Genomic DNA, 71,587 nt, shown 5'->3' with positions numbered 1-71,587 from the left:
GTGCGTGCATCCGTGCGTCCTTCCGTCCGTGCTTGCGTGCGTCCTTCCGTCCGTCCGTCTGTGCGTGCGTCCGTCCGTCCGTGCGTGCGTGCGTCCATCCGTGCGTCCGTTCGTCCGTCCGTCCATCAGACACGAAGACCTAGGTGTCGCAGAATGGAGTAGCCGTGGAGTGAAGAGTCCCAACACTAGTCTCCCAAGTCTTTGAGGTGAAAAAATACGGTAAGTTGTTGTGTGAGGGCAATTCAATGACAGATCTGAGGCCTTAATCTAAAGCACTTTGTTTCTGGTTTAGTTTTGCCCAAGTTTGATGTGACCGTATACGCACCGCAGACCTACAGCGTTGCAGTTATGGGACTGAAAGTTGAGTCTTGTGCCAAGTGAGTGATGCTTTATTTTGTCGTCCTGTGGTTGGTCAGTTCTTTATCTTGTTATGATGTTTCCCAGATGTACATATGGCCAACCTGTACCTGGTCAAGCCTTAGTGGAAGTGTGCCGTGATCCATTTCCAAACAGTCTGCTTCATAATTTGACCGGACAGTGCCTGACTCAAACCGCAAAGGTGTGTGACTCCTGCCTTACTGCTGAGGGTTTTCCTTTTGCCTGTGCTTGACTTAATTGTGTCTTTGTTCTCCTACCAGATGAATGTCACGGGCTGTGCCTCTCTTACTGTTGATGCGTCAGTGTTTTTCAACACCAAATTTGAAGACCAAATGCAAGAAACATTTCTTGTAAATGGGAATGTTACTGAGGAGGGAACAGGTGAGCTATTGGCTGATCTGAACTATACTCTTTATCATCTTTACAAGACATGCACTTTAAGCCACAAAGTTGATATTCTTCACTGTTTGTTTGGACTTTTTCTCGCAGATGTAATGGTGTCAAAATCTGCAATGGTGTCCTTTACAAACAAAGCTGTATATCTCATGGAGGGGAGCAACTGGCCCAACAAACCGCCGTGGCCAATGCCCTGTACTCGGACTTCTCCAAGGCAAATAATTTATGCAGATCAGAGAGTTCTCTCCTCAAGTCCATATACAGCAGCCACTGAGGGCAGGGCAGTTCTGCCTAGAGATCAAGACGATTCTCCTCAGCCCATGAGGGCACCGTCTGTTAATTCACGAGGTGACCTTCTGCATTCTCATTCTGTCAGTCACAAAGAGATTATCTCACTGACAATCTAGGAGACCTGAGACTACCAGGCTCGGCAACTCGGCTAACTTCAAGTCATCCTTTGTCTTCTTATGAACCAACACAATCCCAACACAAGCTAGCCCATCAAGAAGATGCTACATGTCCTCAACCTGGTATTAGGCACATAGATAGACCACGTGGTTACTACAACACAGACCACTGAGGCCATAACTATATGTCCACTGACCAAAGAGATCGCAACCACTATCCCGCAGCTGTTCAGTTTATGCCTCAGGACTATAGTCAAGAGACAGCAGCTACGTATTGGACTTATAAAGATCATAGTCTGAACTGCAAACCCGTGCGCTATTTCCCTTCCACTGAACCATATGGTTATCAGCAACCTTATCATGGGATTCCAGCTACAAGTCCAGTCTATCAAGATGAGAGACTTTCTCCAAGGGATACATTAGCTCACCATGCACATGAGAGACACTCAGACAGCTATGGTCAATCAGCTCCTAATCCTACAGACAAATCAAGCTTCTTGACCCCACGACAGTATGCAGATTACGCTCAGCCTGAGACATATCAGCCATACCACCCAGTGCACCCTCCTTCTCTTCCATATCCTCATGTAGAGCCCACCTACAGAAGTCCTATTCCCACCATTTCTGATTTTTGCAGTGAAGATCCCAGAGAGTTTGCATGACTCAAAATTGCACTGGAGAATTTGCTACCTGCCGAGGCTACAGAACGTTTCAAGTACCAAATACTCGTTGATCTGAAAGAGGAGAATGCCTTGCTCATTGCAGACTCGTACGTCAACAGCAGGTACCCATACACCAACACCATGAGGTCTCTAACTGCACTTTATGGTCAACCACATCAACTCGCACTACAAATAATTGCAGAATTGATGGATGGCCCAAAAATCAGGAGTGGTGACACTAAATCTTTGAGAATGTTTGCCCTCAATGTGCGTGCATGAGTTGGAATGCTGGACCAACTTGGACTAAAGGATGGACTGAGCTCAAATGTGGGTCACATGTTTCACGTCTCCTTGCCAAATTGCCTCATGATCTTAAAGCAAACTTCAGAAGGTTTGTTAACCCCATTCAGAACCCAGTTCCAACACTGATAGAACTCAGCGATTGGCTTGAATATGAGCTCAGAATACAAGAGGATGAGTCACAGTACGTTAGTAATGTAAGCAGAGCCTACTCTCAGCCACCGAGAGAACAGCAAAGGAATTGCAAGCCGGTTCCAACGATTTGCTACTGTCTTGGATGGTGGCGAACAGAGTAAACCAGCAAGTGTTACAGCAGTCAAGAAGGAGAAACTGACAAAGTACTGCCCCTTCTGCAACACTGTGCAGCATTACTTCAATCAGTGCGCTAATTTCAAACTGCTGAATCAAGATCAAGTGGAGTCTTGGCTGAAGTCAAATCAGAAGTGCTTTAGGTGTGGCCGTGACCACCAGATCTCACAATGCAATCTTAAAGCCAAATGTGAAAAGAGACATTTAGAAATACTGCATGACTTCAATGCCAAAGGTAAACATGAAACACAAGCTTCAGCAGAAAACAGTTGTTTTGTGAACTCAGAAGTAGAGACTTTGTATATGGACAGACCAACTGCAGGCAGCAAAGTTCTTTTGAAGGTCAGCCGAGTGATCTTGAGAAATGGAGAGAAGGAACTTGACACATACGCTATATTGGATGACGGATCAGAGAGGACAATGTTACTGTATGAAGCAGCACAGCAACTTGATCTTCAAGGACTTCCTGAAGATATAGCCCTCCGGACTGTGAGACAAGACATACGGGTTGTTCATGGGGTGGCCGTTTCATTCTCAGTAGCTTCTGCATTTCAGCCAAACAAATCCTTCACCATTGAAAGAGCTTTTACAGCCAAAGAACTGAGCCTCGCAAAACACACTTACCCTGTTAAGTTGCTGCAGAAGAAATACAGATATTTGCAAGGTCTGCCCATTCCCTCAATGCAGCAGGCTCAACCATTCTTACTCATTGGCTCAGATTATCCACATTTAATCACAGCTACAGAGCCAGTTCGTCTCTGACCTCCTGGCGGTCCTGCCGCTGTGAAAGCCAGACTCGGGTGGACTCTGCAGGGCCCCTCAATTCCTTGCCAGTCAGCTCTCACCACAACAGTGTCTATTAACCTCCACTTTGTCAGCAGAAGCCGAACTCTTCAACAATGTGCAGAAATTGTGGCAAATGGACACACTTCCGTATAGGAGTGAGAAACTGATCACAAGATTAAGACAAGACACAGAAGCGGTGCAAATCCTTGAGGAGAAAACAATCAGGGTGGCAGTCGGAGATATTCAAAGGTATGCAACACCTCTCCTCTGGAAAAGAAATCTTCCACCTTTGCAATTAGCTAAAGAAGCAGTAACAGCCCATTTAAGAAGCACAGAAAAACGCCTTTTGCAGAACACAGATCTTGCTTCAGTGTATGTAAAATAAGTGCAGAAACTTGAAAAGGCAGGCTGTATCTCGAAGCTAACACCAGAGGAGACGGATAAAAGCCGATGGAATCAAGGTCCATAGTTCTTAACTCAGTCAGTTAGTAGTTGGCCCAAACAGCCTCATGATGTTGTAAGCGATGACATCCAAGAACACCGCAGTTAGACTTTCTCTGGAGCGCTATCCTCCAGTCAAACTGATATCCCAGATATCTCTCTATACAATTCACTTCAAGATCTGATTAAAGCTTCTGCTATTTCCCTTCATGTTTCATGTTTCATACGGCAGTATCTCCCCGACTTGCAACGATGACAAAAATGGCAAAGAGAATCAGACAACCTTCAAATTGGTGAAGTTATGATGATTGTGGACTAGCAAGCACCCAGAGCCTTATGGCAAACAGGTACTGTAGCCAAAGTCATTCCCGGACAAGATGGACGAGTCCGCACAGCGGTAGTGAATGTCAAAGACAAAAGTTACACGAGGCCTGTGGCTCGTCTGATTAAACTGCCTGCCCTACCTGATGACACCAGCAAAGACTAATAAGCCTTTTCTCTAATTACAAATTTGTTAAAGAAATTCGGGGGCGGCTGTGCAAAAGGCTAAGCTTCAATGACGCTGGTGCCCTCTGCTGGACATTTAATTTGTTGCACTTTAGTATATACTTATTTCAGAATCAATTTTCGGACAAACATGTGGCACACCTGAACCCAGCAGTAGGGGAGGGATGCAGGTTTTGTGGAGAGGAAGAAAATCTAGAACATTTGTTTTTAAAATGTTAAAGACTTGAAGGTCTTTCTGAAGTTCTTAATAGATTGTTTCAAGTTTTGGTGAAGATTTATCAGAGGAAGTTTTTATAGGGGGTGTGAAATATAATTTTTCACAAAGAAGGAAGATGTGTGTTAAATTATTTAACAGGAACTGTGAAATTGGCAATATGGAAAACCAGGAAAAATCAAGGATTGCTGCATAATAGTATTAATGTTGACGTGATGTTTTCGAAATTAGTGGCTGGTAGACTAAAGATAGAATTTGTATACTATAGTCTTGTAAATAATGAGAAGGGTTTCAGTGATATGTGGTGTGTTAATTATGCTTTGTGTTGTATACGATGGAAATCTGGTTTTGGAATTTTAATGTGTTTTTTTTTTTTATAATTTTTTTCCACATATACAAATAATGTTAATTGTTGAATATTAAGTGTTTTAAATAAAGTCTGGTAAACCTCTCTCTCTCTCTCTCCTCTGGTGCTCAATCTAAACTCAAGTGTGCTGTGTAACCATAGTAACCATAGTAACTTTGATCTGTTTGAATATTTTAATCATCTTTAATACATGATTCTGAAGGATATATTAAAATACCTGGTATTTTTTTTTTAATAATAAATACTAAATTATTAAAATTTTATAAAAATTATCAGATTTTTTTTCAATATTTTTTCTTTTTTTTTTTTGGATCCGGGGCTATAAAAAACATATCCGGGGCTGAAGCCCTGAATGCCCATGTCTAACGACGCGTCTGGTCTGTATCATGAGCAGTGAAGGGAGGAAAGTGCTTGAAGAATGGAAGACTCAGTTTGCGGTCAACGAGCGAGATGGACAGCCTTTCTGCTTGCTCTGGAATAAAATACTGTCAAATAATGTCAACAAGCATTTCGATACCACACATGAAACTCTTGACACGAAATACCCATCTGGATCTCAGGAAAGAGCTTTAAAGATAACTAGTCTTGAAAAAATGGCATTGTTGAACAGAATACATGCGAGCTAGCTTAAAAGTGTCTCAGGCCGCGACATTAGCAATGTTCAAAATGTCCTGGCTCCTCGCTGAACACGACAAACCATTCAGTGACGGAGAGCTGGGGCTCGTTCTTCGTACGTCGCTAACTCGGTTAGCTGGATTTGATTGTTGGCGATTTGCCATGATCTTGGATCGTTTGGTTCTTCGACGCTCATCCTGGACTTGCTGTCATAGCAACAGGTCCGTCAGCTTGAACCTGCTCGCGAGCAGGCTTATTTCATGTAAACAGGATTAGATCGCGGCTGATACGGAAGTCCTTCAGCGCAGCGCGATAGTGTAGCTTAATTCCTGAGATTTATTTTTGTTTTCTCGTGAAACGATCGTCGTGAGGGTGTCGTTTAAATACATTATTATTTTGTTGGAAATGCACATTAATGTTCGATTCGATATCGGGCTTCAACAACAGCACAAAATGTTTGCATTGCCCTAAAATTATTTGCGAGTGGCTTCCTTTACACTATTGGAGATGCGGAGAAGCTTTCTGTCATGCCATTCGCAAAGTAACATTAGTGCTCTTAGTTTTTTTTTTTTTTTTTTTTTTTTTTGCCAACTTAGGGTAGGCTATATTATAATTTTTAATGAAGATAATGCAATCATGATGACCATGCCGATTATGACTTACAGTCCCTCAGGCTTAACTTACGTGATTGGTGCCATACACTGTAGACTACACACATGTTCCCATCAAGGCCTCAATGAAGGGATTTTGTGAGCAGAAAGGGGGCTTATACAGTGCAGCCAAATTACTATTACAATTTTTAATATTCCAGATTTGGAATATTATATCACTTTTTTTAAAAGGCATTTGACTGAGTAAAATCTTTTAGATGGTGTGTGACCATGTTCTATATCACAAATCAGTGTGAAAGCAAAATGGCCAGGATCTGTGCATGACTCAGGAATTTTAAGAGATTCACATTTATGAACATTATTTGAACATGGTAAGGAAAATTATAAATATCAAACTCACGGTATTATATACACTTATGCTGAGAACTGCATTTTTGCATTAAACAGGTGATTACAACAGGATCCTGCATGGAGACAGGTGTTTGATGACCCCATTCCCTGACCCAAACCCCAGACCAGTTACAATGCAGCTCTAGGACAAGGGCACACAATGACATGAGCTTTCTGCACACAGTATCACTGCTGTGTGCAGACTCTTCTGTAGGCCTTTCTGTACATGTGGACTTCTGTCAGAAATAATAGGCATAGGCACAAGTAGAAATCAATTAAAGCCATCAATTCAATTAAAGTACTTCCTCCAAAGGACAGTCATCTGAGAAGTTTTCTTCACTCTCCAGTGCAATGTGATTGATAACTCATGGCAAAATATTTTTTACATTAACATACGTTATCAGTTTTTACTTTCACAAGACAAAGCAATTTATCATTACTCAAGATTTAACAGTTGGAATGACTAAACCAGCCAATTTGGATTATAGGTCTACTTCATTTAATGCAGCAACACATTATTTCACAGTGTACATTGATAATTTAAATCTCATTTCCCAGTGATGTAGGTGTTGCTGCTACTGGTCCCTGATGTGGGTCTGGAAGAGCTGAACCCAGGGATGCCCTTCACAACAGGGCAATTCACATTCAACCCAAGGGTCAGCTCTTCTGCCAGGGTCAGGAGCATCATTATTATTTTTTTCTCAGCATTTTTCCTGTTTGCTTTTATAAACAGACAATCATTTATTTAACAGTGCCTCACTAGTAGGCCTATAAGGCCTAAAATTACCATTAAGTAGAATATTTTTGTACTTCACTTTCACCATGTTTATTATTATAGTGTGGTGACTCGACATTACAATGAACAAAGTAATTATGAAATTATGAAAATAAAAATAAAATAATAATAAGTTATTAAAACATCTAACATGGCCACCACAAACGCATTTAATTTGTCTTCTAGTTTTGCCAACACTCTCTCCTGGCTTTTGCACATTTTGAGGTGTTCCCTGGCGTTTTAATTAAAGACTGAAATTCAGCATAACCTTGCATTAAAAGCGCTTGCTCTGCTTGGGAGAAAAACTGGGCGTGTTCTTTGGCCAAGCTGAACAGCCAATAGCAGCGTTGCTGATCACTGGTTCTGCTATCGATACATGTCCCCTTTTAAACCAACGCGAGAACGCGCAGTTATCTCAGATAACTCAATCCAGCGATACTAATCATAAACAACAGGTGTGTTCGAAGAACCCAATTAGCCGGATCATGATTAGCACGATGATCTCATCTTAGATGTCTCATTTGATCTCGGATGTTTTAAGCAACGTACGGGGTTGACGGGGGACGGGGTTGAGGTAAGTCATATATTTACATAAACCGTAATAACGTTAAGTCAACGGCGTTCATAAACACGCTGAAAAGCGATTATGAGTGTTGATAGCTCGCCAAAAATGGAAATACGAATTGGTGTGTCATACACACGCTACTTCATGAGATCAGTCTGCCTACGCTGTGGGTGACCTGAGGTAGTTTCTGCTGCAGAATAGACTGCCGCCTTCAGTGCTTGCCATTGTTCTTCAATGTCTTCTGTTTTGACTTTTACTGCAGATGACACAGTTTCAGCCAGTCTTCTGCAGTGCTCTTCATTTGCAAGCTTTCCAAGGTCAAGTTTTAAGGGGTTGTGCCTAAAGAGGAGGAGTTTTCCTCCTTGGCACGGTTATCTTGAGTCTGATCTGACACCTTACAAGGTAATGGTCAGTCGAACACTCATGTCCCACTCATGACCTTGGTGCAAATGATCTCATAAAGCCCGTTCCTACAGGTAACAATGTAGTCTAACAGAAGGTAGTGTCCAGAGCGTGGATTTTCCCATGTGAAGAAGTTCTTATCTGGCTGGCTGAAGAAGGTGTTCGTTCGTGACATAGCTCTTGTTGAGCAAAGAAGTTAAGTCCGTTGTGGTTCTTTTTACCTTTGCCAAACTTTCCAATGATTTCACAGTCACTTCCCACCCTTGCATTGAAGTCACCCACAATTAACAGCTTGTGTTGTGGGGAGACTCTGCTTACAATGGTTGTCAGATCCTGGTAGAAAGCCTCCTTTTCCTCATCTGGGTAGGTCATGGTTGGGGCATACACATTGACAATGGTCAAATGCCTGTTGTTCTCAGTTGGTATATAACCATCATCCTCTCAGATACGTTTCAGCGTCTCTCCTTCCCTCTGTCTTCCCAACCCAGAAGAAAGTGTAGTCTTCCTTTTGCACCTGAGGAAGACTACACCTTCTTCTGGGCATATTAAATCAACTTTTTACTTTTTCGACGACTGATTAGAAGTCCCGCTGGTAGCGGTAAACCATCCAGGATGTGTTCTGAGCATGCTTTGTTTACACCACCTTTTCTATAGGCTTCCCCTTCTGGGGTAGGCAGTGCTTTCCCTAAAAAGGTCTGCCCAGACGCTCCCAGTGCTGCCTCAGCCCACTGGCGCTCAGGATTCAGTGATGCTGCGACCATCAGCTGTGAGCCGCCTGTGTGCAAGGTTTCCGCTATCAGCTCCAAGCTACTTCAGCCTGCTGATGTTACGTTCCCCTCATCGCCACAGGGCTTCCACCTACGCCTCCAGTCAAGATGCCTTGCACCATGGTAAAGGACCTGCGTGAAGTTGGCCCCCCACCCAACGCAAAACGTCGTCAAAATATGCTCAATCGTTTGTGCTCCGTTTGTGCTGTAAAAAGTTTCGTTTGTGCTGCTTCGTTTTTTTAGATATTAAAATAATATTTTTAGGTCATTCTGAGGTCACTCAGCCCCCCCACATGATCAAAATTCACCCAAAATAGCCTCGTTCGTTTGTGCTCAGTTTGTGCTGGATTGTGCCGGTAAAATTTTCGTTTGAGCTGCTTTGGATTTTTAAATATTAATCATTGAAGGTTGGGTCGATGACATCACTCAGCCCCCCACATGCTTCGAATTCATCCAAAATAGCCTCGTTCGTTTGTGCTCCATTTGTGCTGGATTGTGCTGTAAAACGTTTCGTTTTAGCTGCTTCGGTTTTTTAGATATTAAAATATTTTTATGTAGGTCATCTGAGGTCACTCAGCCCCCCACATGATCGAAATTCACCCAAAATAGCCTCGTTCGTTTGTGCTTCGTTTGTGCTGGATTGTGCCGGTAAAAGATTCATTTGTGCTGCGTCGGGTTTTAAAATATTAGACATTACATTATTATTGATGACCACCAGCCCCCCACATGATCCAAATTCACCCAAAATAGCCTCGTTCGTTTGTGCTTCGCTTGTGCTGGATTGAGCCGGTAAAATTTTACCGTGCTGCTGGCGTCGGGTTTTAAAATATTAGACATGAAATCAATTAGAAATGTTGATAGGCCTATTTAAGCTGAGTTTTAAAGTTTTTAAAGGTCAACATTTTTTGTTATGATCATAATGTTCGATATGATTAAATTTCAAAAGTTAAATCATTTAGACTTAATTCATTGTCATGAGTTTCCACATAGGCCTACATAATAATAATAGTTATTAAACGAATTAGGCCTATATATAGACCATTTCACAAGATGTAAACAACACTGGTCCAGAAGCACTTCCTGTTTCAGTTTTTTAACACTACATAAAAGCTGGGATAAAATACAACCAACAGAACATTTAAAACTGAATCAAAAAGTTAAACAAACATCTTTAAGATGTTTTCTTTACATGTGAAATAAAGAAAACAGTTACAAACTGAAACAGGAAGTGCTTCTGGACCGGTGTTGTTTACATCTTGTGAAATGGTCTATAGCTAGCCTACACATAGGCTACAACACACACAATACCAGTCAAAAGTTTGAAAATAGTCCCTTCTGCTCACCAAGGCTGTATTTATTTGATCCACTTATTTCAAAATACAATTATTTCACTGCTGTTTTCTGTGAATGTATTGTGAAGTGTAATTTATTCCTGTGATCAAAGCTGAATGTTCAGCATCATTACTCCAGTCTTCAGTGTCACATGATCCTTCAGAAATTCGGATAACATGCTGATGTTATTAATTTGATGTTTAAGAAACATTTCTGATCATTATCAATGTTGAAAACAGTTGTGCTGCTTAATATTGTTCTTTCTTCTTCTGGAAACCAAGATACATTAAAAGTTTTTTGGTTAAGTAATATAAAAGAATAATAAAAGAAAGTTATTTAGCAAGGATGCATTCAATTATTCAGAAAAAAAAAATGTTTTTTTATAGTTTCCACAAAAATATTAAGCATCTAAAACCCACGCAATGGGTAGGCTATTCAACATTGATAAAAAATAAAAACCTTTCTTAACTGAGCACCAATAATAATTGATCAATCAACATTTTACTATGATTTCTGAAGAATAATGTGGCATTAAAAAAAGGAGTAATGACAGTAATTTCAGCTTTGACATCACAGGAATAAATTGCTATGTTTAATTAAAACAGAAAATAGTTATTTTAAAGTGTAATCATATTTTACATTATCAGTGTATGTTTGATCAATAACAACAGCAAAAATCAGGCTTGGTGAGCTTAAGAGACCTTTAAAAAAATATCCAAACTTTTGACCTGTAGGCTACTGTAGCCTATAATAGATCTATAGCCTACACACACGCTGCCCTACAAAGGCAAAGTGCAGTAAATACGCAAACAAAGAAACGGAGAAAAAAGCCTTTAAAGTTTTTATACCTTTTAAGTTTTTATGTTATGGGTAGATTAGTGGTAATGCATCTCCGAAACGGGACATAATTTAACCCCGATATTTTTTCACAAGACAGAACACATGTCATAAAGCCCTTTACAAGTCTTAACTCATTTTTGACTAAATGTGTTTACTGCGCTTTGCCTTTGTAGGGCACAGCAAAACAGATTATGGTGCATGTATTTTTGACAATGTTCATATTATGTTGTTAGGCTATTAACAAAACATCATAATATGTAAAACACTTAGGCTACCTTGGAGTTTGTGTTACATTCCACACCTCCAATGATCCTTAGTGTCCGTTAAGAGTTGAATAGGCTACACACAGGATAGGTAACAGAATATTGTGATTTGGTTTGCCGTTTCGGTCTTCCTTTAACTGTTGCTAGCTATAAAAAAAAAACAAAAAACATCTGGACTGGAGAAGTTAGCTACTATCTATCATTCAGTCTAATATTTTACAACCCAACGCCACGGTAAAATTTTTGCACAAACGAAGCACAAACGAACGAGACTATTTTGGATGAATTCGAAGCATGTGGGGTGGGGGGGGGGGGGATTGACGTCATCAATAATAATGTAGCCTAATGTCTAATATTTTAAAACTCGACGCAGCACAAATGAATCTTTTACCGGCACAATCCAGCACAAACGAAGCACAAACGAACGAGGCTATTTTGGGTGAATTTTGATCATGTGGGGGGGCTGAGTGACCTCAGAATGACCTAAAAATATTATTTTAATATCTAAAAAACCGAAGCAGCACAAACGAAACTTTTTACAGCACAAACCAGCACAAACGATTGAGCACAAACGATTGAGCATATTTTGACGACGTTTTGCGTTGGGTGGGGGGCCAACTTCACGCAGGTGTTTGTGCCCCCACCAGACTGCCTCTCTGGACCTCCACGCCGGTTACCATGAGGTGCAGAAAGGTGCAACAAACAAGGCTGCCCCAACAGTAGCATCTCACTTCAGGTGTGTGTGTAGGAACCCAGTTTTATGTAAATCATTGAAATAAAAATTTTAGCAACACTGAAACAATCAAATCAACAGTGAGCTTGTAAATGGGTTGCAGCAACTATAGCAAACATTTCTTGGACAAGATAAGATGAGCAATTCAGTCGTAGAAAGAAGAGGAAGTGTTTTCTGAATGTGAGAGTTCACAGCCGTCCGCCTAAACTGGGTTCAGAGATGATGTTGTGTGTGGGTGTTTAACAGTGCGGTCAAACTAACTGAGTTCTCAACGCCAGCGAAGACATACTTCTGAAACACCATTACTGTGGACAGCAAGTTCGGTCCGACACTCGTGAAGTGTGTGCAGATACTTTCTGTTTCACCAAACTGAGCTGATGTTAATCTTCAAAATACCTTAAAAACTGTTTTAGTATTAATTTTCTACAAGTTAGTCGGAAAATGGAAACCTTTTTAGAAACAAACCAATTGTATCACTAATAATGTAATTTTTTTTTTCTAGATTTTAGCATCATGCGATAAACTGCTAAAAGAAAGAAGTGAGAGTAACAGTAATTCTCTTGTGTGCAAAAGTAGCCAATAAACTGTTCAGGGGTGCGTTTCCCGAAAGCATCGTTAGCCAAATATGGTCGCAAGTTCCATCGTTACCAATAGAGTTCAATGGAAATTGCAACCAACTTGTGACCATAGTTGGCTAACGATGATGTCGGGAAACGCACCCCAGATCAGATGTGTGTTGAGCCAGTGACATTAACAGGAAATGCACTTCTCACAACACACACACACACACACACACAGAGCAACACTTCACTGTCATGGACTGACATAGTGTCACTTGTAATGGCTAATTTTGCATTTACATTTATACAAGTTTCTTTTCTTTCATATATGATCTTTATTTTCTTTTATATGTTTTCTTTTATTTCATTAAGATGTGATAGATGTGTTTGTAACTTTTACTAACGTTGGAGAAGATATACTCATGAGCAGTTAAAGGAAAATATTCATATCATCTAACATATACTCATAAGCATTTACAGGAAGATGTTCATGTAATCCAAAGGACATTGTTAAAGATATAACAAGCTGTTAGAAATGCATAAGTTAGAGTAAGCTTAAGGTATAACTAAACTGTTAGAAATGCATAAGTAATGTAATCTTTGTGTGAGGACTTAATGTTCTGTGTTTAACAAAGAAGCAAGCAGCATGAAAACATTTTAATAGCTCTTCGTATTTCAAGAGTGAGTTATATTTGTGCAGGGTTTTGATCAAATAACAGATAAACCAGAACTTTCACCCAAGAGGTAAATTGAGCAGAAAGGTGTGAGGTCGAACATAACTTGTAACCAAGAGATAAATTGAGGTGTGAAGCTGAATTTGAACATAGGAAACTTAACACAAACGTCATTGTGCTGTCCAAATTAAAAATACCGTCTACAAGAATAGTCAAGGGCAGCGCAAACAGGTTTCCTTGCTAGAGGGTGTAGGAGACACTCGGTAGCAAAACCAGACATTGCCTGCATGGTTTCCTGGGTTTTCAGGTATATAAGGATGATGAGAAGGACTAGCCTTCGCCTTCACATGTAGACACTGTTCTGTATGTTGAACGCCAAAAGATTGGACGTGTTTTCTTGCAAGAAAATAAACTTTTGATACTTTGACTTTTGAAAAGGTTTCCACTTGTCTTCTTCCTCCTATCTTTTCGAATAACAGAGAATCATTTCCACAACACACTATAGCAACGGATGTGAACAGGTCATCAGATGAGATGAAGTCAATAACCACAGGAGGAGCTGATGATGATTAAAGGAGGAGCTGTAACTATATATAATGAAGAGGAAGAGCTGTCACTATATCTAATGAAGAGGAAGACGGACAGAAGCAGAAATGTCTGATCAGTGTGATCTGTGTCTGCTGGGACTGATCATTCTCTCTTCACTTCTCACAGGTAAAGAAATCTGTATTTTCTCTAAACACATTTAGTGGAATTAGTCTGGAAAGAGTTCATTTGAACATGCTCAGTTTATTCTTGCACACATTCACGTTGTGATCTCAGAGTTGTGTATTGATACACACACGTTATACAAAAAGATACACTTGAGAATCGATCATCCGTTTATTCGTCAACACCAAACGTTACACCACCTCGTTCGTGCTCTAACAACAACAACCGCACTTCCGGGAACTTCATAATATGAGTCACATTTTATTCCTGGTAAACAGTCATGTGAAATCTTAAACAATATTCAACACAGAGGTATAATGTGCATGAACACATTTTTTAATGTCTAAAACTTAAACTCCCACTCTTCAAAATAAAAAAAATAAGTAATAATAATCTTTTAATTCAGCATACTAACAGAACTGAACAACAACTTCCTTGAACAGAAATACGGCCTAGTATATTTTAAGAAGCTCTCGAGTCCAACTCAAAGACAGACTGTTTTAATGGCTCTGGAAGCCCCAGACTCAATCTGAATAGTTATGCTCAGAGTCTCTCCCCCTCGATGTAACCCCTCCCCATTAAACTCTATGATAATGTGAAGGTGTGGGTGATACAATGAGGCTGATTGGATTACCATCTATACATGACACTGTGATGCTGATGAGATCAGAGATGGGGAATTTCCAGTAACGAGCTGAATCCTGTACCTCATTTACATGCTTTGTTTCTGCACTCTTTCTAAAACTCTCGTCATAAACACTGAAGTTATCTGCACTGCACTGTGAATCTCTCATTTATATCGCGTCTAGACTTTGTTTATGAGGGGATTTGCAAAAGGATAAAGCTTGTGCTGATTCTGAACATGTATTTTGAGTGAATTCTCTGCATGTTGACTCTAAAATGCCTCTGATTTGCTCACTGTGTTCATGCACTTAATATACATGTCTGTGATTGGCTATAATGCACAACACAAGTAGTTTCGTTTCGTTTTTGAATAATGTGTCCTCCAGTGCCCGCACTCGATTGGACTCGGACTATTTTCCGTGTCTAAAATGTCCGAGTCCGAGAACAAATTCATCCGAGTGCGTGACAAGTCCGAGTTCATTCAAAACTGGACTCGAGTCCGAGTTCGAGTACCCCAACTCTACGAACCTCCAAACTCCATCTGAGTCCGTTTCGCCTGATGCCTTTATTTCTGATGCCTTTTTGTCTGAGGCTGTTTCGTCTGTGTCACAGACTAGAAGGACACAGATGGATGAGTGTAACCAGGTTTATTGAGACAGTGGGTATGATAGACAGCTGGTAAGTGAGGAATGGATAGAGTTCGGCTCAGGAGTGGGAAACAGTCTGATAATGGATTTCTTATCTTAAGCAGGGCTGGAAGATGGTAAGCGGCGGCAGTAGACGGTTGACCAGAAGGATGACCGGGGACCAGGAGCGGATGAGAAGCAGACGGGCAGAAGTAAGCGGGTAAGTATTCCACAGATGAAGGCAGTAGTGTAGCGGGAGTCTGTAGTCGAAGTGTCGACGAGACCAGACGGTGAGTGACTGTGAGGAGTGAGTTTATAAAGGGAGGATGATTGGGACGGTGATTGAAGCGGGCAGGTGACAGTGATTAGTATGCTGGGGAGCTGGAACGAGTGGGCGGAGTGAAGGTGTCTGGTGCTGACGCTGATGGATCCGTGACAGTACCCCCCCCCCACGGCCAGCTCCAGCTGGCGGACGGAACCGACGACGGGGACGACCACGGCTCCGGGGCGCTGGACGATCAGGGTGGGTGGTGTGGAAATCCTGGAGTAACGAGGGGTCCAGAATGTCCTCCCGGTTGACCCAGCATCTCTCCTCGGCACCGAATCCCTCCCAGTCCACGAGATATTCCAAGCGGCCGCCCCGTCGTCGGGAGTCGAGGATTTCATGGACTCGGTAGATGTTGTCATCTTCGGGATCCGCAGGAGGAGGGGGCACCTCCGCAGCACCAGACCCTGGGGAAGAAGGAGTGAGAGGGTTAGTGTACGGCTTGAGCAAGGAGACATGGAAGGTGGGTGCGATGCGGTAGTGAGCGGGGAGTGCCAGCCGGTAGGTGACGGGGTTGATCTGCCTCTGAATCGGGAAAGGACCGATATATCTGGGACTCAGCTTCCGACAGGGCTGTCGGAGACGGATGTCCCGGGTGGAGAGCCAGACCAGTTGTCCGGGAAGGTAGTGAGGGGCGTCGGCACGGCGAAGGTTGGCCTGGTTCTGGTGTCTCCGAACAGCCCGCTGGAGGTGAGTATGAGCTGAGTCCCAGACTCTCTCGCTGGGACGTCAGATGGTTCTCCTGACCAGGGGAATAGTGGAGGCTGGTAGCCGAGTATGCACTGGAAGGGGGTGAGTCCGGTGGTGGTTTGTCGGAGGGAGTTCTGTGCATACTCGGCCCAGGGCAGGTAACGGCTCCAGCAGTCCTGGTGGTCGTGGCAGTATGACCGCAGGTATCTCCCAATCTCCTGGATCTTCCGCTCAGTCTGGCCGTTGGACTGGGGATGGTATCCAGAAGTGAGGCTGACAGTCACTCCCAGAAGGTTGAAGAATGCCCTCCACACTCGAGAGATGAATTGGGGTCCTCGATCGGAGACTACGTCCTCGGGGATCCCAAAGTTACGGAAGATGTGTTGGAATAGTGCTTCAGCTGTTTCAAGGGCTGTTGGTAAACCCGGAAGGGGAATTAGCTTGCACGCCTTGGAGAAGCGGTCCACTACGACCAGAATGCAGGTGTGGTTGTCAGACAGGGGCAGGTCGGTGACGAAGTCCACTCCGAGGTGGGACCACGGTCGAGTGGGTATTGGGAGAGGAACCAGCTTGCCTTCCGGGAGATGACGGGGAACCTTGGCCATGGCACAGACTGAGCATCCGCTGACGAACCGGGAGACGTCCTGGGCCATACCCGGCCACCAATAGCGCTGTTGGACGAGCGAGAGAGTGGCTTGGCTGCCTGGGTGTCCAGAGCCCGGAGAGGTGTGTACTGAGTCCATGAGGGACAGGCGTAGACGGGTTGGAACATAGACCCGTCCCTCTGGACCTCCCGGCGGAGCAGGTTCGAGTTGCGTGGCGTCGGCGATGTGGTCATCTAGGCTCCATTGGATGGGGCTGACGACCACGGCTGGAGGGAGAATGGGTTCAGGCTCGGAAGAAGGTGTCTCAGGTTGGAACTGACGGGAGAGTGCATCTGCCTTTACGTTCTTTTCACCGGGGCGATAGGTGACTGAGAAATTGAAGCGAGTGAAAAACAGGGCCCAACGGGCTTGACGGGGGTTGAGTCTCTTGGCCTCCCGGAGGTACTCGAGGTTGCGGTGGTCAGTGATCACCGTGAACGGGTGTTGGGCTCCCTCCAGCCAGTGCCTCCATTCCTCCAACGCCAATTTAATGGCTAGTAACTCCCGGTTGCCGATGTCGTAGTTCTGCTCCGCCGGGGACAGCTTCTTGGAGTAGAAGGCGCATGGATGGAGTTGAGATGGATTCCCCTGCCGCTGAGAGAGGACCGCTCCTACCCCCGAGATGGAGGCATCCACCTCGACGAGGAAGGGCACGGCGGGGTCCGGAAGGGCGAGGGTAGGAGCGGAGCCAAAGGCAGACTTCAGGGCTTGAAAGGCTTGGGTGGCTCGGGTGTTCCAGGACAGAGACTTGGCCCCGCTCTTGAGAAGGTCGGTGAGTGGAGAACTGATGGGACTGAAGTTCTGGATGAAACGGCGGTAGAAGTTGGCAAACCCCAGGAAACGTTGAAGCTCCTTACGGGTGGTGGGTTGTGGCCAATGGAGTACCGCTTCCACCTTCCTCTGGTCCATGGTGATTCCGTGTGGGGTGATGACGTAACCGAGGAAGTGGATGGTGCTTTGGTGGAATTCACATTTCTCCAATTTGAGGTAAAGATGGTAATCTCGTAGGCGTTGGAGTACTGTCTGAACGTGATGGATATGGGAGGTCAGATCGGGAGAGTATATGAGGATATCGTCGATGTAGATGACGACGAACTGATTGAGAAGATCACGGAAGATTTCGTTCATGAAGCCTTGAAAGATGGCGGGTGAGTTGGACAATCCGAAGGGCATCACGAGATATTCGTAGTGCCCTGCGGGAGTGATAAAGGCGGTCTTCCACTCATCGCCTTCCCGGATACGGATGAGGTTGTAGGCACTAAGAAGATCGAGCTTGGTGTAAACGGATGCCCCTCGGAGTTGTTCCAGGGCGGCTGGGACCAGAGGAAGGGGATAGCGGAATTTAACGGTGGCTTGGTTGAGGATCCGGTAGTCGATGCAAGGGCGCAAGCCTCCGTCCTTTTTTCCCACGAAGAAGAAACTCGAAGCGGCAGGGGATACTGATGGTCGTATGAATCCGTGGTCGAGAGCCTCTTGGATGTACTCCTCCATGGCCTTCTGCTCCGGGATGGACAGAGGGTAGATCTTACCTCGCGGTAGGACCGCCCCAGGCAGCAGGTCGATCGCGCAGTCCCATGGCCGATGCGGGGGTAGAATGGTGGCTTGGCGTTTATCGAAAACATCCTGGAACGCCCGGTAGGGAGAGGGAATCTCGGGAGACGGTTCTACTGGTGGGCTCTCTACGGAGGTGGTGGAGAGTGGAACGGTCGGAGTGGTGGAAGAAACTGGAGATTTCGTCACGGAGGGAAGACAGCGCTGGAAACAGTCGTGGCCCCACCGTAGAACCTCGCCGGTGGACCACTGAATGTGAGGCGAATGGGTCTCCAACCAGGGGCGTCCCAGGATGATCTCAGCCGTCGAGCCCTCCAGCACCAGAAAGGATATCTCCTCCCGGTGGAGCCAGCCGATCTCCAACCCCAGGTCCGGGCTACGATGTCCAACCCGGCCGCGTCCCAGTGGTTGTCCCAGAATGGTTTGGACTTGGAGTTTGTGAGGGATGGTTCGTTGCCTGGTTTGGAGCCGGTTTAACGTGGACAGTGCAATGAAGTTGGCCGCTGATCCGGAGTCGATCAGCGCCTGGACTGAAATGGAGCGGTTCAGGTAAGTGATAGTGGCCGCAGTGAATTTCAAGGAGGAGATAGGCAATGGTAACTGGACTGTACTCACAGCTGGTCGGGGCGGGCGAACGGGACAGGAGGCGAGCAGATGACCGGAGGCTCCACAGTACAGACACAGCCCGTTGGTGATTCGCCGATTCCTCTCGGATACTGGCAGGTGAGTGGTACCGACCTCCATGGGTTCTGGTGCTGGAGGACTGTGGTGGCGGGGCACAGGATCGCTGGATGATGCTCTCAATGCCGACGTTGTCGTCATAAACCGCGAGCTGGAGGCGGATATCTGGATGTAACCCATGACGGTAGGCTGTGATGAGAGCAGACTCACTCCAACCGAGAGTGGCAGCGAGGGTGCGAAATTGCAGCGCATATGAGGCGACGGACGATCTCCCTTGTCTCAGGCGGTACAGCTGGTCCTGGACGGAGATGAAATGGGCTGACTGTGAGAACACCTCGGTGAAATGGCCGGAGAAAGCAGCGAATGTCCGGGTAACTGGGCCTCGATCCTTCCAAAGGGCGTGAGCCCAGTTGAGCGCTCGTCCTCGCAGGAGGGAGATGAAGAAGGCCACTTTGGATCGTTCCGTGGGGAAGGATAACGGATTCATCTCCATATAGAGCTCGCACTGCAAAAGGAAGCCGCTGCACTCCTCCTCCTCGCCTGAGAAGGGCGCTGGTTGGGCCATGGGACTGGCAGAGGCAGATGCAGAAGAAGTGGTCACGGTGGATGTGGCGAGTGCTGGAGTGCTGGTCCGGGGAATGGTAGGAGGAGGTGGGGTCGGTGTAGCGCTGGTGCTCGGGGTAGATTGCTGCATTATGTTGGTCTGGTCTTCTGTCACAGACTAGAAGGACACAGATGGATGAGTGTAACCAGGTTTATTGAGACAGTGGGTATGATAGACAGCTGGTAAGTGAGGAATGGATAGAGTTCGGTTCAGGAGTGGGAAACAGTCTGATAATGGATTTCTTATCTTAAGCAGGGCTGGAAGATGGTAAGCGGCGGCAGTAGACGGTTGACCAGAAGGATGACCGGGGACCAGGAGCGGATGAGAAGCAGACGGGCAGAAGTAAGCGGGTAAGTATTCCACAGATGAAGGCAGTAGTGTAGCGGGAGTCTGTAGTCGAAGTGTCGACGAGACCAGACGGTGAGTGACTGTGAGGAGTGAGTTTATAAAGGGAGGATGATTGGGACGGTGATTGAAGCGGGCAGGTGACAGTGATTAGTATACTGGGGAGCTGGAACGAGTGGGCGGAGTGAAGGTGTCTGGTGCTGACGCTGATGGATCCGTGACAGTCTGATGCCTAATTGTACGACACCTGACATTGTTTTTCCTGAGACCTGAAGCTTTTCAGTCTGAGGCATGATGCCTTGTCTTCATATGTCTGAGGATGTCCTAAAATGTACACCGTACCGCTGAGAAACAGCAGGAGAACAGGGGAACAAATGTATTATGTGCAATGATGAGAAAGAAGAAAAATGAAGCGATCTGGGGAGGAAAAAGGGAAAACTGGACAGAGCCAACACAAAGAAAAGAATAAAACAGAAAGGATCTTTCTCACCCGTTTCAACTAAACCTTCCGAATACAGAAGAAAAATGTAGAAAGAAAAGTCTTCCCTATACTTCCCTACTCTATCTATCAAAAGAACAATGACAGCGAACGGCACATGCCCCTAAACCTAGTGTGTGTAAACTAAATAAATCAGAACTAAGTGTGTCCGATGTACGTCACGTGACATCACTTCCCTTTTCTATATGTAGAAATAAAGGCCAGCGCATCAGCCGTTGATTAGCATTATACATACGGGAAAGTAAAAGGAGGGAGTTGTGACCCCTATAGACAACAGTGTGCCGGATGGAAGAGCCGAAGTAAACTTCACAGAACTGCAAGAAAAACAACAACGCCAAAGTTTCCTTTTCAACTGTCGAGTAATTCCCTTGATGTTTATATAACTTACGGGAGAAAAAGCACACTGATGGTCCACATCCTCGCCGTCTAGAAGCAAAACTGCTCCAGTAACTCCATGTATCCGCGCTCGCATCAACTTACAACTCAAAGAGCGATCCAAACTCAGCCGAAACTGGGCAGCTTTACAACAGAGCTTTAACACTCTCAGATGCAGTCGAGAGGACAAATATCATCATTTAATACTTCTGTTTATATCATCATGATCACTGAGATATACTGTGTTTCAGGAACCAGTGGAGATGATCATGTGTTCATCAGTTCTGGTGTAGATGTCTCTCTGTCCTGTAATAAAGATCTTTCTGACTGCAAATCAACATCATGGACCCACTCTAACAGCTTCGGACATTCATGGGTTGAACTGATTACTGGAGGGATAAAGAATAAAGACACAGAGAGACATGAGAGACTGAGTCTGGAGTCTGACTGCTCTCTGAACATCAAGAACGTCACTGGAGATGATTATGGATTATACAGATGCAGACAATATGTGAACGGAGAACAACAAGGAACTGATGCTTATGTTTATCTGCATGTTCTTCATGGTAAGTTTATGATTATGTGTTCAATATAAAAAGAGCAGATTCTCCCTTTAAACTCAGATGATGATTGAAGAGTCTGTGATTTGTGTCTTGTGTTCAGTTTCAGTGTCTTCATCATCATCATCATCATCATCATCTTCATCAGCATCATCATCTTCATCATCATCATCCTCACAGACTGAGATCAGTCCAGGCCGCTCTGTGACTCTCTCCTGTCAGTTGTATTCATATACTGGATACTCCTGTGATGATCGGGTTCATTCTGGGGGAGTTGAGCTGTTGTGGGTGAATCAGGCTGGTGTTGATCTGAAGACAGACTCCAGATATCAGATATCATCATCATCATCATCATCATCATCTCCAGATCACTGTATCATCACTCTGACTACAACACTCCTGGATGAAGATGACAACAGAGAGTGGAGATGTCGGCTTACTCGGGGAAATCAAGTCCAGACGTCAGTCAGATACACTGTCAAGTATTCAGGTGAGGAAACAGTGTTAGAAGAGCCTCATGATGTCAGGAACACTGAGGTCTATCAGTATCACTGAACCAGAACAAACTGAGGGAACAAAAGCTTCTTTGACTCTCACAGAAGAGGAACTCAAAGCGTTGCTTCAAACTAATGAACTGCAGTGAAGTCACAGTCCAACTGTTCACTCTTTATGTAATGTGATGATCACAGTTAAAATATGATGCTCATATTGTACAGTATGAATCATCTGAACTAACATTGATCTTCACAGCTCAAGCTGATTCAACGACAGCAGTGAATCCAGTCCACATCACACACTCTCAGGATCCCTCAACTATAAACACACACGTTTCTAAAGGCACATCATCACTGTCTTTCTCACATCAGTGCTTTTCAGTGCGTAATGCTGGAGTTATCTTCAGTGTTCACTCATCTAAATATGACTGTCATATTCTACAGGACCATTGGACCATTCTACAGGACCACACGTGATCTCCACAGTTGATCCGGCATCAGAAACTGTCGTCGGTGTGAGTGCTGGATTATTATACAGAGGTACGACACGTTGATTTAGACGGACAGCTTTCTAACATTACACTATCAGTCCGTCTGTAAATGCTTCATCAATAACTGTTGATAGATGAAGACCCTTGACTTCAGTCATGTCCAGTTTCTCTTCTTCTTCCTCTCATGTTTCCTGCAGTGATTGTGAGTATTGTTGAGATGGCAGTGTTTGCTGCTCCTACTGTGATTCTTCTTCAGATCATCTGTGCAAGAAGAGCTGGTGAGTTTGAGCCGCACACACTCTGAAGATTCACACTCGTCTGATCTGAACATCTGCAATCATGATAAACACACACCAGAGGTCAGGCAATGCTTTTATTTTGCAGGGAGGAAGGACTCGAAGCCCCCGGAGGAAATAGAGATGCCCACAATATTACAGTAAAACACTGATGAGTTCACAATCTGCAGCAATATTTACAATAGCAAACACTTTTTTATCTCAATAATACTTTTATTAGGATTTATTTTCATTTCTATGGATATTTGCCTACAGTCATGTTCTTGAGCTTCATCTGTAAACTGCTGTAAATATAATATTAAATACAGTAATGGACAGACTCAGACTGTATAATCGTCTCTCTGTTCTGTGTGATGGAGATGATCTGAGGATTATTGTATTATTGATTCCTCATCTGTTTTTCATGTTGAATGATTGCTACTAATATTCTTAATAAACCTCTGCAGTTGTGTTTAATATGTCTCCTTTCCTGAGATGTTCCCCTTCATGAGCTCGTAATGTATGGTAATATAGAAGAGTAAGTGTGAGTATTAAAGGCTCAAGTGTTGATGAAATATGTGTGTTTCAGCCGTTTCTTGAAGATGGCTAAAGCCTCGTCAGCTCAGGTTGAGTCGGGCAGCTCATTCCTGCAAATCTGCAGCTCTAGTAATGTGCTCTGCAGCCCAGTTTTATTTCTAGAACGGCATGCAGGAAACTGCTCAAATAAGGAAGTGAAACTATCAGTAATGCTCTCGTGTCAGTGTCTGGTTGTGTTTCCTTGTTTGTCCACTAGATGTCCTCCTTCCCCTCGGTGTCATGTAATTCTGGAACTGCATTTCCCAGCATTCTGTCTGTCACTGTCACTCATCTGTTCATTGCACTCAGCTGTTCCCTGTAATCATTGTTCCCAGCTGTTCTGTGTTAGTCTTGTTAGTTCTGTGTATATATTCCCTGTCTGTGTTTACGGATTCGTTGCTGAATGTCACCAACACTTCCGAGGTCTGTTTTCTTGCCTGTTCTTGTTTTGTTTCTTGTTTATTTGTTTATTGGACTGCTAAAATGGATTTTGACCCCTGCATGGATGACTATGAGTTGGATTGCCCTGATAATAAATATGCTACATTTGGATCCACCTGTTTCCCTGTGTGTTCCCGTGACAGAACGAATCTGTCAAATAATGGATCCAGTAGCATGAACATTTTTCAGGGCTTTGCCTTATTGGCCCGCCGGACTGAGGTCAAGGTGGTCAATTCCCCTGAGAACCCGGCCACCGATGACCGAGAACCTTTTAGGGGAACCCGTCTGGCCAAGTTTTCTGGGACTCGTGGAGGCCGCAGGAGAGGAGGTCCTAGAAGTGAGCCCCGAAATCACTCTCCACTTTGGTCTTTCTCCGACCATGGGCCGGTGATGCTCAGCCCAGAGCTTCCTTCACCGCTGGTCCTGTCCTGTTCACGTCCCATCTGCCCAGCGAGAGACCGCTCATGTCCCGTCTGCCCAGCGAGAGAGTGTTCACGTCCCGTCTGCCCAGCGAGAGAGTGTTCACGTCCCGTCTGCCCAGCGAGAGACTGTCCACGTCCCGTCGGCCCAGCGAGAGACTGTTCACGTCCCGTCTGCCCGACGAAAGACTGGTCAGGTCCCGTCTCTATCCCTGAGCTTGGACTATCTGGAGTGTCTGATTAAGACGTTGGAGAGACCTGTCCCTGAGCCGGTGCCTGTCCCTAAGCCGGTGCCTGTCCCTGAGCCGGTCCCTGAGCCGGTCCCTGAGCCGGTCCCTGAGCCGGTCCCTGAGCCGATCCCTGAGCCGGAGCTCATATTGGTTCAGGACCCAGCGTTTTTGTTTGTGTTTGTGTCTGTTCTTGTGACCGTGTCTGTTTTAGTGTCAGTTCCTGAGCCAGCGCCTGTTCCCGTGCCGGAGGCAGAGCCAGCGCCTGTTCCCGAGCCGGTGTCTGGTCCTGAGGGATCTGCTCTGCCCTGGCTGCCCGAGGGGTCCGCACCGTCTTGGCCACCTGAAAGATCTGCTTCGCCCTGGCCGCCCGAGGGGTCCTCCCCGCCCTGGCCACCCGAGGGGTTTTTACTGCCCTGGCCACCTGAAAGATCTGCTCCATCCTGGCCGCCCGAGGGGTCTTCACCGCCCTGGCCACCTGAAAAATCTGCTCCGCCCTGGCCGCCCGAGGGGTCTTCACCACCCTGGCCACCCGAAAGGTCTGCTCCGCCCTGGCCACCCGAGGGGTCTTCACCGCTCTGGCCACCCGAGGGGTCTTCACCGCTCTGGCCACCCGAGGGGTCTTCACCGCCCTGGCCACCCGAGGGGTCTTCACCGCTCTGGCCACCCGAGGGGTCTTCACCGCCCTGGCCACCAGAGGGGTCTTCACCGCCCTGGCCACCAGAGGGGTCTTCACCGCCCTGGCCACCAGAGGGGTCTTCACCGCCCTGGCCACCCGAGGGGTCTTCACCGCCCTGGCCACCCGAGGGGTCTTCACCGCCCTGGCCACCCGAAGGGTCTTCTCCGCCCTGGCCACCCGAGGAGTCTTCTCCGCCCTGGCCACACGAAAGGTCTGCTCTGCCCTGGCCGCCCGATGGACTACGTGTCTCGCCCTGGCCACCCGATGGACTCTGTGTCTCGCCCTTGTCCTCGGTTAAGCCCTCACCCCTTGTTCCTGTCTCCCTTCACGGACCTGGCCCACCATCCCTCCCCCTGATCCTCCACCGTTCCACCTCCCTCCTGAACTCTTGTGATTGTGTTGTAGTTGTTGTCGTGGAGTGTCTGGTAGCCACTCCGTAGAGGGGGGGGTTATGTCACAGTGTCTGGTTGTGTTTCCTTGTTTGTCCACTAGATGTCCTCCTTCCCCTCGGTGTCATGTAATTCTGGAACTGCATTTAGATTAGATTTAGATTAGATTTATTTGACCACTTAAATATAAAAATATGAAGAACAGTAAGAAAACTGTTGCATACATTAAAATCAAATACAAAAGTAGTCAGGGATAACACAATAAAGCCCGAAGACTTATTTCCATTGTGGTCCCTTATAAAGGCAGCAGAAGAAGTCAAGTGGCAACACATCACACATCAATCATTCACATACATAAACCATTCATTCACATACATCAATCATTCACATACATTCACATGCATTTCCCAGCATTCTGTCTGTCACTGTCACTCATCAGTTCATTGCACTCAGCTGTTCCCCGTAATCATTGTTCCCAGCTGTTCTGTGTTAGTCTTGTTAGTTCTGTGTATATATTCCCTGTCTGTGTTAGTTTGTTTACGGATTCGTTGCTGAATGTCACCAACACTTCCGAGGTCTGTTTTCTTGCCTGTTCTTGTTTTGTTTCTTGTTTATTTGTTTATTAGACTGCTAAAATGGATTTTGACCCCTGCATGGATGACTATGAGTTGGATTGCCCTGATAATAAATATGCTACATTTGGATCCACCTGTTTCCCTGTGTGTTCCTGTGACATCTCGTGTGTTCAGAGCAGATGTGTGTTGCCCTTCTCAGACATGTTTAACACACATGTAAAGACACTTCACTGTGGTATAGTGTCAATAAAGATCAACTCTAGCATGATTTACACACTCATATTGTCAGGAGTGTGACTACGCCAACATGTGTATTATACGGTCCACTTTAAACACAGTCTGCGGTCACGGTAAGTAGTTTATTTTCATGTGCTGAGCAACAAAGTCTCTTCTGTGTAAATTAGCCACATGGTCAAATCTGTATAGCCGGTGTGTGCTGAGCACAGGACACTTTGTTGATCGATATCTATTAACTCGTGTTCAACCAACAGGAATGTCTGTGTCCAAAACAACAACACAAGCTCTCTGACATTAGGTGGCGCTCATGTAAAACCAGTAATACGAAAGGGATAGAGTGTGTATGGCATTCATCTTTCAGTCGAACACAATCAGAGTTATATTAAAAATGCACTTTATGATGGCAGTGAAATGCTGTTTCTGTCTTAGTGCATCTATTGATGGTAAAAGTGCACACACTGCTCTGGGGCTTTAATAAAGGCCTTCTGAAGCAGCGAAGTGTGTGTAAGAAAACACATTTAAAACTTTATAAAGTAAAATAACTAGCTTCCGGCCAAACACATATACGGATTTGGACTTTGTGTTGTGTTTGTGTTGTGGATTATGTGTCAATATGTCTGTATTGTACAGTTTGTTGAACCATAATCCACAACACAAACATTTCATCTGCTATCCACATAACAGTGTGTATTAATTATTTATTTCTTATGTGGTTTGTAACGTGGTGGTTGTGCCAGTGTCAAAGATGAATTTCTGTCCAGTACATCTGAACAGACAATGAAGTTAATCAAATCAAATTCACATTCATGTTATTATATGCCTATATATAGATGTCAGTCGGATATGGACTTGATTTATGGTAATTGAGAATGAACGTGCACGCGCATCCCATTTACGACAGGTTGGAATTCATTAACACACACATTTCACTATGACATCTGACGTTTATGATGTATTTGTAAATCATGAGAAGAGTTTTCGGGAAGGTCTCTTTACTCGCAAATTACTCTCATATTTACATATTTATGAATGAGACTCACTGTGAGGAACTGCAGGCACTCCGGCCAACGGTGACGTCACGTCCCTCTATTTATAATTTCTGAACATTGAATCTCAGAATTTATTCCCCCTTTTCTCATGGTTTCTCAATAGAGTTCATACAAGTATAGAGTAGAAAAGCAATAATTCTAATCATTTGCTCAGTGACAACATGCCCCGCCTGCACAACTGGGACAAAGTTCTCTTAAATATAGGATTTAAACCCGGCTAGTCTGTCTTCTGCTGTCACACCAGCATTCAAGAACTATCTCAAGATATAAGATAAAATAATATCAGACTTGTTTAAAATTAACACAAGAAACTTACTTTTGCTATGGTTAAATAAATGTTCAGTAATATCTTAAATACATAGGCTATATTTTTTTTAAAATTCTATAGTGTTGATATGGCAACTAGAAAATTCGTCCGCTAAACTCCATAATGTGTCGTCTTTCAAATCAATGCCAGTTGGAACTCCTAATCAAATGATAACATTAATTACTGCCAGGTGGTGGTTAATTAATTGAATTAACGAGATGAATGCGTTCCTGATATATTAGAGTCTGAAGAGTGGCTTGATAAGGGTTAGTCTTGGCTGATCTGTCCTCATGGCTGTGAGGGAGATTTGTGTTTGGAAGAAGCTCATTTTCACCCTTTTTCTCTTTGCTGTTGATGGACTTAAAGAACCAGGTCAGTACCATTAGGCTTTGAAGTGAACAGAAGCATTCTGTTTTTATGTTGGAGTTGTTTCCTAAACTTTACAGATGGTGAAAATAAGCTTTGTGAACCATTGAAGCTTTCCTTCAACACCATTACTACTCTTGGTTTGTTTGCCATCCAGTGATCAAATGGATGACGGTCCTGTTTTGTTTTTTCTGCTTTGCTTTGTTTCTGGTTTAGATTAGGTGAGCTATTGGCTGATCTGAACCATATACTCTTTATCATCTTTACAGGACATCCACTTTAAGCCACAAAGTTGATATTCTTCACTGTTTGTTTGGAATTTCTCTCGCAGATGTAATGGTGTCTAAATCTGCAATGGTGTCCTTTTATGTTTGTAGTCGGCAGAGTCAGATTTGTGGACCTCCTGGTTCCTTATTTTGAACCTGGATCAATGCTTAATGGAAAGGTAAGCAAAATGTCATCCCTTATCCCAGAAGCCTTCAAATTGTTTCCCTTTCCTAACCTTGATTATTCCTAACAGACATCCGTGACTCGTTTGGATAAGACTCCAGTTGCAAACAAAGTGACGGTGTCGATATGGCTCCAGCAGTGCAGATTCTGGTCTACAGAGTTCTTCCCAGTGAGAATGCAGCTGTGCTCTCTTACCACCCTTGACTCCAGTGTGGACCATCGGCCATTCGGCCTCCCTCTGTTGGACATTACATCTTCTTCGCCATGGACTTGCGGCCCATTCGCTGCCCTACGGCTCTCCACCTCTTTCGCCTTTGACTAGCTCCGCCCTCCCTCAGGTTCCACCTCCATCTATGGTTGCTGCAGCTCAGCCTCTAACCTCAGGATCGCTGCTTCCACTTCAGGGGGTCGGCGCTGTGGCCTAGTCGCGGTCGCCTAGGTCTTTGTGTCTCACTGCCTCATCGCTTCTCTGGCTACATGGTGTGCTCCACCTCCATCACCTCCGGTAATCCCCTTGGTAATGTTGGGACTCTTCACTCCATGGCTACTCCATTCTGCGACGCCGCCGTGGGATGCAGTCCTGACTGTGGGCTGGGTCTCCGTCTGCCCTTCCTGCTCAAGGTCATCCCCCTGGCTGTCACCACCATCTGCACCAACCTTTTTTCATGGTTCTCTTTGGCTTTTTATTGTCCTCCAGCTAAGCCGCATTCCTTCCGGATGGACTCCTCCGCCCAAGTCGTCCGTCCCGTCCCGTCCGCCCAAGTCGTCCGTCCCGTCCCGTCCGCCCAAGTCGTCCGCCCGTCCCGTCCGCCCAAGTCGTCCGCCCGTCCCGTCCGCCCAAGTCGTCCGCCCGTCCCGTCCGCCCAAGTCGTCCGCCCGTCCCGTCCGCCCAAGTCGTCCGCCCGTCCCGTCCGCCCAAGTCGTCCGCCCGTCCCGTCCGCCCAAGTCGTCCGCCCGTCCCGTCCGCCCAAGTCGTCCGTCCGTCCAAGTCGTCCGTCCGTCTCGTCCGTCCGTCTCGTCCGTCCAAGTCGTCCGTCCAAGTCGTCCGTCCGTCCCGTCCGCCCAAGTCGTCCGCCCGTCCCGTCCGCCCAAGTCGTCCGCCCGTCCCGTCCGCCCAAGTCGTCCGCCCGTCCCGTCCGCCCAAGTCGTCCGTCCGTCTCGTCCGTCCAAGTCGTCCGTCCGTCCCGTCCGCCCAAGTCGTCCGTCCGTCCGCCCAAGTCGTCCGTCCGTCCAAGTCGTCCGTCCGTCCCGTCCGCCCAAGTCGTCAGTCCCGTCCGCCCAAGTCGTCCGTCCGTCCGTCCAAGCCGTCCGTCCCGTCCGTCCAAGGCCTTGAGCAGGGAAGAGCAGACGGACACCCTGCAGTCCTGACTGTGGGCTGGGGCTCTGTCTGCTCTTCCCTGCTCAAGGCCATCTCCCTGGCTGTCACCACCACCTGCACCAACCTTTTTTCATGGTTCCCCGTCCGCCCAAGTCGTCCGTCCGTCCGTCCCGTCCGCCCAAGTCGTCCGTCCGTCCGTCCGTCCCGTCCGCCCAAGTCGTCCGTCCCGTCCGCCCAAGTCGTCCGTCCCGTCCGCCCAAGTCGTCCGTCCCGTCCGCCCAAGTCGTCCGTCCGTCCGTCCGTCCCGTCCGCCCAAGTCGTCCGTCCCGTCCGCCCAAGTCGTCCGTCCCGTCCGCCCAAGTCGTCCGTCCCGTCCGCCCAAGTCGTCCGTCCGTCCGCCCAAGTCGTCCGTCCGTCCGCCCAAGTCGTCCGCCCCGTCCGCCCAAGTCGTCCGTCCGTCCGTCCCGTCCGCCCAAGTCGTCCGTCCCGTCCGCCCAAGTCGTCCGTCCATCCCGTCCGCCCGTCCGTCCCGTCCGCCCAAGTCGTCCGTCCGTCCGTCCCGTCCGCCCCGTCCGCCCAAGTCGTCCGTCCGCCCAAGTCGTCCGTCCGTCCCGTCCGCCCAAGTCGTCCGTCCGTCCCGTCCGCCCAAGTCGTCCGTCCGTCCCGTCCGCCCGTCCGTCCGTCCCGTCCGCCCAAGTCGTCCGTCCGTCCCGTCCGCCCAAGTCGTCCGTCCGTCCCGTCCGCCCAAGTCGTCCGTCCGTCCCGTCCGCCCAAGTCGTCCGTCCGTCCGTCCCGTCCGCCCAAGTCGTCCGTCCGTCCCGTCCCGTCCGCCCAAGTCGTCCGTCCGTCCCGTCCCGTCCGCCCAAGTCGTCCGTCCGTCCGTCCTGTCCCGTCCGCCCAAGTCGTCTGTCCGTCCGTCCCGTCCGCCCAAGTCGTCCGTCCGTCCGTCCGTCCGTCCGTCCCGTCCGCCCAAGTCGTCCGTCCGTTCCGTCCGTCCCTCCAAGGCCTTGAGCAGGGAAGAGCAGACGGACAGCCTGTCCACAGTCAGGACTGCATCCCACGGCGGCCATCCGTCCGTAGCTGGAGGAAAGGTTGGTGCAGATGGTGGTGACAGCCAGGGGGATGACCTTGAGCAGGGAAGGGCAGACGGAGACCCAGCCCACAGTCAGGACTGCATCCCACGGTGGCGTCGCAGAATGGAGTAGCCATGGAGTGAAGAGTCCCAACACTACCAAGGGGATTACCAGAGGTGATTGAGGTGGAGCACACCACGTAGCCAGAGAAGCGATGAGGCAGTGAGACACGAAGACCTAGGCGACTGCGACTAGGCCGGGGTGTCGCAGAATGGCGTAGCCATGGAGTGAAGAGTGCCAACACTAGTCTCCCAAGTCTTTGAGGTGAAAAAATATGGTAAGTTGTTGTGTGAGGGCAATTCAATGACAGATCTGAGGCCTTAATCTAAAGCGCTTTGTTTCTGGTTTAGTTTTGCCCAAGTTTGACGTGACCGTAAACGCACTGCAGACCTACAGCGTTGCAGTTATGGGACTGAAAGTTGAGTCTTGTGCCAAGTGAGTGATGCTTTTATTTTCTTGTCTTGTGGTTGGCCAGTTCTTTATCTTGTTATGATGATTCCCAGATGTACATATGGCCAACCTGTACCTGGTCAAGGCTTAGTGGAAGTGTGCCGTGATCCATTTCCATACAGTCTGCTTCATAATGTGACCGGACAGTGCCTGACTCAAACTGCAAAGGTGTGTGACTCCTGCCTTACTGCTGAGGGTTTTCCTTTTGCCTGTGCTTGACTTAATTGTGTCTTTGTTCTCCTACCAGATGAATGCCACGGGCACCAAATTTGAAGACCAAATGCAAGACACATTTCTTGTAAATGTGAATGTTACTGAGGAGGGAACAGGTGAGCTATTGGCTGATTTGAACTATGTACTCTATCATATTTAGAAGATATCCACTTTAAGCTACAAAGTTGATATTCTTCACTGTTTGTTTGGACTTTCTCTCATAGATGTAATTGTGTCAAAATCTGCAATGGTGTCCTTTACAACAAAGCTGTATATCTCTTGGAGGGGAGCAACTGGCCCAACAAACTGCTGTTGAATCTAACCACAAACAAGAATGGACGGGCTGCGTTCTCCCTAAACACTGCTAATCTTAAGGCTGATCTGAATCTGGTGGTAAGACTTGTATTTTGTAAAAAATTAAGACTTTCTCTAGCATGATACTGATTAAGTTTTATCTTCCCCAGGCGAGTGTTAAACCAGAGGTTTTTTTATGGTTATAAATCGCCATACTTCACTACAGATACAAGGTTTGTTCAGCTTCTCCTACCTGTTTCTCCCGACAACCCATCGTTTAGTGAACTGACTATAGTGAAGCTCAATCAGCCGCTCAAATGTGGTGCTTCGTTTCCAGTGACCGTGGAGTATTCATATGTTGGAGAGGCTGGTAGCTACAGCGCTGACATAATCTATATGGTGAGTGGACATTAGTTTTGTGGTTAAGTTTGCTGGTCTGTTTGTTCCACAACTTGCACACCTATGTCTTCTGTCAGGTCTTATCCAAAGGAGTGATCATCCTCCATGGATTTCAGACAGTTAAAGCAAAGGCTGGTGATGAAGTCACAAGTGGCTCTGTGACGTTCCAGTTGTCCGTCAGCGTTGATATGGCTCCAGCAGTCCAGATTCTGGTCCACAGCGTTCTTCCCAGTGAGAATGCAGTTGCTGCTAGTGTGCCGTTTGACACCGATATGCATTTCCAGAACCAGGTACTGTATGATGTGGCGATTTTTCAATTTGGGAATGTTGGTGTGTGTCCTACAGCGTGTTGGTCCTTGTTCCAGGTGTCTCTGCAGTTTTCTCCAGCTACGGCTGTTCCTGCGGAGGGAAACGTTCTGGTGGTTGCTGCTCAAGCAGAATCTCTGTGTGGTAGATCAGAGCATCCGGATCATGGAGCCAGGAAGACGTCTGAGTGCTGAAAGGGTGTCTGTGTGCCTCAATCAGGTTTTTTGTTTGGGCTTTTAATCTGGATATTTCAGTGTGTGGCACTTCTGATTAGAATGCCACTTTAGTTTACCCCAGTGTCTGAAGTACAAGGGCCTGAATTTTTATCGCAACTTCAGTGTCGGTATGTCTGTTACTTTGATTCTTACTCTAGAAATTGGTACATGACTTAAATATAAAATGAAAAAATGTAGTCTTGTGTTGTAATGGTCTATACTAGCTTTTGTTATTGAATGTGGTCTTTTAATATGATGGTTGGAAGGATGTCCGTCCGTCCGTCCTACCGTGCGTGCGTCCGTCCGTGCGTGCGTGCGTCCGTCCGTCCGTCCATGCGTGCGTCCGTCCGTCCGTGCGTGCGTCCGTCCGTCCGTGCATGCGTCCGTGCGTGCGTCCGTCCGTGCGTGCGTCCTTCCGTCCTTCCGTCCGTGCTTGCGTGCGTCCGTCCGTCTGTGCGTGCGTCCTTCCGTCCGTGCGTGCGTCCGTCCGTCCGTCCGTCCGTCCGTCCATCAGACACGAAGACCTAGGTGTCGCAGAATGGAGTAGCCGTGGAGTGAAGAGTCCCAACACTAGTATCCCAAGTCTTTGAGGTGAAAAAATACGGTAAGTTGTTGTGTAATGGAAGTTCAATGACAGATCTGAGGCCTTAATCTAAAGCACTTTGTTTCTGGTTTAGTTTTGCCCAAGTTTGACGTGACCGTATACGCACCGCAGACCTACAGCGTTGCAGTTATGGGACTGAAAGTTGAGTCTTGTGCCAAGTGAGTGATGCTTTATTTTGTCGTCTTGTGGTTGGTCAGTTCTTTATCTTGTTATGATGTTTCCCAGATGTACATATGGCCAAACTGTACCTGGTCAAGCCTTAGTGGAAGTGTGCCGTGATCCATTTCCAAACATTCTGCTTCATAATTTGACCGGACAGTGCCTGACTCAAACCGCAAAGGTGTGTGACTCCTGCCTTACTGCTTAGGGTTTTCCTTTTGCCTGTGCTTGACTTAATTGTGTCTTTGTTCTCCTACCAGATGAATGTCACGGACTGTGCCTCTCTTACTGTTGATGCGTCAGTGTTTTTCAACACCAAATTTGAAGACCAAATGCAAGACACATTTCTTGTAAATGGGAATGTTACTGAGGAGGGAACAGGTGAGCTATTGGCTGATCTGAACTATACTCTTTATCATCTTTACAAGACATGCACTTTAAGCCAAAAAGTTGATATTCTTCACTGTTTGTTTGGACTTTCTCTCGCAGATGTAATGGTGTCAAAATCTGCAATGGTGTCCTTTACAAACAAAGCTGTGGATCTCTTGGAGGGGAGCAACTGGCCCAACAAACCGCCGCGGCCAATGCCCCGTACTCGGACTTCTCCAAGGCGAATTATTTATGCAGATCAGAGAGTTCTCTCCTCAAGTCCATATACAGCAGCCACTGAGGGCAGGACAGTTCTGCCTAGAGATCAAGACGATTCTCCTCAGCCCATGAGGGCACTGTCTGTTGATTCACGAGGTGACCTTCTGCATTCTCATTCTGTCAGTCACAAAGAGATTATCTCACTGACAATCTAGGAGACCTGAGACTACCAGGCTCGGCAACTCGGCTAACTTCAAGTCATCCTTTCTCTTCTTATGAACCAACTCAATCCCAACACAAGCTAGCCCATCAAGAAGATGCTATATATCCTCAACCTGGTATTAGGCACATAGATAGACCACATGGTTACTACAACACAGACCACTGAGGCCATAACTATATGTCCACTGACCAAAGAGATCGCAACCAATATCCCGCAGCTGTTCAGTTTATGGCTCAGGACTATAGTCAAGAGACAGCAGCTACGTATGGGACTTATAAAGATCATAGTCTGAACTGCAAACCCGTCAGCTATTTCCCTTCCACTGAACCATATGGTTATCAGCAACCTTATCATGGGATTCCAGCTACAAGTCCAGTCTATCAAGATGAGAGACTTTCTCCAAGGGTTACATTAGCTCACCATGCACATGAGAGACACTCAGACAGCTATGGTCAATCAGCTCCTAATCCTACAGACAAATCAAGCTTCTTGACCCCACGACAGTACGCAGATTATGCTCAGCCTGAGACATATCAGCCATACCACCCAGTATGCCCTCCTTCTCTTCCATATCCTCATGTAGAGCCCACCTACAGAGGTCCTATTCCCACCATTCCTCATTTTTGCAGTGACAATCCCAGAGTTTGCATGACTCAAAATTGCACTGGAGGATTTGCTACCTGCCGAGGCTACAGAACGTTTCAAGTACCAAATACTCGATCATCTGAAACAGGAGAATGCCTTGCTCATTGCAGACTCGTACGTCAACAGCAGGTACCCATACACCAACACCATGAGGTCTCTAACTGCACTTTATGGTCAACCACATCAACTCGCACTACAAAGAATTGCAGAATTTATGGATGGCCCAAAAATCAGGAGTGGTGACACTAAATCTTTGAGAATGTTTGCCCTCAATGTGCGTGCATGAGTTGGAATGCTGCACCAACTTGGAGCTAAAGGATGGACAGAGCTCAAATGTGGGTCACATGTTTCACGTCTCCTTGCCAAATTGCCTCATGATCTTAAAGCAAACTTCAGAAGGTTTGTTAACCCCATTCAGAACCCAGTTCCAACTCTAATAGAACTCAGCGATTGGCTTGAATATGAGCTCAGAATACAAGAGGATGAGTCACAGTACGTTAGTAATGTAAGCAGAGCCTACTCTCAGCCACAGAGAGAACAGCAAAGGAATTGCAAGCCGGTTCAACGATTTGCTACTGTCTTGGATGGTGGCGAACAGAGTAAACCAGCAAGTGTTACAGCAGTCAAGAAGGAGAAACTGACAAAGTACTGCCCCTTCTGCAACACTGTGCAGCATTACTTCAATCAGTGCGCTAATTTCAAACTGCTGAATCAAGATCAAGTGGAGTCTTGGCTGAAGTCAAATCAGAAGTGCTTTAGGTGTGGCCGTGACCACCAGATCTCACAATGTAATCTTAAAGCCAAATGTGAAAAGAGATATTTAGAAATACTGCATGACTTCAATGCCAAAGGTAAACATGAAACACAAGCTTCAGCAAAAAAAGGTTGTCTTGTGAACTCAGAAGTAGAGACTTTGTATATGGACAGACCAACTGCAGGCAGCAAAGTTCTTTTGAAGGTCAGCCGAGTGATCTTGAGAAATGGAGAGAAGGAACTTGACGCATACGCTATATTGGATGACGGATCAGAGAAGACAATGTTACTGTATGAAGCAGCACAGCAACTTGATCTTCAAGGACTTCCTGAAGATATAGCCCTCCGTACTGTGAGACAAGACATATGGGTTGTTCATGGGGTGGCTGTTTCATTCTCAGTAGCTTCTGCATTTCAGCCAAACAAATCCTTCACCATTGAAAGAGCTTTTACAGCCAAAGAACTGAACCTCACAAAACACACTTACACTGTTAAGTTGCTTCAGAAGAAATACAGATATCTGCAAGGTCTGCCCATTCCCTCAATGCAGCAGGCTCAACCACTCTTACTCATTGGCTCAGATTATCCACATTTAATCACAGCTACAGAGCCCGTTCGTCTCTGACCTCCTGGCGGTCCTGCCGCTGTGAAAACCAGACTCGGGTGGACTCTGCAGGGCCCCTCAATTCCTTGCCAGTCAGCTCCCACCACAACAGTGTCTGTCTATTAACCTCCACTTTGTCAGCAGAAGCCGAACTGTTCAACAATGTACAGAAATTGTGGCAAATGGACACACTTCCGTATAGGAGTGAGAAACTGATCGCAGATGTAAGCACTTGGACTCAGACACTCTACACCCTATTGTCTTAGATCCTGCTCACCCTCTTGTAAAGCTTCTGATTCAACATCACGACAACCTCCTGTTACATCCAGGACCTGAGTGCGTGTTCGCAGAAGTGAGACGAAAATATTGGATCATGAGAGGCAGTAAAAAGACACTAGCGCAGCTGCTTTGAATGTAAGAAATGGCGAGGGAAGCCCGAAATTCCTACGATGGCGGATCTCCCTCAGTCCAACCTTCGGTTGTTTCGTCCAGCTTTTTAAACTCCAGACCATTGGGATATGTTTCCTCAGACATAGCAGATATAGACCCAGTGACACCTAATTCCCTCCTCATAGGACGTCCATCTTCTGGATTACCACAAGTTGTTTATCCGGAATCGGAAATGCTCAGTCGTAGGAGATGGCGCCATAGCCAGATTCTAATTGAAAATTTCTGGAAATGTTTCATTCGGCATTACCTCCCCGACTTGCAACGACGACAAAAATGGCAAAGAGAGTCAGACAACCTTCAAATTGGTGAAGTTGTGGTGATTGTGGACTAGCAAGCACCCAGAGCCTTATGGCAAACAGGTACTGTAGCCAAAGTCATTCCCGGACAAGATGGACGAGTCCGCACAGCGGTAGTGAATGTCAAAGACAAAAGTTACACGAGGCCTGTGGCTCGTCTGATTAAACTGCCTGCCCTACCTGATGACACCAGCAAAGACTAATAAGCCTTTTCTCTAATTACAAATTTGTTAAAGAAATTCGGGGGCGGGTGTGCAAAAGGCTAAGCTTCAATGACGCTGGTGCCCTCTGCTGGACATTTAATTTGTTGCACTTTAGTATATACTTATTTCAGAATCAATTTTCGGACAAACATGTGGCACACCTGAACCCAGCAGTAGGGGTGGGATGCAGGTTTTGTGGAGAGGAAGAAAATCTAGAACATTTGTTTTTAAATTGTTAAAGACTGGAAGGTCTTTCTGAAGTTCTTAATAGATTGTTTCAAGTTTTGGTGAAGATTTCTCAGAGGAAGTTTTTATTGGGGGTGTGATATAATTTTTCAAAAATAAGGAAGATGTGTCTGTTAAATTATTTAACAGGAACTGCGAAATTGACAATATGGAAAACCAGGAAAAATCAAGGATTGCAGCATAAAAGTATTAATGTTGACGTGATGTTTTTGAAATTAGTGGCTGGTAGACTAAAGATAGAATTTGCATACTATAGTCTTGTAAATAATGAGATGGTTTCAGTGATATGTGGTGCGTTAATGATGCTTTGTGTTGGTTACGATGGAAATTTGGTTTTTGGAATTTTAATGTGTTTTTTTTTTTTTCCATATATACAAATAATGTTATTTGTTGAATATTAAGTGTTTTAAATAAAGTTTTGTAAACCTCTCTCTCTCTCTCCTCTGGTGCGCAATCTAAACTCAAGTGTGTTTTGTAACGGTCACGGGTGACAAAATCGCTCAGTAAACGGAACCTTCTTGAGAGTCCTGAGTTTCCTAGGGGAACGTATTGGGTGCAACACTCCACTACGGTTCCGGGTGTGATGGAAACATGCCCGTACTGATTAGCGCTAATGCATTGCAGGTGTGAGAGAGAGAGGAGCGGCGCTCACACAGGCTCCCTGTTTCATAAGCCACGATATAAAAGGGGCATTCAGAGAGTGTTTGGGGCGCGTTCGGTGGGTGTACAGAGTGTGAAGAGTCCAAAGGGTTGACAAGATCAGACATTAAAGTGGGTTGACTCTGGGCAGTGCTGGATACAGGCTTCCTTGGAAAAATCGTTGGGGTGTGGAGATCACCCATTTGAGGCTGCTGGGTCAGAGTGATCGTTTGTGGGAAGACCGCTGGACCGAGCTAGGACTGGATCTGTGCTGTGGAAGGAGAGAGGAAAGATAAGTGAATTGTTTTCATCTTATGAACATTTGAACCGTTTGAAGAGGATACAGTGAATGTGGATCTGACTGTTGGAGTAGCTATGTGTTTCAGAGTGTGATGAGGAGGAATTAAAAGTGAAACCCCTGTAAACGAGCGCAACGGACGGAGTGGGGCCTCTGTCCAACCCTATCGTGTGAGTGAATTGCAGTGCTTTTGCCTTATTGATACACATTGATTTATTTCTGTGGAATTGAAGTGAACACAAGTGTGCTGTGTCTTTGTTGAGAAGTGGCCCTTATCCATGCTTACATGTTCGTGGAAGGTTATTATATCTGCCCCCCGTCAGAAGCCCAGAGTGATACAGTGAACTGAAGAGAGAGTACTGTGTACTGTGAATATCCCCACCTGTTCTACGTGCTGTTTGAGCCCAGAAGCACACAGCATCGCTGGTAAAGTAACCTTATGACTCACTGTCTGGCTATTGTGAACTGAAGAGAGAGTACTGTGAATATCCTCACCTGCCATACTTACTGTCTGAGTCTGGAAGTCTGCAGCACCGCTGGGGGAAGAGTAAGCTTTTAATCCACTGCTTCATTACTGTGCACCAACGAGAGAACCCTGTACTGTGAAGAATCCTTACCTGTCATACTTACTCTTGGGTCTGGAAGTCTGCAGCACCGCTGGGGAGAAGTAAGCTTCAACCCCCCTGGTCCATCATCGTACATCGACGAGAGTCTCTTGAACTGTGAGAAACCCTTGGTGTAATAAAGATTGTTACTCCTTTGAAACTTATCTCTGTCTCCGGGTCCTCTGTTGTGTGCCTGTGGTGTCGGCTCCTCACGGTGGTGACTCAGTTAGAGGGGGGTGGTTGGTCACCCGAGCGTTCCTCCCCTCGACCTGTGACATCACCATAGTAACTTTGATCTGTTTGAATATTTTTATCGTCTTTAATACATGATTCTAAAGGATGAATTAAAATACCCGGTATTTTTTTTTTAAATAAATAATAAATGATTAAAGGTGCATTGCGCAACATTTCATGTTAAAAATAGCCGTTTTCTAACCCATACATGCTTAAACACTTGCCTGATGGGCTGAATTAGCCCTTCTCTGATCACTGAGATCGCCTCTATAATCCTGTACAGTAAAATAAATTAGAGGGATTCGGGCTCGAATCTGAGACTGCCAGTGACGTCATGCGCGTTCACGCTCTCCTGGCTATGTGCCTATGTCTTGCAGGGGGAGTGTATTCGCCACCATTCTCCGTATCAGAGAAGACGACTCGAGCGACACAACTTTAGTCAACTTTCCACAAAAGTTGAAGATGGATTCAAAGTGGCTGTTTAGCCTACATCTGGTCACTTCATGCGTTTTCTGTGATCGGATAGCTAAGGGTCTCGTTGCTGAAATGCGGAAAATCTCCCCTGACTTGTTGGCATTTCACTGTATTGTGCATCAACAAGCACTATGGAGCAAGTTAGTGGATGGAGACTTCGTGGAGGTTATGAACACTGTGGTCAAGCTGGTCAACTTCATTCGAGCGCGGCCTCTAATGCTCTGCCGTTTTATGACGTTGTTGGGCGAACTGGACATCAGCTTACGGAGACCTCATCCTGCACAGTGAAGTGAGATGGCTAAGTCGTGGAAAAGTCTTGCATCGCTTTCTGGCTGTACTCCCCGAGATAGTCAACTTTCTTAATGAAAGATTTCCAGTCTTGAGAGACAACGAGTGGAAACAAACGTTGCTTTTCTTTCAGACGTCACAGCTCACCTAAACAAGCTGAACTTACAACTTCAAGGTGACGAAAAGCATGTTGATGACCTGTTGGGTTGTGTTGAGAGTTTCAAAATGAAGCTAGGGCTGGACACGGCACAACTCGAAGATGATGATTTAACTCACTTTCCACTTCTGAATGACGCGTGTGAGGGTGTACCGGACATACAACAGAAAGAACGGTTCGTTAAAACTGTCAGTCAAATGCAGGAAAAATTCACCTCGTTTTGTGATTTTGAGTGATAAAATCTGCAGGACATTTCATCAGAGAGACATTGACTTTCCCTGTGGAAAAAATCAAGGACTTGACTGCAACATCGGCTTGTCCCGCCGCGCACTGGAAGATGAACTGATGGATGTTCAGGCAAGAGGACACAGCCATACCGCGCAACAGTCATCCTCAGTTACAGAAATGTGGCGAAACATCTCTGGACTAAACCTCAGATTATTAAGTTCAAAAGTGCTTTCCATATTTGGGTCGACGTACATTTGCGAACGCACATTTTCTGCAATGACGCGCATCAAGTCACGTTTCCGTGCGCGTCTTACAGACTGCAACTTACAGTCGCAACTTCATTGTGCTGTTACTCCTTTTGAGCCAAATTTCACCAAATTGGTCTGCTCCCGACAACATCAGGTGTCCCATTAATGGTAAGTAGAATTATACTCTCTAATAATAATAATAATAAATGTAAGTGTAATCATTTAGATACCTTAATGCTCAATATCTGGTTAGTTTGCATTGGTGACACTAAATGTAAATGATATGCGGCCCGTGAAACTTGAACTTAGACATAGTGTGACACGCTGAAAAAAAGGTTGACAACCACACTCTGGGCTATAAGAAAACGCTGAACATTTCGACACCATGTTTCACAGTCTCTAGACACTTCCTCAAATGGGCTTCACAGCTTTATCAGTGTTTTAATCTGTTCTGAGAAGAGCTATTCTCTGAATGTGTTCAGATGCATCCTGCAAAACCTCCATCATCTGGAAATCACACTGAATCAGTCTGTTGAGCCAATGACATTAACAGCAAATGCACTTCTCGCAACACACACATACACAGAGAGCGAGAGAGAGAGAGAGAGAGAGAGAGAGAGAGAGAGAGAGAGAGCAACACTTCACTGTCATGGACTGAAATAGTGTCACTACAGTAACGGATGTAAACAGTTCATCAGATAAGATGAAGTCAATAACCACAGGAGGAGCTGATGATGATTAAAGGAGGAGCTGTAACTATATCTAATGAAGAGGAAGAGCTGTCACTATATCTAATGAAGAGGAAGACGGACAGAAGCAGAAATGTCTGATCAGTGTGATCTGTGTCTGCTGGGACTGATCATTCTCTCTTCACTTCTCACAGGTAAAGAAATCTGTATTTTCTCTAAACACATTTAGTGGAATTAGTCTGGAAAGAGTTCATTTGAACATGCTCAGTTTATTCTTGCACACATTCACGTTGTGATCTCAGAGTTGTGTATTGATACACACACGTTATACAAAAAGATCCACTTCAGAATCGATCATCCGTTTATTCGTCAACACCAAACGTTACACCACCTCGTTCGTGCTCTAACAACAACAACCGCACTTCCGGGAACTTCATAATATGAGTCCCATTTTATTCCTGGTAAACAGTCATGTGAAATCTTAAATAATATTCAGCACAGAGGTATAATGTGTATGAACACATTTTTAATGTTTTAAACTTAAACTTCCACTCTTCAAAATAAAAAAAATGTAATAACGATAATCTTTCAATTCAGCATTCTAACAGGACTGAACAACAACTTCCTTGAACAGAAATACGGCCTAGTATATTTTAAGAAGCTCTCGAGTCCAACTCAAAGACAGACTGTTTTAATGGCTCTGGAAGCCCCAGACTCAATCTGAATAGTTATGCTCAGAGTGTCTCCCCCTCGATGTAACCCCTCCCCATTAAACTCTATGATAATGTGAAGGTGTGGGTGATACAATGAGTCTGATTGGATTACCATCTATACATGACACTGTTATGCTGATGAGATCAGGGATGGGGAATTTCTAGTAACGAGCTGAATCCTGTGCCTCATTTACATGCTTTGTTTCAGAGTGTCTACACCTCTATGTAACCCCTCCCCCTTGTAAGGTGTATGAACACAAAGTATTTTGCCTTTAGTCAGATTTTTGGACAAAGCAGACTACAGCAATGCAACAGCAATAAAGAACACGGCTTAAAAAGATACTTCCGAGTCTCCTGGTTTTCGCTTCTGAGTTTTCAAACACTTTAGAAGTAAAAGTTCACAATAACGCGCATTCAAACTCTAGCAGAACGGATATATTCCAAATTACGATGGTCAGTCCAGACAATAAAAGGGACGGTGGAGCCCTCTGACCACTGTCACCATTCCCCCAAAGCCAGGCGGATGGCAAGCAGTTCGCGATTACCGACATCGTAATTACGTTCTGCGGGAGAGAGTCGATGAGAAAAGTAAGCGCACGGGTGTATCTTACCATCAGAGGCTGACCGCTGAGAAAGAACGGCACCTACCCCACCTCAGAAGCGGCGACCTCAACCATAAACTGTCATCCGGAGTGAGAAGAATGGGCACAGAGGTAAAGAGAGTTTTTAGACCGTCAAACGCCTCTTGAGCTGACTCTGACCATCTAAAACAGGACTTAGCTGAGGTTAACACAGTGCGGCCATTTGACTAAAATTGCGTATAAAACGATGATAAAATTCATACAACCTGCTTAAGCTTTTTGGTAATAATGGGATCTATGGGAGGAAACTATATAGCCTCTACAGAGCCTATGAATGTGACGCGCAACGTTTCACGTTAATGACAATTTCTTTCCTTTTCTGCGCTGGTGTGCGAGTCTCATCGACAATAAACACAAACCAAACGCAAACTATCAGCCCTATCCCCGCGTTTACTCTGTTATTAATAGCGGATGCTTTCATGCGCTTTCATGTCCAAGTATCTGCTATCAGACCCGTTGAAGTGCAGTTTCTGTTCATGTATGCTATGTGTGTTAACCCTATATAGCCTACCCTACTGTTACGTGCCCCCTAAATGAATTTAATCGGGGACATCATAACATATAAAAAACCACAAAAACGTTCGTTGATAATATAAAGGTAATTTATTGTCAGTGGTTAATAAGAATGACAGGTAGGACGGAAACAAAGTCTGGTGGTAAAATAAACATAAAGCAAACAGAAAGAAAAACCCTGCTCACTGATATCTACCGGATCCAACACTCTTGTCTGCCTCCCGTTCAAAACAAAGACAAGTTCTCGGTGAGTCTTCCGGGTCCACTGGCTGCTGCTCTAAAATAATCTTAGACTAAACAAGTGAAAAACCCGTCACCAATACCACCAACTCAAAACAACAATAAACGACTTCGTCATAGCACCCACACAAATATCACGCCAGGTACGGTGTTAATGCATGGTCTGTTTACACCGATCCTATGACGCCCTTTTGGTCAAAGGCAACATTGGCCGAGCCCATGGGAGCTTTCGGAGCATCACCCGCTCCGACATGAGCAACGACGACGAGGAGGGAATATGGGAGAGAGCACGGCGTCCGTCCGCACCAGAGTGAGCGCGAGGTCTAGCCCCAGTGAGAGAGAGCTAGCGGATGTGAATCTCCGTCCTTTTAAAGCAGTCGGCCCCGCCCACTCGCAACCGGCGAGACGTCACGTGACCCATGAGACAGGAAACAGAAAACAACAAAAACGAACAAGAACAGCACAAACAGTGTCCCCAACACTAAACCACGTAACACCTACACACAGTTAGGATGATATAGATGTCATTCGATCTGCGTCATCAGTGTTTGCGGCGGCCATATTGTTGACATAGAAACCACGGAAACTGTCAGTCTGTCAATGGACAAGCGAGGTAGCGTCGGGATTATCCATGGTATTATCACTGGTTTTTCTTTTTAAACAGCGTGATGGTGTTGTAAGAACTCCTGTTCTCACTATTTTTATTTTACACATACTCACTATTTCAACAACGTAAGACAATTATTCCATGCATTACTTCTATATATTAAGTTGCTCAAGCAAGTGGTCAAATATGTAACCATGTACTTATATTAAAATCACAAACATTTTAAATGAAAACTTAAAATTGACAAAAACATTTTACATTTTAATACAACAAATCTTGCATGTCACAAAGCACTTGTTTCTCCACCTCCACGAATGAGACAAGTGTCGTTCATTATGTTGCCTTGTTGAGGTAAATTGTAGTTTGTCCGTTATACGGATACTGTATGATCGAGATCGTTATAAATATCCGGATAGGTTATGGCTGGCAATAAGGATGGATCTTTACTTAATACTATTATTTAATTTTGATGTGGGTCCACACACCAATCAAGCTTTTCTTCTCTTGATACTGACGAGATGAAGCTCCCCCTCAACTCAAATCAGCGCGCGGCTAGGGGCAGCAGGACAGATGTCATGTCAACAATATGGCCGCGGTTAGCTACTTCCGGTGTTTGCGAATAAGGTCTATACATGACTTAAAATGTGAAATTACCGCACAGCTCTTGCGTTTCGTTTAGTCACACACCACAAGGGGTCACTGTGGCCTCAAAGCTTCAGCACTGCCACTCTGAGCTCGATTGCTGATGTCTGAGTTAAAACACGCCCCCCTCATTAGCATAAGGAGAAGGAAATGTTGGAGCAAATAAATGTGAAAATAATAATAATGTAGAATAAAAATAAATGTAGACATAAAAACATAAAAATGGAAACAAATAAATAAATAAATGTGTGAAAAAATACAATTATACATAAAGAAGGAATTAAAAGTATAAATACTCATTTATTTGTACTTTTTTGACATTTCTTTGTATATTTATTTATTTATTTTGAATTAAGCCAGCTTTGGCATTCCATATGTATCCGCACTCGCATCAACTTACAACCCAAAGAGCGTTCGAAACTCAGCCGAAACTTTAACACTCTCAGATCGTGAGCAACAGTGAGGACAAATATCATCATTTAATACTTCTGTTTATATCATCATGATCACTGACATATACTGTGTTTCAGGAACCAGTGGAGAGGATCATGTGTTCATCAGTTCTGGTGTAGATGTCTCTCTGTCCTGTAATAAAACTCTTTCTGACTGCAAATCAACATCATGGATCTGCATTAACAGATTCAGAGATCCATGGAGAGTTAAACTGATTACTGGAGGAATAAAGAATAAAGACACAGAGAGACATGAGAGACTGAGTCTGGAGTCTGACTGCTCTCTGAACATCAAGAACGTCACAGAAGAAGATTATGGAGCATACAGATGCACACAATATATGAACGGAGAACAACAAGGACCTGATGCTATTGTTTTTCTGCATGTTCTTCATGGTGAGTTTATGATTATGTGTTCAATATAAAAAGAGCAGATTCTCCCTTTAAACTCAGATGATGATTGAAGAGTCTGTGATTTGTGTCTTGTGTTCAGTTCCAGTGTCTCCATCATCATCATCATCATCATCATCTTCATCCTCACAGACTGAGATCAGTCCAGGCCGCTCTGTGACTCTCTCCTGTCAGTTGTATTCTGTATTCTTCTGTGATTATTGGGTTCGTTCTGGGGGATTTGAGCTGTTGTGGGTGAATCAGGCTGGTGTTGATCTGAAGACAGACTCCAGATATCAGATATCATCATCATCATCATCATCATATCACTGTTTCATCACTCTGACTACAACACTCCTGGATGAAGATGACAACAGAGAGTGGAGATGTCAGCTTACTCTGGGAAATCAAGTCCAGACGTCAGTCAGATACACTGTCAAGTATTCAGGTGAGGAAACAGTGTTAGAAGAGCCTCATGATGTCAGGAACACTGAGGTCTATCAGTATCACTGAACCAGAACAAACTGAGGGAACAAAAGCTTCTTTGACTCTCACAGAAGAGGAACTCAAAGCGTTGCTTCAAACTAATGAACTGCAGTGAAGTCACAGTCCAACTGTTCACTCTTTATGTAATGTGATGATCACAGTTAAAATATGATGCTCATATTGTACAGTATGAATCATCTGAACTAACATTGATCTTCACAGCTCAAGCTGATTCAACGACAGCAGTGAATCCAGTCCACATCACACACTCTCAGGATCCCTCAACTATAAACACACACGTTTCTAAAGGTACATCATCACTGTCTTTCTCACATCAGTGCTTTTCAGTGCGTAATGCTGGAGTTATCTTCAGTGTTCACTCATCGAAATATGACTGTCATATTCTACAGGACCATTGGCACATTGAGTTGTGTTAGCTTCATTTCATGGACTCGTGTGGTGTGTGTAAACATGTAGAAGTGTGTGTTGACCTGAACTAACACACGTGATCTCCACAGGTGATCCGGCATCAGGAACTGCTGGATTATTATACAGAGGTACGACACGTTGATTTAGACGGACAGCTTTCTAACATTACACTATCAGTCCGTCTGTAAATGCTTCATCAATAACTGTTGATAGATGAAGACCCTTGACTTCAGTCATGTCCAGTTTCTCTTCTTCTTCCTCTCATGTTTCCTGCAGTGATTGTGAGTATTGTTGAGATGGCAGTGTTTGCTGCTCCTACTGTGATTCTTCTTCAGATCATCTGTGCAAGAAGAGCTGGTGAGTTTGAGCCGCACACACTCTGAAGATTCACACTCGTCTGATCTGAACATCTGCAATCATGATAAACACACACCAGAGGTCAGGCAATGCTTTTATTTTGCAGGGAGGAAGGACTCGAAGCCCCCGGAGGAAATAGAGATGCCCACAATATTACAGTAAAACACTGATGAGTTCACAATCTGCAGCAATATTTACAATAGCAAACACTTTTTTATCTCAATAATACTTTTATTAGGATTTCTTTTCATTTCTATGGATATTTGCCTACAGTCATGTTCTTGAGCTTCATCTGTAAACTGCTGTAAATATAATATTAAATACAGTAATGGACAGACGCAGACAGTAGCCATGTTTCCATCGACACGTTTTTATCCGAATTAAGTGATATCGAATGAAAAATGCCTTATGGAAACAGTAAAATTCGATGAAATTTCATGAAAATCGACTCAAATGAAATACGTTCGGTCTCATCGGATTATCTCTTGATCGATATACGGCTAATGCGGTAAAAGCTGATGGAAACGTTATTTGCAGAATAAATAATGAATTGCGATTAAGTTTTATGCCCTTTTATGGTTGCAACACGCCAGAAGACGAGTTCATTTCCGGCCAGTCTGTTTGCGCACACATGGCGGATGTCAACAAAGACAGATGTAAGTGGACAAAGCAAAAAGATGCTTCAACCAAAGGGTTTCCGTGAACCACGATCTCCCAGAACTGATGGAGCGCTGTCGTTCCCAAACCACAGTCACCTCTGCTGTCGTCGGGCATAAACGGGCATCATCATAGCAATGTTTATAGCGTCGCTGTTTTCTTAGGTTAGTTTTGCTTGTTTTTACGTGGTTTGGTTGAATTGTAATGTATGTGGTTTGTTATTTCTAGTTAACAGACTGCGGCGCTTCTAGTATAACACACCGTTGCCATGGACGCAGTTCAGAGACGGAACAGACTATTTTCCTTAGCAGAAGCAATACTCGTTTTTAAATCAATAAACTCGTTTTTAAGTCAATATTTTGTGTCAAATTATTGATTTATTTATTTATTTGGTTGATTTATATGAAAAAAAGTTTGCTTGAATGTTGTTCGATTCAGTGCGAAAATGAATGGAAACACCTTAAAATGTCTCAAATCAATTCGATATACCAATTTGATCGCAAAACAGCATGTGACGTCATTACGTACAGGTTTTTATTCGCTTTAAAGCCGTTGGATGGAAACACACTTTCACCAGCTTTATCCGCATGAGTTTTTTAACCAAATTTCAGATAATTCAATTGTCAAGTGGATGGAAACATGGCTTGTATAATCGTCTCTCTGTTCTGTGTGATGGAGATGATCTGAGGATTATTGTATTATTGATTCCTCATCTGTTTTTCATATTGAATGATTGCTACTAATATTCTTAATAAACCTCTGCAGTTGTGTTTAATATGTCTCCTTTCCTGAGATGTTCCCCTTCATGAGCTCGTAATGTATGGTAATATAGAAGAGGAAGTGTGAGTATTAAAGGCTCAAGTGTTGATGAAATATGTGTGTGTGCAGCACTGTGAAACCAGTGCAAGTTCATGAGGAGAGGAGTGACGTGCGTCTCTATAGCTAAAGACCATGTTTCTGAATGACAGACACTAGTGATGACATGTAGATGGAGAAGAGAAGCGGTCCCAGCACTGAGCCCTGAGGCACTCCAGTATCTAGATGAGAACAGTGATGGAGAAACCATGTTTCTGATGATGACATGTAGATGGAGAACATCATTGAGACAGTAGTCAGGAGTTCAGGGAGCCGGAAGTTAAATCAGTGGTGCTTGAGAAATACATCCCAGATCTATCTTCCAGATCATTTGTAGTGTTGATAAAGGAGGCTGGATCAGATCTGTTTTCCTCAGAGTAAACAACACATTATAATCTATGAGTAGAAACTGGAACTGATGCTAATAATGACTTTTAAATGCTATAAAAATTGTTTTATAATTCAGGAGTCATTGATAGTGGGAAATAATGTCATGATTTTATTTCTAGAATTGAACGCATGCAGGAAACTGCTCAAATAAGGAAGTGAAACTATCAGTAATGCTCTCGTGTGTTCAGAGCAGATGTGTGTTGCAGTGCACTTCTCAGACATGTTTAACACACATGTAAAGACACTTCACTGTGCCAATAAATATCAATGATTTACACACTCATATTGTCAGGAGTGTGACAGCGCCAAAATGTGTGTTACATGGTTGATGTAGCTCCTCCAGTGACAGACATGAGGCAAGAGGTCTTGTTTAGAATACAGGGCTTTAATGCTGGTCAACCCGTGAGAACTGGTTGAAGATGAAGAAAGAAAATGTAAATAAACAAAAAAAATAATGCTATATGCATGTCTCACAAATATTGTGTCATAATCAAGGCCATATACAGCTAACGTTAGACATCTTATATGTTATAACGTTACATCACAAAAAATACACATGAAAACATATGTAAACACAAACACCATCACAGCAAAATGAACGGTCAACAAACCTCATTGCTGCTTATCACATGGAGGTGCTAAAACATTCTTTCAGATCTTCTGTATCTTCTTTCTGCCTATTTTCTTGTAAACTTATGCACTTAAACACGATAACAGCGGATACATCAGTCTCTTTCGCGGTAATGTTTTTCTCAGTGCGTCGCTCAAAAGCGCCCGGCCGGAAACCTCCGGGCGGAACCAATAATTAGTTCCGTCTTGCTGTTAACATTAAATTCAGAAGAAACGAAAATAGTAAAAGTGCTAATACAGAAATAAATTGGCGACAGAGGCAGTTACACTCCCACCAAATCACAAGTGATTTCTTAAACTTGGAGACAAAACATATTGCATGAATAAATAAAATTGAACTCTATCCTAATAAACAACTAATAAACTGTGTCTGTGTGTATGATTGAACCATCAGTCTGCTTCTATCAATGTAACTGTTTTCTGAATGGGTCTCTCCAGGTAAACAGGTTTGGAAGTACGCTTTCCTCTTCCATCCAGGGAGGAGTCACTGATAAGTAACTTGAGTCTCCTCACTCTTTCATCACTTCCAGGATACACCTCGATGACTCTTGCTAGCTTCCATTGGTTTCGCGGTGTGGCAACATCTTGCAACAGAACAATGTCACCGACCTTTGCATTTCTGCGATCTTTGGTCCACTTCTGTCTGTGTTGGAGATTTAAGAGGTACTCCTTTTTCCACCGTATCCAAAAGTTGTTGGTTAAGAGTTGAACTCTGCGCCATCTTTTGCGGAGGTAGAGATCTTCCTTGACAAACTTTCCAGGAGGTGGGAGAATGATTGTGGACTTCATGGTCAAGATGTGGTTTGGTGTCAAGGGCTCTGGACTAGTAGAATCGTTCAGATGATCAGTGGTTAGAGGTCTGCTATTCACAACCGCCATGGCCTCATATAGAAATGTTCGTAGGGAAGAGGAGTCTAGTTGTCTGGACGAATGTTGTAGAATGGACGCCAGGACACTTCTGATAGTGCGTATCTGCCTTTCCCAGACACCACCCATATGACTTGAGGCCGGGGTGTTCATGATGAACTCGCAGCCCAAATCCTTGAGCTCCTCTTGATCCATCTGTTTCAATGCTTCAATGAACTCACGCCTTGCTCCGACAAAGTTTGTCCCTTGATCACACCTTATCTGCCTTACTGATCCCCGAATGGCGATGAACGAACGCAGAGCATTGATAAAGGCATCTGAGGTCAAGTCATCAAGTGCTTCAATGTGAACTCCTCTGGAACACATGCAGGTGAGCAAAAGCCCATAACGCTTTAGCTCCTTTCTTCCTTCCTTAATGTGAAACGGTCCGAAGCAGTCCATTCCACAGTAAGTGAATGGCGCAGTTGTTTCCATCCGATCTTCTGGAAGGTCGGCCATCCTTTGTTGCTCTGTGCATCTTCGGAACTTTCTGCAACGTGTGCACTTGTGAATATGGGATGAAACAAGCTTGCTGCAACCCAGGATCCATATACCATTGGCTCGGAGTTCATTAATAGTCATTCCTCGACCTTGATGGTACACTCTTTCATGATAGTGCTTGATGAGCAATGCAGACACATGACTGTCTCTAGGAAGGATTGCTGGATACCTCACATGTAGATGTAGGGCAGCATGAGCTAAGCGGCCTCCTACTCTCATTACACCTTGATCATCCAGGAATGGACATAGCTTGTGCAGCTGGCTGACTTTGTCTTTGAGCTTTGTCTCCTTATGATGTCTAAGGCATTGAATTTCTTGACAGAGAGTTGTTTCCTGCACCATCTTGATTATGGTCAGCTCCGCCTCTTTCCTTTCCTCCAAGCTTGAGGCATCACTGGATCTTGGCTTGAGACCTTTGATTTCCTTAGCAAGGCGCTTGAGTCTGGCAACAGCTTTCACCAATCTTGCCCAGTCTGAGAACTTGTGCAGACGCTGTAGGAGTGTTTTTGCTTCTTTTGCCTGAGTGTCATGAACCTGAGCTTTCTTGACCTCTGGGTCACTGCTCTCGATCTCTCCCACCATGATTTCTCCAGTTGGTAACTCTTTCTGCCAAAGAAACTCTGGACCTGTGAACCAGTTAGAAGCTGTGAGTTGTTTTGCCGTGACACCCCTTGAGGCGTGATCAGCTGGGTTATCTTCTGAAGCTACATATCTCCATTGTCCGGCATCTGTACTTAGTCTAATACGCTCAACTCGATTTGCTACATAAACATGAAATCTTCTGGCTTCATTACCGATGTACCCAAGTACCACCTTTGAATCAGTCCAGAAACATTCTTGTTGGCAGTCTATTTCTAGTTCTTTCTTAAGCATGTCACTGGTCCGGACTGCTACCACTGCTGCTGACAGCTCGAGTCTTGGTATAGTCATGACTTTAGTAGGAGCTACTCTTGACTTTCCCATGACTAAGGAGCAGTGGACTTCACCTGATGTACTGACTGCTCGTAAATACGAGCACTCTCCATAGCCTGACACGCTGGCGTCAGAGAAGTGGTGGAGCTCATAATGTTGGACCTTGAAGCTTGATGGCAGATAGTATCTTTGGACTCTCACCTCAGCCAAGTTTTTTAGATCTTGCACCCAAGACTCCCACAGGGGTCTAAGGTCATCAGGCAAAGGATCATCCCAACTCAGCTTGTCACGACACATCTGCTGCAGGATCTTCTTTCCTACCAGGATGAAGGGTGCCACAAATCCAAGTGGGTCATACACAGAAGCAACTGTGGACAGGACCCCTCTGCGTGTAAGTGGATTTTCTTTGACAACCACTCTAAACTGCAGCTCATCAGAAGTTACACACCACTGTACCCCTAGTGCTCTTTCCATCAGTGGTTCTCCCAACATCATGGTCAAATCCTTGACAGCTTTAGCACACTCTTCCTCGGGAATTGCGTCTAAGACTTCTTTGCTGTTGGAGATGAACTTGTGCAGTCGAAGTTTTCCTGTGCGACACAGCTCTCTTGCTTCATTCACTAGTTGGATTGCTTGGTCTTCAGATTCTACACTTGTCAATCCATCGTCGACGTAGAAGTTCTTCTGGATGAACCTGATGGTTTCTTCTCTAAAACGTTCTTGTCCTTGAGCGGCAAGATGCTTTAGGCCATAGTTAGCACATCCAGGTGATGAAGCTGCACCGAACAAGTGGACCTTCATTCGATAAATGGAGGGCTGGGTTTTAAGATCTCCATCTTTCCACCACAAGAATCTGAGATAATCTTGGTCCTCTTGCTTAACATGGAACTGGTGGAACATCCGTTCTATGTCACACATAACTGCCACACGACCCTTTCTGAACCGACACAAAACTCCCACCAAGGTGTTGGTTAACTCTGGGCCAGTCAGGAGATGGTCATTCAGGGATGTCCCTTGAAACCTTACAGAGCAGTCAAAAACGACACGGATTTTACCAAGGCTTTTGGGGATGATACACCCCGTGGTGAGGAATGTACCACGCTGGAGTCTTGCTGATATCCTCTTCAGGGACAAGCTCAGCATCTCCACGAGCTATTGTCTCCTCCATGAAGGCCTTATAGTCTTTATAGTACTGCTCATTTCCCTTTAACCTTTTCTCCAGACATCTGAGACGGTGGATGCCACATATCTTGTTGTCTGGTAAGTTTGGTCTTTCTTTCTTGAAGGGAAGTGGCATTTCATAGTGCCCGTCCTCCTTGAGTCTGATGCCGCTTTTCATGATTGACATGAACTGAAGATCCTCTTGAGAAAGGTGTTCGTCTTCCGAAGCCCTTTCTACGAAATCAGATTCTAACACCTTGATGACATCTGTAGGAAGGATTACTTCCTTGATCTGTGTTCTACAGACATAGTGCACTTCGCTTGGGAGCTTTGGAAGAACTGATATCACTTGCTTCACAATGACCTGATGACTTGTTCCAAAGGCATCTCCAAAGTCAAGACATGGGTTGCCATAACCAACTATACTCCAACCCAGGTCTGTTCTCTGAGCAAAGGGCTCACTTTCTTCTCCAGCAACCACTTGTCTTGGTACAAGAGCTTGAGGGCAGTTGTAGCCAATTAGTAGGCCGATGTCACAGCTTTGTAGAGGAGCAATTTCATCTGCAATGTGCTCAAGGTGAGACCATGACTTGGCAGTCTCTGGTGTGGGAATATGATCTCTGTTTGCAGGGATGAATTCTCTTGAGTAAGTTACTGGCAGAGAGATTACCTTATCCGAGTAGAATCCTCTTATTTGTAGACCAGTCAGCTTTGTGCTAGGCACCACTGTATTTCTTGAAGTCATTGTGGAGAGCTTTAACTGGACTGGTTCAATTTTAGTGTGAAGCACCTTAACTGTCTCTTCAAGGATGAAGGTTGTGTCACTCTGAGTATCGAGGAGAGCGTACACAAGAACTTCATGACTTGGCTTACTTGTAGTTGACAGCCACACAGGAATGACTGAGGATGTATGGGTACTTTTAACGTTCTGGATAACTCTGTTAGACGTTACCTCGCGTGGTGTTCTTGTCATCTTTTCTTGTGAGCGATCTGTTGTTCCTTCTCTTGACTTGTCATGCTCCATTTCCCTACCAGTCCTTGTTGACATTCCTCTTTTTTTGCTGCGATTATCGTGTAAGCAGGTTGGATGTCCTTTCTCACAGGTATCGCAGATCTTCCTACTTTCACACTCTTTTGAGCGATGGCCAGGCTTCAGACAGCCAAAGCACAACTTCATCCCTTGAACAAACTTGATTCGCTCAGAGATGGTCTTATCCATAAACTTCCAACACTTGTGTAGACTGTGTCCTGACTTCTCACAAAAGAAACAGCTTGTGGAGGAAGCCCTTTCATCTGAGTTAGTTGCTAGTACTTTAGCTCCTACAGCTCTGTTCTTTAAAACCTTGATCTGCTTATCTTCAGCAGGTTTCAGAGCATGGAAAGATGTTATAGGGTTATTTGCAATCTTAGCTTCACGTGTGAGAAACTCTACAAATTGCTGGAAGTTTGGAAATGCGTGACTTTCTTCCTCCACTTCTATTACCTTTCTGTTCCATCTCGAGGTCAGCCAGTCTGGAAGTTTTGCAAGTAACTTCTGGTTCTCATTGCAGTCATTGAGTACATTGAGGCCTGTGATCTGAGTCATAGCAGCCTCACAGCTCCGAAGGAAATCAACAAACTCTTGAAGTTCAATACTGCATTTGGAGCTTATCTTGGGCCATCCCTCCAGCTTGTCTCTGAAGGCTTTGGCTATGAGGAAAGGATTCCCATATCTTTCTTCGAGGATCCTCCAAGCTGCATGATAGGCTGACTCTGAACCAAGCAGGAAGTAGCTCTCTATAGCCTTTTTAGCAGGTCCACCCACATACTTTCGCAAGTAATATATCTTTTCTTCAGTTGGAATGTTTTTTCGATCAATGAGTGTCTGAAACGAAACCTTCCAGTCATTGAATCTGAGTGGGTCGCCACTGAATATTGTTGGTTCAGGTATAGGAAGACGACCTGCACTGATGGACTCTGCAAGTGCTCTCACAAGAGCTGCTGTACTTTCATCTTGCTTTGAGTGTGCCCAGTCTTGTGGTGAGGAATGGTGCTGCAACGGATTATTTTCATGTTTCGCTTCTTCCCTTCCCTTAATACAGACACTGTGATGGAGTAGACTGCTTATTTCGTCATCTGAGCACTCACTCTGATCATACACTCGCTGACGTGCCTTAGCAGCTTTTAACTTTTTAATTGTCTCTAGTCGCTCCAGTTGTCTGCGCTTTGCATCTAGCACCTTTTGTCTCTCTGCAGCTTCAGCTTCAAGCCTTTCCAATTCCTCAATGCAACACTCTTGTTCTAGTAGTACTTCTAGAGTAGCTTCATTGGCAGCAACTTCAGCAGCGGCATCTTGTCTGCTTGCAGAAATCCGACTTGAATGTCTGGAGCTGCCTTGAGCATGAGAGGACTTAGTGAATTGGGATTTGACACTTATCTTGTCTGAGGCTGCAGACTTGAATATAGACGATGTCGCCCTGTGGCCTTGTTCTTCATTTCCTCCACCGTTATCTGCTGTCTCCAAACGATCCTTTGCGCTTTGGATGATCTTCCTGGTTACTGCATCACAGGTGTCAATTCTGCGACGTGTGTCTTGGTCAGGGTTGTCTATGTGCCTCAACTCTTCATAAGCAGTGTTCAGATTCTTTGAGGCCATGCTTACTTTGCTGATGTATTCATGTAGCAGGTTTTTAGAGCATTGTCCACTCAGGGCTTGCTTGGTGTCCTTAGCGATAGCCTTCCACTCCTCATAACTCACAGAGAAACGGTGAGCAAATCTTCTTATTTGCTCACTGTACAGCTCTTGGCCCTTTTCCGTTAATTTTCAGACTCTTTGGCTTCTTCGTGGTTCTTGTGAGGAAGTGTGGTCATCAGCTCTTGTGCCTTTAGTGGCCTGTAGTTGCATGTCTATGCACTGTTGCTCTATATTTTTTCCTGCACTAACCTGCTTTCTGCTAGATGTATGACTAGGCTCTGACATTGTTACTTGGTGCACTTAATTTTGGGTTAAATGTAATTTGGCAAAAGGCTAAGTGATTCACTTCTCTTTAGCTATTCACATTTCTAAACTTTCTACTACTAGTATTAGTTTTTAGAAATATTTTCAGATCTATTTCACACAAATCTATATCTTGTTATTCTACAAAAATGCAAAATTCAGTCTTTTGTGCAGAATATTTTCATTTCAAGTCTCTTAATTGCAGCTTAGTTAACACTTAAACATGCACGCAATTATACCGTATGAATATGACGGCAAAAAAGGGATGTGTCACAGTCTCTTGTGGGAAATATTTAAGCTTCTTAACTTCATCCGGATTCGTGGAAAGGCACCTGGATTCTTCTGTGGATGCTGCGGATGCGTAAATGTCAGGGGCAGATGCACGGTCTTGGGTGTAGAGATGTCCCTTCTTGTCCATGGATTACGGCTCTTTGGTACTGTCTTCCTCATCTACTCATGCAGAGCAGATGAGTTCTCACTGTAGCTCCTCCAGTGACAGACATGAGGCAAGAGGTCTTGTTTAGAATACAGGGCTTTAATGCTGGTCAACCCGTGAGAACTGGTTGAAGATGAAGAAAGAAAATGTAAATAAACAAAAAAAATAATGCTATATGCATGTCTCACAAATATTGTGTCATAATCAAGGCCATATACAGCTAACGTTAGACATCTTATATGTTATAACGTTACATCACAAAAAATACACATGAAAACATATGTAAACACAAACACCATCACAGCAAAATGAACGGTCAACAAACCTCATTGCTGCTTATCACATGGAGGTGCTAAAACATTCTTTCAGATCTTCTGTATCTTCTTTCTGCCTATTTTCTTGTAAACTTATGCACTTAAACACGATAACAGCGGATACATCAGTCTCTTTCGCGGTAATGTTTTTCTCAGTGCGTCGCTCAAAAGCGCCCGGCCGGAAACCTCCGGGCGGAACCAATAATTAGTTCCGTCTTGCTGTTAACATTAAATTCAGAAGAAACGAAAATAGTAAAAGTGCTAATACAGAAATAAATTGGCGACAGAGGCAGTTACAGTTGATGATACTTTAACATATACACGTGTAGCGCCTCTCCCTTAGACTGAAGCGGGTTAGTTTATTGTTCGATCTCTCTAAGCAGCCTCTGAATATTATTAATGATTAGGGATGGGAACTGTAATAAAATATGTTGGGTTCCATTAACGATTATTTTAGTTTAGTTTAACTTTAAGGAATATTTGGCCAAACTCCATTGCCTCATGATGAGAATTATAATAATAAATAGATTTCTCTTTACAGCGAGGTGTCTGTGGACTGTGCTCTTTACGTGATTTCCGTAGTGTTTTTATAGCTGTGATCTCACTGTTGAGGTCTGGGAAACATGACTCACAGTTTGACCAGAATAGAGCCGTGATCATCTCTGAACACAGTTGATGAGTTTATAGACTGGTTCTGCTGGTTCTGGTATCGGTCTAGAGAGTTGGGGATCTGTCTCATCTGCTCTTTAGTGGACACATGGTTTCTCGAGTTTGGGCCTAATCAGACTGTTTGGATAGTCTGAGATCACGTAGGGATGAGACCAGTCAAGGAGGTGAAGGTTCTGATAGGCCGAAGCAAGTCGATCACATGCATGCAGGGAGTATGGCGGGCGACGCAGCGTCTCGTTCCCTCTTAGGGAACCAGGGTTACAGTCATAACCTGAGACGCTCCCTTTCAAGGGAACTCAAGCTGGGTCGAGACCAGCAAATGCCTGCTCTGTGTGAAGTCATTGCGCACACTAAGAAGCAAGCACCCTAGACCCCGGAGTGGAGCCTAGATCCAACTCATAGCCTTTGAGGCAGCCGTACTCCTAGTGTCTTGGTCAGACGCCTCACAGTACCGCAAAGGAAACGTACTACAGGGTGTCTCCCCAAGGATACGTGGCCAGCAGCTAAGGCCGCCATGTACACCTTTAGTGTGGAGGGGGATAGACCTGCGGGAACTCCAGCACTGCAACCACAGGGCAGATAACTGGGTCCAGCTGGTGCTCTCCGAACCAGTGAACAATCCCCAGTTCAAGGTGTCGAGTTTCCTCGTGGAGCTCTGGAGTTGAGGATGGCCTCAATAATCTAAGAGTCGAGAGACCTGAACTTATGAGCTCAGGGGACCCTCAGAGGACAAGCCCAAAGTTTCCTCAATTCTGGGCGGGAGGAAGGATCAACTGGAGTCAGTTCTTCAGGAACCAGCACACACAGACGTACGCCAGACATGGGCTTCAGCTCTCGCACTCCTCGTGTCCAGCCACTCTTGAACAAGACACAGCGGCAGAAGCGCCTCGCCTGGGCTGAAGACAGAAGGACTGGACCGCTGCCGAGTGGGCCAGAGTCATGTTCTCTGATGAAAGTAAATTCTGCATTACCTTTGCAAATCAAGGTCCGAGTCTGGAGGAAGAGGAGCGGCACAGAATCCAGGCTCCAGTGTAGTCTCCACAGTCAGTGATGGTCTGGCCATGTCATCTGCTGGTGTCGGTACACTGTGTTTTCTGAGGTCCAAGGTCAACGCAGCCGTCTACCAGAAAATAAAAGTGTGTAAGCGGTGTCTCTGGTCGTAATCAGTCCTTCACTGACCAATCAGCAGAATGCTAGCGTGTTATGGGCAACAACAACTCAAGCTGTAAGAAATGAAAAGGACATAAGAACTCGTTCATTCAACTTTCGACCTATAACCCATGTTGAACTCGCAAAACCTACGATCAAATCTGAGATTTCTCAACGGCAATCGGGTGAAAGAGACGCATTTAGCCGTCTAGCCCCATAGAGTCCCATTCACTCATTCACTCACAGCACAGTAAAGCTGTAAATCTCGATTCCCTCCTGAACATTTGATCGTCTTTTACTTTAATCTGATGTTTTATCTCTTTCTCTTATAGTACTACAACTGTAGAATACTTTTAAGGCCCTGTTTACACGAGAACGCTCGCGGGTGAAAACTGTAAAAAAGTGAAACCACCGTCCAGAGTGGAAATCTTAAAAACGCTCCACCGCCGCGTTCCCGTTTAAACGGTAAAAACGCAAAGTCTGCTTGACAGTGAAAGAAGTATATTTCAAGTTCATTTTATGTAGTATACTTTAAGTATTTCTGGATCAAAAGATTGAGTACAAGAACAGGACAAAATAACAGTAATGCTCCTCTGTGCAAAAGTAGCCAATAAACTGCTCAGGGGTGCATTTCCCGAAAGCATCGTTAGCCAAATATGGTCGCAAGTCCTGTCATTACCAATAGAGTTCAATGGAATTTGCGACCAACTTGTGACCATAGTTGGCTAACGATGATGTCGGGAAATGTACCCCAGATCAGATGTGTGTTGAGCCAGTGACATTAACAGGAAATGCACTTCTCACAACACACACACACACACACACACAGAGCAACACTTCACTGTCATGGACTGACATAGTGTCACTATAGCAACGGATGTAAACAGTTGATCAGATGAGAGGAAGTCAATAACCACAGGAGGAGCTGATGATGATTAAAGGAGGAGCTGTAACTATATATAATGAAGAGGAAGAGCTGTCACTATATCTAATGAAGAGGAAGACGGACAGAAGCAGAAATGTCTGATCAGTGTGATCTGTGTCTGCTGGGACTGATCATTCTCTCTTCACTTCTCACAGGTAAAGAAATCTGTATTTTCTCTAAACACATTTAGTGGAATTAGTCTGGAAAGAGTTGATTTGAACATGCTCAGTTTATTCTTGCACACATTCACGTTGTGATCTCAGAGTTGTGTATTGATACACACACGTTCTACAAAAAGATCCACTTGAGAATCGATCATCCGTTTATTCGTCAACACCAAACGTTACACCACCTCGTTCGTGCTCTAACAACAACCACCGCACTTCCGGGAACTTCATAATATGAGTCACATTTTATTCCCGGTAAACAGTCATGTGAAATCTTAAACAATATTCAGCACAGAGGTATAATGTGCATTGTAGACTTGGAATTAAAGCCTCTTGTGTTTCCCCGTTATTATTCAATTTACGGGACCGGACACCAGTTATCTTGCCAAGAAAGTTTTATTATATATTATATATGTCAGGAGAGAAACTTCAAGATGTTGTGTTCATGCCTGGTCTATGCGTTTCTCCATGTTCCTCTACCCTCTCACCCGGTCATGCCTACATGTTTCTCTAAGGGTGGTACAATGTGACATTGAGTTTTTATACATCACACAGTCTTACAGCTTCCTTGTAAGGTAACAAACATGTTGCTCTGAGCTTCTCAACTTAGAACGTATATGTCATACGTGCGCTACTTTCCTTGTTGTGTACATCTGTGGTACACTTGCATCAGTGGAAACATTTATGCTGAGTGAACGTGTTACATGGCACACATAACTCTCTGAGCAATATATAGCTTTCCCCTGACATATGTTCCTCATGCTTTTAACTCATGCTTTTTGAAACTCCAAAAGGATAATACAGTGATCATAAAACTAATAAAGAATAATAATACAGATACATAATATTTAATAATGAAATAATATTAAAAGATGAAATTTTAGTCTTCATCTCCCTCCACTGGAACTATGGCGCCATAAGTTCCACACCATCATCCCCAGGTGGCCAACCTATAGAAGTGATAGTGAGGAGAAGAAATAGCAGACCAAGAAAATAGACAGAACGAACAGAAGAATAGAAACAGAAAAGGAAAAAACAAAAACAAAGAACAAAAGAACAAAAAGAACAAAACCCCAACCCGTGTTATGTCCCCGTATACTATGTGTGTTTTAATATCTATGTGTATGTATTTAAAATAAACCCCAATCATCTAAGAAAAGAAAAAACTAATAATTCTTCTGCTCGTGCCTGGACTCATTAATTAATTAACTCGTTAACTAATTAAATCTTAAATCCCCCAGTTCCGAGCCAAAATAAGAAATTAAAATAAACGTTGATGTAAAAGGGTCCTATCCCTTGGGGTTGAGAATCAGTAAGCGGGTGTTCATTGTTTGTGAGGTAATGTTTTGTAAGGAATACATAATAACTTGCAACCATCTTTAATAAATGTCAATGGAATTGATTCCTGAAATGGAAGCAGAAAAATAGTTAGCATCACTTATTTGTTCCCAATCTTTAAAACTAATCGATGAACATTGCTCAGTCTCAACAGTTTGTTTATTCACTAAGCAAGGTTTAACTTGTGACCAATGATACCATCTATCTGTTCCTACACCCTTCCCTTTGAGACAAACACTTGTATGTTAAGAGTATCTCATACTCCTTAGATGGTCCTTCCCATCTAGGCTCTAAACCCTTCCTAGCAATTTGTTTGATCATAACAAAACTGCCTATCTCGGGAATGTGTGGAATGTCAGTAGTGGTGTGTTTTTCATCCCATTGCTGTTGAGCTTCTCGCGCTTTCTTATTATTGTCCATGATTACAAGTATATATTGATACCCTCCACTAGGTGACAAAGGTCCTGTGAAATCAATTTGGAGATGTGTCCACGGACCTGTTGGTCTAGGTGCATGTGACATTCGCACCTTTACAGATTTTCCCTCATTTGCTTTGAGGCATATCAAACATCTCCTACAATAATCATCAATGTCTCTCATCATTCTTGGCCACCACCAAGTTTCACTGATTTGAGTTTTCATTGCTTTTGCTCCAGCATGCACTTTTCCATGATACAGCTGCATTAGTTCTCTTCTTGTTCCGATAGGCATCACTACTTGTCCTGTTGGAATTCTCCAGATTCCTTGATCATCCTCTTTCGCTCCCGCTTTTATCCATTGTTCTTTCTCTTCATCTGTCTCCAATTGATATGACAGAAGATGGAGCTCAGGATTATCCTTGGTATTTTCCTTTACCAGGGTAACAGGAGTAGGATGGAGTAGAGCTGCTTCTCTAGCTGCTGCATCTGCTGCCGTGTTTCCTTGAGTTTCTTTGGACTTGTCAGATTGATGTGATTTTACTTTGATCACGGCTGCTTCTCTGGGTAAGTGACATGCTGTAATTAAGCGACGAATTATGGAAGCATGTTGTATTTCCCTCCCACTACTGGTGATGAGTCCACGTCTCTTCCACAGGGCAAGGTAGTCATGGACCACACCAAAAGCATATCGACTATCTGTATAGATGTTGACTCGTTCTCCTTCAGATAATTCAAGAGCTTCTGTAAGTGCTATGAGCTCGGCTACTTGTGCTGAAAGTTTGCCAGGAAGAGCTCCTTTCTTCACAACAGTTCCATCAGCTTGCACTACAGCCCATCCAGTGTGTCGTTTTCCATCAACATAGTAACTGGATCCATCGACCCATAACTCCTTGTCTGGATTTTCAAGAGGGATTGGATTAACAGGACCAAGGCTATCTTCTTCTACTTGTTTTACACACTCATGTGGTATTCCCTCATGTGGTTCCAGCATCATTGTTGCAGGGTTAAGAGACGTGTCTCTGATGATTTCCACTCTCAAATCCTTGTTCAACAAAGTAGCTTCCCATTTTGCTCTTCTTGCATCGGTTATGGTTTTGATGTTTGTGTTGTTCAACAATGTCACTATACTGTGTGGAGTGTGCAATATGATAGTTTGTGCTCCTATCAGATTCTCAACAGCATCCACTGCCCATGTGGCACCATCGAGAGCTTGTATACATCGTGGTTGCCCAATCATAGTGACAGGAATCTTTGTGGAAAAGTATCCAACTGGTCTGTATCGATCACCTGGTTTTTGACACAGTACTGCTGAATACGTCTCATCTCCTACACTGGTCCACAAATGAAACGGCAATCGTCCATCGGGAAGTCCCAAAGCTGGAGCTGAAGTCAGTTTTTCTTTCATAGAAGTAAACGCTTCCTCAGCTTCTGGTGTCCAGTTAATCTGTTCCACTCCCGGCTTTCCTCCCTTGTACAGGTCAATGAGAGGGCTGGTGATGCTAGCAAAATCGGGTATATACTGACGACAATAGTTGAAAAGTCCCATCACCTTCCGCATTCCTGTAACTGTTAGAGGTTTTGGAAGATGTCGTAATGCTTCTACACGCTCTGTTGTCATTCTCCTTCCCTCCATAGATATTTCTTGGCCCAAATAGATAACTTTGGATTTGGCCAGCTGTGCTTTGTCGGGGTTAACTTTAAATCCCCCTTTCCTAAGGGCTTGTAGGACAACATTCAGAGCAAATATATGGCTTCTTTCATCTGGGCTTGCAATCAACAAGTCATCAACATATTGGAGGCAGACACTTCCTGATTTCTCAATTTCAGCTTTTTGCTCCGTTAAGAACTGGTTCAAAGCTCTATGAAATACAACAGGAGAAATATTAAGACCTTGTGGGAGTCTGTTCCAAACATATTGTTTTGCGCCTACTGTAAAGGCTAATTTCTCTTGAGATCTTTTGTCTATAGGTATAGACCAGAAAGCAGACAGTACATCCAGTACCGTAAAAATTTTAGCATTTCCTGGAATATCATTCAGAATAGTGGCAGGATTGGCTACAATAGGATGCGGTTTTGGTGTTACACTGTTAAGTCTTGTATAATCAATGGTTAATCGCCATGAGTTATCTGATTTCTTGACAGGCCAGACAGGACTATTAGTGGTAGATGACGTTTGTCTGATGATACCTTCAGCTTCCAAGTCAGCCACTATCTCCTCTACGGCTTGTCTTGCTTCAGGTCTGATAGGGTATTGTTTATGAGGGGCATGTGTCGGTCCCTCAATAACAATGGGGTCAATGTTGGCTTTACCACAATCCAGTTTGTGTTTAGCCCAAACATCTGGATACAAACTGCATAGAAGACCCCACACACCATCTTTTGTCCAGTTCCTGATAATCGGTTTTGCTGCACCAACAGACCTTAGATTACATGTGCGATCTTCGTGTGGTATTATCCCAGCAGTTGTGGCGATATGACGACTGTCAGTGAATATGATCATGTTTAACAATGGAAGAATGTACATGCCAATTAGGCTTCCTTGTGAATTCGGTCCCACCCAAAAAGATGTCCATAAGACTTCATCTTCATGTATTTGCAGTGGAACTTGAATACTTTTGCGAAATTTTGTGATACCACCTCCAACACCTTCAACTTCCATAGTTTCCTCTGTTGTAGGTAGGTTCAAATCTGTTATTGAAATTGAGGCGCCTGTGTCAACCAAAACATCACATGGGTGGCCCCCTATTAATGCATTAACGAAAAGGCGATTGTCTTTTTTCTTACTAATACAGGGGGCCGCTAATTCCTATTGCGGACGCATAATTCCCTCAATGAGCTGACGGACTTGTGCTTCAGTCAACGTCTTCTCTTGAGAATTTTCATTATGGTCTTTGGTACTGACCTGTTTAAATGATGGACCTTGACCTTCTGCTCCACCTCCTTTAGCCCAGCAATCTCGTCTAACGTGTCCACGTTTTCCACAATTGCTGCAGAAAACCATCTTATTCTTTGTGTCTTTGTTGTATTGAGCTGTCGCCACTCCTCTTCGGTATGGCTTGTTTCCTTCTTCTTGGTTTGACCTCATAGCCATCTCCAAACGGCCAGCCCATTGCATGATTTGGTCAAATGTCTCACCTGGGTTGACTCCAAGTGATAAGGCTTGTTGGTATTTTGGGCCAAGTCCATCCACAAGTGTGTCAATGAACTGTACATCATCTCTGTCAGGTTGTTTCTTAGCACAGAGAGCCCATCTCTCATAAGCGTTCCACTTACGTAGAGCATACTCATCTGGAGATTCATCATCCTTTTGCTTAATCAGTGTCACTAATGTGAAGGGAATTTTACCACTGCCCAAAATTTCCTGGATTTCTCTTCGGAATACATCTAAGGCTTGCCAAAGACCCAGGGGTCGTCCCTGGTCATCAACCCACAAATCTATCCATTGGGCAGTTGTTATTGAAGCTGGCAAGCGTTCCCATCTGTCTCTTGGGATTTTAGCTTTCACAATGGTGTGAATGTCTCGTAGTGTCATTTGATGTGCTTCGACAAGAGAGTCTAATTCTCGCCAAAACTCTGTGTTCGGATCTTTTCTCTTCAGAGGAGGCAAGGCTGTGAGAATGGCTTGTCGTTCACCTGGAGTGAATGGTCTCTCTTCTGTCATTAATTCAGATCCTTCCTTTTTAATTACTGGTGAAGAAAGTTCAGGACCGATCTTGTCAATTGTGATCATGTCGTCATCTCTTGTCTCATCACCCCAGTCGGATCCATAATTACAAGCTGGTGTACAGCGCAGCATGTCTCTGTTGGGATGAACTGTTTTAGATCTTGTTATTATTGGAGCTGCTTGTGCAGATGCAATATACATTTTGTCAACTGGACCATTTGATCTCAAAGCTTGAGGCTGTGTCAGTGGTTTAGAGGAACTTGTACATTGTTCAGGCAAAACTGGATACATTGGGTTGTAAGGAGGAGGCGTTACAGTGGTTGCAGATTTCACTGGTGCTTGTGAATATCTCTTTTCAGCTTCAGTTATTATATTTGTCCAATCTGGATCAAATGAATTGTCATTGGTTGTGTTTTCTTTATCTGAACAGTTAATAGACATAATTTTGTTCAGTTTGTGAAATGCTTCAAGTTGAGGCTTCATTGCTTCAAAAAGTGGGGCTGGACATCTATCAATGCCACAGAAGATTCCACCTTGTTTCACAATCCAATGAGCTGCCAGTATTGGAAATGCTTTTGACTTGATGGAGTCTTTTTGCGAATCAAACCAGCTTAGCTGCACATCCAAAGATGCATTAACATCCAGTCCTTTTTTCAAAAGCTTAGCTTGCTTTTTCTGTTTTCTTTTTAAATACCAATCAGCAATTGTTCGGCTGTTAAGACCACTTTCTGCCATTGCAAATTATTTGTCACTCTGTGACTGTGCACTCAAACAGCAGGGATATTTTGGGAGTGAGTGTGTGTGTGTGTGTGGATGTATATCTACTGTGCGTGAATTCCAAGGGGGGGGGTCCCTCTGCTTCTCCCTCTCTCTCTGCTTCTCTCCTTCTCTCCCTTTCGCCTTCTCTTATAACTCAAAGAACAAAGAAGGGGAAAGGAAAAAAAAACAAAAAAAAAAACAAAGTTAACTCTAATAATTTGTTTTCTTTGTGTATTTGTTTGCTCTATTTTTTATTTTTAAATTTTATTTAGTTTATTTGAAGTTGCTCTCAGATCAACCTCTTCCTCTCAATACTGAACAGCTTATTGTCAAAATCGAAAAAACACACAATTCTAGCTCCTATTTCCATTGATACCCATCTTCTAAGGGCTCAATCAGCGTGTTTAAAATTTTAGGGCGCCTGTATTTCTAAATACGGAATCCTGTGCGTCCTATAGCACAGACCTGCCACCTTAAACCGCTATAAATCACCGCTTTGACACACTATCCTCGTTTTCTAAAACGATTCTTCGGTGTGTTGGAAATATTTTAGAGATTAATCTGCCATCAGTTTTTACAGTCTCGCCATATTCCAACCACCTTCCAGTCATGCCAAGCAAATTGCTAAATTGCTTTACTGCTATTCCAAATATTTGACTAAATGGTCTTTTTTCTAAAAAAGATCCACTTTTCCTAAAGTCTTTTCAAAAATGAAAAAGACTTCCCCAGCATCATTCAATATTTCAGAGGTTTACTGAACAGAGCAACTCAAATAAGCCACATCAAATTCAAACTATTTAAATTATTTTCCTTTTTCTGACATATATTCATTGGCAAAACAACTGGTACTTTAAACAACACAGTTCTTTTAAGCAGTTTCAGTCAATGTCCAATCATCAGGCAGACTTCAAATTATTTTTTAGAATAGGAAAAAGTCTTACCTTGAATGATTGAGACAAATGCCTGAATGCTATCCTGTTCGTGACGCCAAATGTAGACTTGGAATTAAAGCCTCTTGTGTTTCCCCGTTATTATTCAATTTACGGGACCGGACACCAGTTATCTTGCCAAGAAAGTTTTATTATATATTATATATGTCAGGAGAGAAACTTCAAGATGTTGTGTTCATGCCTGGTCTATGCGTTTCTCCATGTTCCTCTACCCTCTCACCCGGTCATGCCTACATGTTTCTCTAAGGGTGGTACAATGTGACATTGAGTTTTTATACATCACACAGTCTTACAGCTTCCTTGTAAGGTAACAAACATGTTGCTCTGAGCTTCTCAACTTAGAACGTATATGTCATACGTGCGCTACTTTCCTTGTTGTGTACATCTGTGGTACACTTGCATCAGTGGAAACATTTATGCTGAGTGAACATGTTACATGGCACACATAACTCTCTGAGCAATATATAGCTTTCCCCTGACATATGTTCCTCATGCTTTTAACTCATGCTTTTTGAAACTCCAAAAGGATAATACAGTGATCATAAAACTAATAACGAATAATAATACAGATACATAATATTTAATAATGAAATAATATTAAAAGATGAAATTTTAGTCTTCAGCATGAACACATTTTTTAATGTCTAAAACTTAAACTCCCACTCTTCAAAAAAATAAAAAAATGTAATAATAATAATCTTTCAATCCAGCATACTAACAGGACTGAAGAACAGCTTCCTTGAACAGAAATACGGCCTAGTATATTTTAAGAAGCTCTCGAGGTCAACTCAAAGACAGACTGTTTTAATGGCTCTGGAAGCCCCAGACTCAATCTGAATAGTTATGCTCAGAGTGTCTCCCCCTCGATGTAACCCCTCCCCATTAAACTCTATGATAATGTGAAGGTGTGGGTGATACAATGAGTCTGATTGGATTACCATCTATACATGACACTGTGATGCTGATGAGATCAGGGATGGGGAATTTCCGGTAACGAGCTGAATCCTGTGCCTCATTTACATGCTTTGTTTCAGAGTGTCTACACCTCTATGTAACCCCTCCCCCTTGTAAGGTATATGAACACAAAGTATTTTGCCTTTAGTCAGATTTTTGGATGAAGCAGACTACAGCAATGCAACAGCAATGAAGAACACGGCTTAAAAAGATACTTCCGAGTCTCCTGGTTTTCGCTTCTGAGTTTTCAAACACTTTAGAAGTAAAAGTTCACAATAACGCGCATTCAAACTCTAGCAGAACGGATATATTCCAAATTACGATGGTCAGTCCAGACAATAAAAGGGATGGTGGAGCCCTCTGACCACTGTCACCATTCCCCCAAAGCCAGGCGGATGGCAAGCAGTTCGCGATTACCGACATCGTAATTACGTTCTGCGGGAGAGAGTCGATGAGAAAAGTAAGCGCACGGGTGTATCTACAACTCAAAGAGCGATCCAAACTCAGCCGAAACTGGGCAGCTTTACAACAGAGCTTTAACACTCTCAGATGCAGTCGAGAGGACAAATATCATCATTTAATACTTCTGTTTATATCATCATGATCACTGAGATATACTGTGTTTCAGGAACCAGTAGAGCGGATCATGTGTTCATCAGTTCTGGTGTAGATGTCTCTCTGTCCTGTAATAAAACTCTTTCTGACTGCAAATCAACATCATGGTTCTACTATAACAGATTCAGAGATTCATGGGTTAAACTGATTACTGGAGGGATAAAGAATAAAGACACAGAGAGACATGAGAGACTGAGTCTGGAGTCTGACTGCTCTCTGAACATCAAGAACGTCACAGTAGATGATTATGGATTATACAGCTGCCAACTAAATGTGAACGGAGAACAACAAGGACCTGATGCTTATGTTTTTCTGCATGTTCTTCATGGTGAGTTTATGATTATGTGTTCAATATAAAAAGAGCAGATTCTCCCTTTAAACTCAGATGATGATTGAAGAGTCTGTGATTTGTGTCTTGTGTTCAGTTTCAGTGTCTTCATCATCATCATCATCATCATCATCATCATCATCATCTTCATCTTCATCCTCACAGACTGAGATCAGTCCAGGCCGCTCTGTGACTCTCTCCTGTCAGTTGTATTCATATTCTAGATACTCCTGTGATTATCGGGTTCGTTCTGAGGGAGTTGAGCTGTTGTGGGTGAATCAGGCTGGTGTTGATCTGAAGACAGACTCCAGATATCAGATATCATCATCATCATCATCATCTCCAGATCACTGTATCATCACTCTGACTACAACACTCCTGGATGAAGATGACAACAGAGAGTGGAGATGTCAGCTTACTGAGGGAAATCAAGTCCAGACGTCAGTCAGATACACTGTCAAGTATTCAGGTGAGGAAACAGTGTTAGAAGAGCTAGAAAGTATTGTTGGTAAATATAATCAGGTCAGGAATAAGATTAGTATATTCTACTTTATGATGCTAAAAACCAATATCACCTGATAGTCTTTGTTCCTTTCTTTGCAATAAATGATGTGTTTCAGTAAACAATGTTACAAAGACCACAAACTCACATAAAAATCCAAGAGTCAAACTGCCCGACTAAAGGAAACACTGATCACCACAATGGTGACCAAACATTTTCAATAAATCATCAACATCTGTTGTTTTTAAATGGATGACAGTAATAAAGTCAGTCTGGTCAGTAATAAGTGAAGCTGGTAATTCTGTTTGTGGAGTTGTTTAATCCTCCTCTGCTGAGATCTTCAGATTTTATCTGAAACTGCATTATAATGATTTCCTAACCCTTGTATATCAATTAAAAAAAGTTACACAGGTCTATAGAGGACAAAAATGTCTGACAAAAAAAAAACAATCATTAAAATTTGAAGCTTTGGAGCACAGACTTGGCAGATTATTGCTGTAGTAAAAATAAATAAATCCAGAAAAAATTTATATAGGTTTTAAGTTTATGAAAATTGTTTTTGAACGTTATTTTATATAAAATATATATTTAATGAAACAAGTTGAACTCTAAAACGGGAAGAAAATCGAAGCCATAAATCTAAATAAGCTGTGTGGTAAATTTGAGGTAAAAAATGAGCTTTCGGTAAGATGTTGTTAGGGCGCAGTAACAGATTTTCCCCATTGGATGCCAGCAAAAATACACACACACACACTTATTTTTTTATAACACACATACCAACCACAGTCTGACATCCATACTAACACACCCACACAATTATCGTTGTATAATTTACTCAATTGGCTCTATAAGAAAACAGGAATAAAGAAAACAGGAATAAAGCGAATATTTGCTTTATAGGCCAAACTTGAAAAAATGGCACCATCGGGTAAAAAATGGTAATTTTAATTTTGAAGCCTTGCCAACAGAATGAAAGCCTCTTAACAAAGATTGCATCATTTTATAGTTAAATGGCCCACTTTTAATAGGTTTCAATGGGGACATTTTTGTCCATAAGGAGCTGAGATAAAGTATTTTTTGTACCAAGTGCAAAATAGATTTTTTTTAAATAGGAAATGGAGTTGAAATAGTAAAATTCCAATAAAAATACACACCTGTGCCAAATTTTATGCAGTTTGCGTTAACACAGGAAAAGTGATTAAAAAAATAAAACTGATAAAGACAAAAATGTCCAATAGGATGCACAAACGTTAATTCAAAAATATGATCAAGATCGCATATGTGGAGGTTTTCGGGGAATGTAGTTGTTACAAGTATAATATGTAAAGCCACTTAAATGAATCAAAATTCGTTCATTTTGAGAAACGAGATCGAATGAGAGAGACAGTAAAATGATCCAAACTTCTCATCACTAATGTTAAGAGATTTAGGCCTAGTCCACACGTACACGGGTTTAAAAAAAGAAGAAAAGAAAATCGCCCACATGAAAATGCAAAAACACGCTATAAAGCGCTGTCAAGAGCATGCCAAACCAACAGGTGGCGATATAACCCTAAAGCCCTGTTGGCCAATCAGAAGCCTGGAACAAAGGTTATTGCCGGTTCGGCCAATCACAAGCCAGAATCTACGGTTTCAATGTCTACACGACCAAATGGGACATTTCTCAAAATCTTCACCCTGGCAGGAGTTTTGAAAAAGGTTCGGTTTCATTGACCAGATGCTGCGTTTGCGTTTGGACGGACGGCATCGACAAATCTGCAGTTTTCGTGTGAACAGGGCCTTCATGTCTTCTTTATCTTCAGTTGATTTCATCTAAAGCTGTGGCTGAAGTCAGTTGTAGTTCTTCAGTGATTCTGCTTGTTAACAGCAGGTGTTCATCACTAATGCTCAAACATCACTTAATAATCCAATAATTATCTCATTAACTTCTCATAACTGTCATTAAGCCGGGTTTATAATAGTAACAGTAATAGTACCCTGGTGTTTTATATGTCTGGAGTTTTACATCATCAACGAATGACTGTTTGGTGACCGTGAGCTGCATTACACGCGGGATTGACATGGCCGCTTCAAATAAATCTCTAACGGTAATTTTGGTCACGACTCGTCTTGAAAAATGAGGAAAATTCAAGAAGTCACTGCAGGACTGAGAGTCAAATCCTCGTCTGAGGTCAAATCTGATGGCAACGGTCCTGAATCGGCTGTGGGTGAACATGTCAAACTAACGATCAAAGACTTCAGATTATAGTCAGAATCAGAGGAATCTTTAGGGATTGGCAAAATTAGTCTCAGACGGCCAGAATTACTAACTTTAACACTCTTTCGAGAGGGGCCGTGTGTACTCTGAGCAGAGGGAAATGACATCTGGGGATCAAGCGGTGTGGACTCTCATGTTGGATTACTCGCTTTAGTTTGATCAAATAAAGTTTAAGCTGCTAGGTTTGCTACGCCTCACCTCGTGTCCATGAAGCATCTC

The 71,587-nt window shown here is 44.0% G+C and overlaps 4 protein-coding genes and 1 long non-coding RNA gene across 5 annotated transcripts in view; 4 read left to right on the top strand and 1 right to left on the bottom strand.

Annotated features, from left to right (window-relative positions):
• Positions 1–20,332: 20,332 nt before the first annotated feature.
• On the top strand, positions 20,333–23,266 carry LOC148981808 (uncharacterized). Its single transcript, XM_089129200.1, has 5 exons — positions 20,333–21,535; positions 21,633–22,019; positions 22,468–22,563; positions 22,712–22,792; positions 22,899–23,266. Exons 1-5 carry the CDS (start codon positions 21,142–21,144, stop codon positions 22,952–22,954), a joined length of 1,014 nt encoding a protein of 337 aa, XP_088985326.1. The 5' UTR covers positions 20,333–21,141; the 3' UTR covers positions 22,955–23,266.
• A 21,883-nt stretch (positions 23,267–45,149) lies between these two features.
• Positions 45,150–46,177, top strand: LOC148981807 (uncharacterized). Its single transcript, XM_089129273.1, has 2 exons — positions 45,150–45,667; positions 45,771–46,177. The coding sequence occupies exons 1-2, from the start codon at positions 45,322–45,324 to the stop codon at positions 46,172–46,174; spliced, it is 750 nt and encodes a 249-aa protein (XP_088985399.1). The 5' UTR covers positions 45,150–45,321; the 3' UTR covers positions 46,175–46,177.
• Positions 46,178–49,167: 2,990 nt separating this feature from the next.
• Positions 49,168–52,702, bottom strand: LOC148981806 (uncharacterized). The gene is made up of 2 exons (XM_089129311.1): positions 49,447–52,702; positions 49,168–49,244 (listed from the first exon to the last, which is right to left on the bottom strand). The coding sequence occupies exon 1, from the start codon at positions 52,700–52,702 to the stop codon at positions 49,856–49,858; it is 2,847 nt and encodes a 948-aa protein (XP_088985437.1). The 3' UTR covers positions 49,168–49,244; positions 49,447–49,855.
• Positions 52,703–59,509: 6,807 nt separating this feature from the next.
• LOC148981805 (uncharacterized) lies at positions 59,510–69,188 on the top strand. Its single transcript, XM_089129332.1, has 3 exons — positions 59,510–59,570; positions 68,295–68,609; positions 68,713–69,188. The coding sequence occupies exons 1-3, from the start codon at positions 59,510–59,512 to the stop codon at positions 69,186–69,188; spliced, it is 852 nt and encodes a 283-aa protein (XP_088985458.1).
• Positions 69,189–71,352: 2,164 nt separating this feature from the next.
• Positions 71,353–71,587, top strand: part of LOC148981804 (uncharacterized) — a 1,714-nt gene continuing 1,479 nt past the window's right edge. Inside the window, exon 1 of the long non-coding RNA XR_016155322.1 lies at positions 71,353–71,587. This exon is cut by the window's right edge and continues 70 nt beyond it. This is a non-coding gene — a long non-coding RNA (uncharacterized LOC148981804).

The sequence above is a fragment of the Pimephales promelas genome, chromosome 3 (genome assembly GCF_988280905.1).
Source record: "Pimephales promelas chromosome 3, fPimPro1.hap1.1, whole genome shotgun sequence".
NCBI lineage: Eukaryota > Metazoa > Chordata > Actinopteri > Cypriniformes > Leuciscidae > Pimephales > Pimephales promelas.
This window is presented reverse-complemented; position numbering and strand designations above follow the sequence as displayed.

Bases quoted from the DNA above. Each gene is read 5' to 3' on its own strand.
- LOC148981808 (XM_089129200.1), top strand. From the start codon at position 21,142: ATGCAGTCGAGAGGACAAATATCATCATTTAATACTTCTGTTTATATC. The intron at 22,564-22,711 runs GTACGACACGTT...TGTTTCCTGCAG, and splicing joins TGCTGGATTATTATACAGAG to TGATTGTGAGTATTGTTGAG. The intron at 22,793-22,898 runs GTGAGTTTGAGC...TTTATTTTGCAG, and splicing joins CATCTGTGCAAGAAGAGCTG to GGAGGAAGGACTCGAAGCCC.
- LOC148981807 (XM_089129273.1), top strand. From the start codon at position 45,322: ATGATCACTGACATATACTGTGTTTCAGGAACCAGTGGAGAGGATCAT. The intron at 45,668-45,770 runs GTGAGTTTATGA...GTTCAGTTCCAG, and splicing joins TTTTCTGCATGTTCTTCATG to TGTCTCCATCATCATCATCA.
- LOC148981806 (XM_089129311.1), bottom strand. From the start codon at position 52,702: ATGTGTGACATAGAACGGATGTTCCACCAGTTCCATGTTAAGCAAGAG.
- LOC148981805 (XM_089129332.1), top strand. From the start codon at position 59,510: ATGTCTGATCAGTGTGATCTGTGTCTGCTGGGACTGATCATTCTCTCT. The intron at 59,571-68,294 runs GTAAAGAAATCT...ACTGTGTTTCAG, and splicing joins TCTCTCTTCACTTCTCACAG to GAACCAGTAGAGCGGATCAT. The intron at 68,610-68,712 runs GTGAGTTTATGA...GTTCAGTTTCAG, and splicing joins TTTTCTGCATGTTCTTCATG to TGTCTTCATCATCATCATCA.